Source organism: Papaver somniferum, chromosome 8, assembly GCF_003573695.1.
Source record: "Papaver somniferum cultivar HN1 chromosome 8, ASM357369v1, whole genome shotgun sequence".
Lineage (NCBI taxonomy): Eukaryota > Viridiplantae > Streptophyta > Magnoliopsida > Ranunculales > Papaveraceae > Papaver > Papaver somniferum.
The window spans coordinates 90,546,374-90,618,462 of NC_039365.1; the positions used below are offsets into that span (position 1 = coordinate 90,546,374).

General features: G+C 35.7%; 4 protein-coding genes and 1 pseudogene across 6 annotated transcripts in view; 3 read left to right on the forward strand and 2 right to left on the reverse strand.

The window, feature by feature from the left end:
* Window positions 1-1,538, reverse strand: part of LOC113302009 (chaperone protein DnaJ-like) — a 2,814-nt gene extending 1,276 nt beyond the window's left edge. The window contains exons 1-3 of the mRNA XM_026550838.1: window positions 1,137-1,538; window positions 614-691; window positions 426-501 (exon numbers count right to left, since the gene is read on the reverse strand). Coding sequence (XP_026406623.1) covers window positions 426-501; window positions 614-691; window positions 1,137-1,163 — 181 coding nt within the window. The 5' untranslated portion in view covers window positions 1,164-1,538. The remainder of the gene's footprint in view (window positions 1-425; window positions 502-613; window positions 692-1,136) is intronic.
* A 23,827-nt stretch (window positions 1,539-25,365) lies between these two features.
* LOC113302010 (protein SCAI-like) lies at window positions 25,366-30,003 on the forward strand. 2 transcript variants are annotated; one of them, XM_026550841.1, is made up of 11 exons: window positions 25,366-25,725; window positions 25,801-26,194; window positions 26,779-26,834; window positions 26,934-26,985; window positions 27,439-27,675; window positions 27,805-27,871; window positions 27,981-28,208; window positions 28,431-28,522; window positions 28,945-29,133; window positions 29,222-29,358; window positions 29,455-30,003. In XM_026550841.1, the coding sequence occupies exons 1-11, from the start codon at window positions 25,619-25,621 to the stop codon at window positions 29,660-29,662; spliced, it is 1,767 nt and encodes a 588-aa protein (XP_026406626.1). In that variant the 5' UTR covers window positions 25,366-25,618; the 3' UTR covers window positions 29,663-30,003. The 2 variants fall into 2 exon arrangements, with proteins under 2 accessions (XP_026406626.1, XP_026406625.1); XM_026550840.1 differs by having other exon boundaries at window positions 26,779-26,985.
* A 22,815-nt stretch (window positions 30,004-52,818) lies between these two features.
* LOC113302011 lies at window positions 52,819-58,224 on the forward strand (annotated as a pseudogene).
* Window positions 58,225-58,664: 440 nt separating this feature from the next.
* On the forward strand, window positions 58,665-62,689 carry LOC113302012 (ubiquitin carboxyl-terminal hydrolase 21-like). Of its 2 annotated transcripts, none has more exons than XM_026550843.1 (7): window positions 58,665-59,592; window positions 59,678-59,788; window positions 60,011-60,183; window positions 60,717-61,055; window positions 61,196-61,318; window positions 61,509-62,106; window positions 62,236-62,689. In XM_026550843.1, the coding sequence occupies exons 1-7, from the start codon at window positions 58,968-58,970 to the stop codon at window positions 62,526-62,528; spliced, it is 2,262 nt and encodes a 753-aa protein (XP_026406628.1). In that variant the 5' UTR covers window positions 58,665-58,967; the 3' UTR covers window positions 62,529-62,689. The 2 variants fall into 2 exon arrangements, with proteins under 2 accessions (XP_026406628.1, XP_026406627.1); XM_026550842.1 differs by having other exon boundaries at window positions 58,666-59,592; window positions 61,193-61,318.
* A 1,478-nt stretch (window positions 62,690-64,167) lies between these two features.
* Window positions 64,168-67,590, reverse strand: LOC113302013 (probable ADP-ribosylation factor GTPase-activating protein AGD8). The gene is made up of 7 exons (XM_026550844.1): window positions 67,320-67,590; window positions 67,057-67,175; window positions 65,742-66,180; window positions 65,379-65,639; window positions 65,037-65,159; window positions 64,673-64,774; window positions 64,168-64,571 (listed from the first exon to the last, which is right to left on the reverse strand). The coding sequence occupies exons 1-7, from the start codon at window positions 67,386-67,388 to the stop codon at window positions 64,464-64,466; spliced, it is 1,221 nt and encodes a 406-aa protein (XP_026406629.1). The 5' UTR covers window positions 67,389-67,590; the 3' UTR covers window positions 64,168-64,463.
* Between the last annotated feature and the right edge of the window lie 4,499 nt (window positions 67,591-72,089).

The window sequence follows — 72,089 nt, forward strand, 5'->3', positions numbered from 1 at the left end:
ATGTTGCAGACCTCAAGATAGAGACCTGACATCAAGACTACCAAAAACGTGTATAACAATGCATTGGTTTATACCACCATTGCTCACTTGTCTCTTACTTCATTTATATTCATCACCATTTCAAGATTTATATATTCTTCTTGCTTGTGTAACATGTCATATAGGTAGTTTATATGCTCAAGAACAACCAACCAAATTATGGACCACCATAGCTCTATGCAGAAAGGAAATCGCTTTCATACGAAGAGATTGACCCTGTACCAAAATGCAGGTTGCCTAATATCTGGCTGGTAAAAATTTGACGCATGCACATGGTTAACAGCACATATGTCACTTAAAATACAATCGGCTAGCGGTTATCAACTACAGAATGATACTGAAAAGAGCCAAACATGGTCCAAGATAACACTTTCAAGTAAAAGTACCTTTGTAAGCTTCATTGATCTCTTGGAACTTCACGGTAACTGCGTCGTTACCCTTGTGTTTGTCTGGATGCCACTTCTGTGAACCATAATACTATGAAGTTAAGTCCATTGACATTCCTACTAGCATTAAATTTTCTGATGAAAACAGGAAGAAGAAAAAGTTGAGTACAAAAGGTAGTATCACTGACCAGCGCTAGTTTCAGATAATTTATTCTGATTTTCTCATCTGTTGCGTCGTAATCAACCTCTAATACCTTATAGTAATCCTTGAAAACAATAGTGAACCCCGTTAGGCATTTTCACAGCTTAGTTAACATTCATATATAAGAAAACAAATACTAGATGCAACTAGTATACCAGAAACCTCGGTTCACATCTGTGTTCATCATCTTGCTTACCACAGGGATTGATAACTACGTGCATGAAAACACGAGTGCAGTCATTCATTTGAAGATATCAGTGTACATCTAATGCACCCCTATGTTTTGATTGTATTATTGAATACACAAATACAATTTCAATCTTCAATAGAATAAGCACAGTCTCAATTAATTGAGTAGCACTGAACTGATATCACACAAAATTTCGCTTCAGCAAAAAATCAACAGTTCAAGAGCAGAAACCCTAAATTTAACAAAAATCGATGCTTTAGTATTGAAAGAGAAAGATTACAAAATCAAACATTGAAAATGGGTATTCGTTTAAATTCACCTTTTGAGATTCAATTTTGCTTTCCATCTGCTAGAATCAACTGTTTATGAAGAAGAGATTTTTGTAAGAAAAAACTTGAAACTGAATACTTCATCGATAGACACCTCTCCCTATGGTGGAAAGTAGTAAATCCTTCTTTTCAATAGAATCTAGATAGAGAAATCCAGAGAGAGAGAAAAATCTGTAGAGCATTAATGGGGATGCAAATTTTTATTCTTTTCAATTTTATATTTTTCTGTGGTAGAATGAATTTTGAGAGGGAAGACGGAAAAAAGGAGAGAGGAAGAGGTGTCTGAATATCTGATTCACCCACCTTATGGATAATTGTTATCCGTTGGCAACTTGGCATATTGGCGACGACCGCTGTTCTTTGGCTAACTTTGAGAGTTCTGCGACTTGAGTATTTCTATGCTTTAATTAGCCATTCCGTAGTATGAGGTAAGTAGAGAATCTCATGATTTATAAAGGGGATGCTATTTGTTTGTATCTAAAAATTACTCTTACGTAAAATAATGTATTGTCAAAATATTTTATTTAGGTTCGGGATCAAAATCATACAGGACTAATCTAAATCAAGACAATGATCGTTCACGTCCAGCTTCGGTTACAAGGAGAGAAGATGGGTTGATTTTAAGGGAGGAAAAGCTGAGAAAGTTGAGGAATCAAAATGGTGATGAATTGTGTGTGTAAGGTTGTTGAACTATGAAAGAAGCAGAGCTTGACAATGGTAAGCTTGTTCAGTTTTCTGAATAGACGAGGTAGTTTATTTATAGTTGCAGGGGACACACATTGTTTTCTCTTAAGTAGTGGAAGTCATGAAAAGATGGAGATAGTAGAGATAATGGTAAAGGTACGCCCATTATGTTAGGGAAGTTTCCGGAAGCTTGTAAACCATTACTCCATCATCTCTTTAATTGTTCCTTACCGTCACCATTATTTGTTACTTCTTTGTCACGGGGTGTTGCCACGCCACATGCTGCTGTAAACCACCATACCAATACTCCATGAAAATTCTCCCACGTAACATGTTTTGATTTCTCATAGGAATTAGTGGAGTCATGGACTATCTCTTGTCTTTACTAGATTATAACCATGATATATTTTGACTGAATATTCAACCTAAGCAAGCCAAACCTTGTCGAAGTGACATAGCTTGAAGAGGCAACTCAGATTCAAGGTTCGTGTGCAAAATAAGAGGTTTTTCATAGGATGGCATCATAAACAGACATGTAGCCACTTAAGATGCTCATGGCGTACTTGTAGCATATTTGTGGCGTGTGGCATGTTTGTGGCTTAATAGCGCATATATGTGTCATAAACATGTCTGAAGCATTTTCAAGGTGCTAGGACACAAAAGTATTGGCCCCAAGACACTAGCCAAGTTGGCCTTGGAACGTGGACAAGTTGGTTTGGGACGTTGGTGGCGCGGGACACTAGCCAGTGATGGCGTGGGACGCGGTCCATTTGGTGGCACGAGAAGGCCAAGTGGCCAAATTGATAGCTAGCTAGTGTGGCGCGGGACGGCCAGGTTAGTAGCTAGCCAATGTGGCATGGGACAGCAAATGTGTCATAGGACGGACGAGATGATTGTTATCCAAGTTGGGACGCTGGCCAATGTGGCGCAGGACGGCCAAGTTGTTAGCTAGCCAAGTTGGGATGCTGGACAATGTTGCGCGGGACAGCCAAGTTGGTAGCTTTCCAAGTTGGGACGCTGGACAATGTGGCGTAAGACGGCCAAGTTGGTAGCTAACCAAGTTGGGACGCTGGCCAATATGGCGCGGGACGGCCAAGTTGGTAGCTAGCAAAGTTGGGATAACGACCAATGTAGCGCGGGACAACCAAGTTGATAGCTAGCCAATGTAGCGTAAGACGGCCAAGTCGATAGCTAGCCAATATTGAAAATACCGGGGGTACCAAAATACACCACTAACTTTTTTCTTAGGAAATCTGTATGGACTAAACCTAATACAATTCCGAGAGTTCAACTTAATGAAACTTAATCAAGGAATTATATAGCGAGCTTATATCTCTTTACTCTTGCAATTAGAACGTTTACAGAACCAAGCCCGTGAACCTAATTACCAAGAGATTACATACTTGGACAGTGCCAAAGACCAATATCCAAGAATCAATCAAGTCGTATCCAACAAACAAGGATGGATGTATCTACTTTGATTGATTAATGAACAATCTGTGATATTTCAATTATAAAGATAAACAATACAATGCGGAAAAAAAAATAACACAAACAACATAAGTTTTGTTAACGAGGAAACCGCAAATGCAGAAAAACTATATAACGTCCTCTAAGAATGTTTCAATGATTGAAATGGGAGTTTATTACATAACCAATGGTGGACATAAACATTGTTGTGGAAACACATTTATGTATAAGTCCTATTCCTTGAACCAAAGTTTGCGAACTTTGTTGATCAAGAGAACCAGAAGAATGGCGTGAGCCAAGTCCGCGAACTGCCAAATTTCTCAAACCCGAGAATTTCTGCTGGAGTTGACAAACTACTTGCGTGAAGCTAAGTCCGCGAACCGGCGAAGTTCTCAAACCCGAGAATTTCTGCTGGAGTTTGTAAACTCAGCCCGATAACTTAAGTCCGCGAACCTAGTCTGCGAACTTGAGAAGGTTATATATTTGAATATGATTTCTGAACTTAAACTTTAAAAGACTAAAGAATGCAGTTTGCAAAATGTGGTTATAAAAGTTCATGAACCGATTCAAGTGAATCAAATCATCTTTGCTTCAATTGTGTCTTGTGTAGTACATGAGATTTCCTTGCAATTGAACAACTCTCTAACTAGTTCATTTGAAGTCATTTGAACTAGTTATGGTGAAGAAGAACATGGTTGATATGAAATGCTCATATGGCTAACCTTTTGGTTAACTATTGTTGAACCAACAAGTGCATACATTTGGGTACGGTTAACAAACCTAGAAGCGTGCATTGTCAAGTGTGTGTAACAAGCTAAGTTTTCGATCTAACGGTTGAGAAATATTAGCTTGAATCTAAATCAGGTTTTCATCTAACGGTGAATATTGAATGCTTTGTTACTAAGCTAACATTAACTGCAAACCTTGATTTTAAAGACTATATAAAGGAGACATCTAGTATTGTGCAAAACTAATCCCCACACCTTACGTGTGATACTAGTTTGCGTGCTAGAGTCGATTCTACTTTAACCTTTGGTTTTCTTCTTCTAAAACCAGGTTAACGACTTAAAGACTTCATTGAGATTGTGAAGCCAGACCGATACTACTTTTATCGTAGTTGTGTGATCTGATCTTGCATCTTCTATCGTACGAGTACAATCAGATTGACTGGCTTGAGATTTATATCTCCGATAGGAAAGATATAAAAAGTAATCACAAATATGTTCGTCTCATTGTTTGTGATTCCGCAACATCTTGTTGCGCTACCATATGATTAAGATTGTTATGAGGTGATTGATAACTCTCGGTTGTTCTTCGGGAATATAAGACCGGATTATCAATTGGTTCCTGTTTACCTTGATTATTATCAAAAGACGGAACAAAACCTTTAGGGTTTATCTGTGGGAGACAGATTGATCCTTTGATAGACTTGTATGTGGGAGTCAGATTTGTTTATTGTCAAAGCCTGCGATTTTGGGTCGTAGCAACTCTTAGTTGTGGGTGAGATCATCTAAGGAAATCAAGTGCGTAGTATCCTGTTGGGATCAGATGCGTAGGAGCAAAACTGTGCCTTGGATCAGTGGGAGATTGATTGGGGTTCAACTATAGTCCAGTCAGAAGTTAGCTTGGAGTAGGCTAGTGTCTGTAGCGGCTTAATACAGTGTGTGTTCAATCTGGACTAGGTCCCGGGGGTTTTCTGCATTTGCGGTTTCCTCGTTAACAAAATTCGGTTGTCTGTGTTATTTTTATTTCTGCATTATATTGTTTATCTTTATAATTGAAATAATACAGGCTGTGCGTTGTAGATCATCAATTAGAATATCCAACCTTTGGTTGTTGATTTAAATTGTTTGATCCTTGGATATTGGTCTTTGGTACCATCCAAGTTATTCCTTGTATTTGATTAGAACTCGCAGTTCTTGCTTGAGTAAATCAAATCAAGAAGAGAGATATATACTCGTTGATATACTTTTAATTGATTGAGTCTTGTTGATTCTCTTAAAAGTATATTCTAGTTTGTCCATACAGATTGCTAAGTGAAATATTGGGTGGTGTTTTTAGACCCCTGCTTTTTCAATTGGTATCAGAGCAGGCAAACACGTTCAAGACCTTACAAGTCTGTGTTTGTAGCGATCTGACTCTATGGACGATAAGTACATCTATGATAACGCAACACCAGTTCAGAGCCACTCACGTGAGTCTCAAAGGGTTGAAACTTCTGAGAAAAACTCAAGAACTTGTCCATTGACTGAATCTACTTTCGACTGGAAAAAATCTCTTGAGGAACAGTTGGATGATCTTTCAGATGATAGTGATTCAGAAGAAGGACAGAGTATTTATGAGGAAGTCTCTCAATATATCAAGTTGTTTGATCGTGCCTTGAAAGAAAAGAAGTCAACAACCTGCTTGAGTAAATACATGGGTCCTCTTTGTCAAGAAAACAAAAAGTTGAGAAAAATCTTTAAAGGATACGATGGTGGATATAAACTCTTACAATCTATCGTTAAAGATCGTGAAGAATATGTACGCACAAAAAAATCTGAATGTGATTATGTTTTTCGAAATCTCTTCGTGTTGAAAGAAATACTTGCAGAAACTGAAGCAAGATATGACTCTCAACAAAAACATTTTTGCGACAAAGAGCGCAGTCTTCTCGCCAGAGAAAAATCCTTGGAGACTGAGCTTGCAGCTGCTCATAATAAAGTAAAATCACTGGAAGAGAGTCTGAGTAGATTCAATTATAGCTCCACAAAATTATCTTATATGCTTGGAGCATGTAAAGAACACCGTGATACACGTGGTCTGGGCTATAAAGGAATAGATGCTCCAAAAACTAGTAAGATCAACTTTGTTAAAGCTAGTGATAATTATCCATGTGAAAAAAAACGTTAGCAGCCTGCAATGGTCCCAAAAACAAGGATTCTGCTCCTTCTAAATTTGCTCACAAGATAACAGGTAAAAATAATTCCTCTAACTGCTATTACTGCGGGAATAAAGGATATTATGAGCAAAGATGTCGCTATCGGTTGAGGAATAAAAAGCTTCATAACATTCTTACTTGGATGTCTAAAGAAGTCATTAAACCGATTTCACACATTGTTGGAAAAGGCACTTTAAACACTCAAGGAATGACTGTGATAAGTCATTTCTTAGTTGTGTGATTAAAACAAAAAATGCCTACAATGGAAGAAGGAAGAATGGCGAAAGGGTGGCTGACCCTGCAAAAAGAAAAAGGCATAGGAGAAAGAAATAAAAGTTGAGTTCCTCATCTCTCCCTGAAGAAAGCTGCAAATCCAAGACTTCCGCTCCAGATTTCCTACATATCAACGATCGAGTCTCGGATCTAAAAATCAGTGTAAGCAGACTCAAACGGAGTATCAAGAAAACATGGAAAACAGTTGACTCAGGTACTTCTAACCCTTTTCTTGATAAAACTTCTTCAACTATGACGAGTAATGTCTCTCTAAATACCCTTGATAAAGGAAAAGAATAAGTGAATATTGATGAGCAATATGCTCATCTTAATACACCATGACTGCTTGAAGCTGCATCCCTCTTTTATGTAAAAGGTGGATGCTCTCTGTTCTCAAGATAACTCATCTTGGGAAAGTTATCGGGTTTGTATTAAATTCGTTGTTAAGTTTGTTTTTTTTTAAATAATAAAAAAAAAATTCCTCTTGTTCCTTCATCCCTTCTCCGAGTGTCTGTCTCTCGGCGATCCTTTGAATAATTGGGCTTCTCCTTTCCCCGGGTCTCACATGTGTGATTGACCAAGTACACATACCGGACCCACACGAACGTCATAGTTCCTAGGGTTTCTTGGAACACCTTAAATACAATGTTCCATAAGGTCAAAAGATTCTACTGGACTCTTTCTATAACATGCTTTCATGCTATTGATCATGAAAACAAACTACTAGTTCAGATGTCATCACAACTGGTAGGAAATCTTCTTCGAGACTTTGAAGTAGTACGTGAACAACTCGGTATTGCAACAAGGAATCTTGATTTTCTGAAAAACAAACTAAAGAAGGCAACTGATGAGCTCGTCCATGTTCAATTCCTAGTTGTTGACAGAGTTTAGAGTGTTTTAAGCATGTTCTTGTTTTATTTATGTTGCCTAGTATGTCTTCTTTTTGCTTTAGTTGGAAGAATAACTAGTGCCTTGAATAACAATGATTGTGACTACACATAGCTATTATTTTCCATCTTTTTTTTTTAGGTTTATTGGTATTAAATTCTAAAAATATTTGGAGGATGATGTTTTTGCAGTATTAATCTTTATGATTTGATATATTGTAATTTGTTACGGGATATTGGTGTTTACATCCGTGAACTATGTTTGTCCCATACTTTGTCAAAAGTAAAGTCGTTCGTGTTCGGTATTCACGTACCGCTAAAAGAATGAATGGACTTTTGGCAAATATAAAAGTTAAGCCTATATTGTCAATTATTTGATGGAAGATAGGTTAAAATCTTTTGTTTTCAAGGATTATGTCTATTATTGTCGTTATGCAAATAATGATTGAAGATAGAATGAGTCCTTGTGTATTCCGCAGTATTGATCATCCCTAATCCATATTTTATGTATTATTGTGAGGCTCCGTAATGTATCTTATGTTGAGCATTATACAACCAAGTTTATTTTCTTAGCTTGGTTGTTGTTCCGTGAGATATGTCCAGCATATTAAACTAAATTAATCATGTTGTTTGGTTATTTAGTTATTGCTCCGTAAGTATTCTTATGTCGAGCAAAACAAATGACAATTAAATTGATTACTTTTGTAATTAGTTTGGTTGTGTATTCCAATTAGATTAATTATGGTTTCTCTTGTAATTGATCTAGTTGAGTATTTTTGTGACTCCAAAAGGTTTTTTTGTGTTGAGTATATAAACGGTTAAGCTAAACATTTTCTTATGGTTAACTTAGTCGTAGCTCCGTAAGTTATCTTATGTTGAGTACAATCAATTGAATTGATCACTTTTTATTTTTAATTTTATTGCGCATTTCGATTAAATTAATCATGGGTTTACTTGTGATTAATTTGATTGAGTTTTTGGATATAGAAAATCATTCTCATGGTTTTTGGTGTCCAATAAAAATCCTTCTTTTCGTTTGAAATTAAGGTCGCTTGTTGTTGTTCTTTCGGGAATGACATCAAATGGGGGAGAGTTCTTTTGAACTTGTGCTTAATGGTCATATCTTGAGAGGTGTGCGGTTGTGGAATTTTAGAGGGGTTATCTTGTATCTTTAAACTCCTTGATGAATGCATTGAGCTTCGGCTTTATGGTTGCATCTAAATTAGTTGGTATGTATTTTTCTTTTAGTCATAAAATGTCTCTTTCGGAAATTTCATTATGATCCCGTTCTTGTAACTTTTCCAATTTTATTGACAAAAAGGGGGAGAATTAATATGTAGTTCACACTACAAACACATATGGTTTTCGGATCATTGTGTAAGGGGGAGTGGTTTCCATGTGAGATGGAGTATTGACTAAGGGGGAGTGATACATATCACCATAGTATTATTGTTGAAGTTGTGATACAATTGGACTTTGACACTGTGTAATAATACTATGACACTGTATAACAATGATCGAGATCGATGCTTTCTCATTGTTATAGCTACGGATCTTCAACAGCGGTGATGCTAAACTTATAACTTTTGGGATCATTGGAGTACTTGGAAGTGACAAAGATTTCGAGGAATGTTGAAGATTAGACATGTGAAATAGGATCTACTAAAGTTTCTTTATCTTTTTTGTATTCCATATGTTTTGATAGTTTTGTCACTAAAATTGACAAATGGGGAGATTGTTAGAGCATTGCTCGGTCGAACTCGCATGCGTTGCTATCTCAAGCATGTTTGTCAATGTTAGTGATCAAAACTATAAGTCTTGATTTCTAGTATATTATAGCTAAGTCTCGGACTAGGATAAAAAGTGTAGTTGAGCTCAAGGACTTCATGGAGATTCATCATACAAGAAGAAGAACTACTCAATGAACCGATGAAACTTCTCGACAAAAAGGTATGTGAAGACTTGAACTTATCTATCACTCAAAAGTCTATCTACTCTATCTCCTACTCTTTGAGACAATAAGTCGTATGCTATATATATAGACTTGGATTATACACATTTGGTATTTCAAGTCGAGTATACCTCGCCTATCTATATCTCGAAATATGTGTTGGTAAGTTTTTCGCTTCGATCAAGTTTATCTTTACCTAGTGACGAAAGTCATGATATGTTTCAATCACTTTGAAAATTACTTTGACGAGAAATGGTGTAACAACTATATAACGTCCTCTAAGAATGTTTCAATGATTGAAATGAGAGTTTAGATTACATAACCAACGATGGACATAAACATTGTTGTGGAAACACATTTATGTGTAAGTCTCATTTCTTGAACCAAAGTTTGCGACCTTTGTTGATCAAGAGAACCGAAAGAATAGCGTGAGCCAAGTCCGCGAACTGCCGAAGTTCTCAAACCCGAGAATTTCTGCTGGAGTTGACAAACTACTTGCGTGAACCCTGTCCGCGAACCGGCGAAGTTCTCAAACCCGAGAATTTCTGCTGGAGTTTGTAAACTCAGCTCGGTAACTTAAGTCCGCGAACCTAGTCTGCGAACTTGAGAAGGTTATATATCTGAAGATGATTTCTGAACTTAAACTTTAAAATACTAAAGAATGCAGTTTGCAAAATGTGGTTATAAAAGTTCATGAACCGATTCAAGTGAATCAAATCATCTTTGCTTCAATTGTGTCTTGTGTAGTACATGAGATTTCCTTGCAATTGAACATCTCTCTAACTAGTTCATTTGAATTCATTTGAACTAGTTATGGTGAAGAAGAACATGGTTGATATGAAATGCTCATATGGCTAACCTTTTGGTTAACTATTGTTGAACCAACAAGTGCATACATTTGGGTGCGGTTAACAAACCTAGAAGCGTGCATTGTCAAGTGTGTGTAACAAGCTAAGTTTTCGATCTAACGGTTGAGAAATATTAGCTTGAATCTAAATCAGGTTTTCATCTAACGGTGAATATTGAATGCTTTGTTACTAAGCTAACATTGACTGCAAACCCTGATTTTAAAGACTATATAAAGGAGACATTTAGTATTGTGCAAAACTAATCCCCACACCTTAAGTGTGATACTCGTTTGCGTGATAGAGTCGATTCTACTTTGACCTTTGGTTTTCTTCTTCTAAAACTAGGTTAACGACTTAAAGACTTCATTGGGATTGTGAAGCCAGACCGATACTACTTTTATCGTAGTTGTGTGATATGATCTTGCATCTTCTATCGTACGAGTACAATCAGATTGATTGGCTTGATATTGATATCTCCTATAGGCAAGATATAAAAAGTAATCACAAACATCTTTGTCTCATTGTTTGTGATTCCGCAACATCTTGTTTCGCTACCATACGATTAAGATTGTTGTGAGGTGATTGATAACTCTAGGCTGTTCTTCGGGAATATAAGACCGGATTATCAATTGGTTCCTCTTCACCTTGATTATTATCAAAAGACGGAACAAAATCTTTAGGGTTTATCTGTAGGAGACAGATTGATCCTTTGATAGACTTGTCTGTGGGAGACAGATTTTTTTATTATCAAAGCATGCGATTTTGGGTCGTAGCAACTCTTAGTTGTGGGTAAGATCAGCTAAGGGAATCAAGTGCGCAGTATCATGTCGGGATCAGAGGCGTAGGAGCATAACTGTACCTTGGATCAGTGGGAGATTGGTTGGGGTTCAACTACAGTCCAGTCCGAAGTTAGCTTGGAGTAAGATAGTGTCTGTAGCGGCTTAATACAGTGTGTGTTCAATCTGGACTAGGTCCCGAGGTTTTTCTGCATTTGCGATTTCCTCGCTAACAAAATTCTGGTGTCTGTGTTATTTATATTTCCGCATTATATTGTTTATCTTTATAATTGAAATAATACAGGTTGTGCGTTGTAGATCATCAATTAGAATATCCAACCTTTGGTTGTTGATTTAAATTGATTCATCCTTGGATATTGGTCTTTGGTACCATCCAAGTTATTCCTTGTGTTTCATTAGAACTCGCAGTTCTTGCTTGAGTTAATCAAATCAAGAAGAGAGATATAAACTCGTTGATATAATTTCAGTTGATTGAGTCTTGTTGATTCTCTTAGAAGCATATTCGAGTTTGTCCATACAGGATTGCTAAGCGAAATATTGGGTGGTGTTGTTAGACCCCCCGCTTTTTTACTTGCTCTCCTCCTATTTGCATTATCATGATGATATCTTGTGTTCTTGTCCATTTGAAGATAATAGTCGTCTCTTTCTTTCTGACCCCAAAAATCACTTTGCACTTGATGCCAGTGTTCAATCTGGTTTTTCACACACTGAATATGCTGATTGGTATTAGGGTTGACATTTGCTTATTGAATAGCTTCCAACTATTGATGTAAGAGATATATATTACTTTGGATATTTCCAAATTTTTCTCTGTTCCATCTAGACACATAATGCCTAGTTGTAGTGAGGTGTTTTGTTAGCTGAAAAGCATGTGAGCCATTGACAGGTACTCTCCAAGCAGCAACAACTTCTTCTTTTAACGTCGTATCACTTTCATAACATTGAAAGTATTTCCAATTTCTCCTTCTATCCCCATTAGTCAGAGAAGTATCCAACATAATAGGGTAGTGATCTGAACCTAGTTGAGGAAGGTGAAGAAGTTTGGCATCAGCAAAATGAATGTGCCAATCTCCATTTACCAGAGCTATATCAAATCTCGATCATCTGATACCAGTCTCATGCACATTGCTTGACCATGTGAAAGATCTTCCAGTGTATCCTAAATCTTTTAAACTAGCATCATGGATAAACTTGATATATGGAGAGTCCCTTGAGTATGAAGCAACAGAGGAAGTAGTGTTACCAGTAATAGAAGAATTAGGATTTCCACATCTGCGATTTTCATCTTTGAAGACCAAATTCAAGTATCCCAAGACCACCCATGGCTGCTTAACATTTGAACTTAGATTTTTAATGTAAGTCCATTGTTTTTCCTTGTTATTAGGGTAAGAAGAACCATAAATACAAGTGAGCAGCCATTCTGGCTTCGAAGGATCGTCCTGCACCAAACAGTTATTAATCCAAGATTCTGTATTTACTACTCTAAAGTGAAAACCATCTTTCCAAATGAGGATTAATCCTCTAGCTAGTCCTGTGGAGGATACTAAAGTGATATTAGTATATTTGAAGGGTCTAATAAGTTTTCTCATTTTATCCTCTCCTATTTTCGCTTCAGAAATGAAAATGATATTTGGGTTGTACCTATATATCAAATCCTTTAGATGATATCTCGTTGTTTTACTAGAGAATCCTTGACAGTTCCATGCTAAAGCCCTCATTATGGCAAAATGGTAATCACAATCATATAACAAAGAATAATGCAGTAAATACTTGAAACAGAAATTATTAGCTATAAAATAAATATCTATGGAATTGAAATTAATTTGTGCAGAGAATATTACCAGAGTTGCATGACCCTCCTGAAATTGTATGGCGCCATCTAAAGTGTCGTCAGCATGACTTTCTCTGTCGTCCATCATTTCCCCATTCATAAGTTCAACATTAGTATCCATATTGTTGCGTATCCCACCATGCGCGGCTAAAATTGGTCCTTGGATGGAAGGGTTAGAACCAACGGTTTGGGTGTTTTGGTTTCTAGCTCTCTTAGAAGTTTTAAAATCATCCATATCGGCATCTTGCTCTTTATTCATCTCAACATGGACAAAGTCATCTCCAATATCTTCCCGCGCCTCATTTTCTCCAACTGTATCATTGTTTTTAGCCTTGAGGTGTTCTTCATATTCTTCTTCTGTCATAGATCTTTCTCTTAGAAGCTCAGTCACTTCTTCGCATTTGTTGTCATCATGATCGATGGTATAACACTTAGGGGAAAGACTATGGGGTTGTTTAAGCCAATGATAACGAATCCATGTTGGTTCTCCTGAGTTTGTGTTCCACCATTCTCCTATTTTGAGAGGTTTTTTGAGATCAATCTCAAATCTTGCAGTTATCATATTTCCCGATCGTGGCCTACAGTTTCTAGGCTTTGTGCTTATCTTTTTACCCATATCTTCTATAGCTTCATTCACAACAGCTTCATGGTGATGTTCCTGCAGCAATCCCTTAAACTGAACACTCAATTCTTGCTTATCGAAAATATAATCTTTATAAGCAATTGCAGTGGTGTAAACCTGCATAGCTAGTAAGTTTATCTGGACAATCCAAGGACTCTTTTTCAGAACATCCTTCATATCTTTTTATGAGCTAAACTTGAAAACAAAGAAATATTTTCCCACAGTTTTGACTTCCCTTTTCCTGTAGTTCTTTCAAAGCAGGTTTAGTTCATCCTTCACCTCTGAGATTTCGATCTCACCATTCTCAGTCACTAGCTTGGCAATCAAGCTCTTTGTCCATTCATTAACAACTTCATTGATATTCTTTGAAGATCCAATAGCACATCTGGATATGATCAATATGGACTTCATTTTTTCAGTGATATCACCTAGGTTGTTTGAGCTTTGGGTATTCATTTTAGCAAAAACTATGAAGTGTTGTCTAGGGTTTGAACTTTTTTCTGGTTTGCAAGGTTGCTTAGGTTTATCTTTTTTATCATAACAATAACATTGAATGTGTGTTAAAGCACATATATTTTGTTTCCTGAAAACAGGAATAGGATAATTCCAAGAACGGAAAGAAACAAATTCTGTTGAAGAGATATCTATGCATTCCGCAAATTTGTGAGATTTCCTAGAATGTCGGATGGTTATGGGCGGAAAGTTAGATTTTTGAATTTTTTGGATCGGGTTTTGACTCAGAGAAAGACAATAGCTGTTCATGGTTTCAAATATATGATTGGTGATAGGATTATGGCTCTCATATTGAGAAATACTGAATGTTGAACTTTTGTAGCTTGACAAAATTATCGATGGGAGTAGATTGCTGACGGGCAAAACAGCCAAAGTTGACAAAACTGTCATGAGAAGTATGCAAACTTTTTGAACATAGATCCAAAACAGGATGTGGTCCATATCAAGATCAAGAAGGCCTGCAAAGAAATTAGAATTCCATTAGAGAAGGTGAGAAACCGGCGTAAATGAAAATAAATAAAACGAGAGTAAAGGTATCAAAACAGATGTCAAAGACAATATTGCAGAGAAAGGACGAATATCATAAAAAAAACTAAATTTTACACAAAGGAAACATACTAAAAATCATGGATAGAATAAAGGAAACTGATCAGGAATTGTAAATCGTATAGAAAATATAGATAGAAATCATAACATAGCAGTAGAGGATGAAATTTTTTTAAGACTGAGTTAACTCAGTTATCAAACAGAGCTAATATTACAGATGAAATTCAATGTGATATTGATTTAATAAAAAAAATGAAGACAATTGTATCATTTTAACATTGGATATAGGTATTACTAACTAATTCATTAAAAAGGAATAAAACTAGTTTCTCTTTATTCTCTCACCTCTTTCTCAAAAATCTAGAAAAACCCATCGTCTTCTTCCTCGTTTGATAAGATCTAGTCCTTTTGGGGCTAGATCTTATCAAAAATTGTTTGTTTTTAGGATCTATTTCGTTGTTTTTAATAAAAAAATTCGCTATTAGGGCGACTATTTTTTTCGCTATTAGAGCGATTTTATCTGCACTTTGATAGTGTTTCTATAGATTTGTTCGTAATTTGGGTTTTGGATACAAGTACATCAGCGATTTGCGGAGGCAGGATCAAGTTCTTCTTCAACGGAACAATAGATCTAAGGTTTCCGGGCTTCTCACTACACATCAGTTTTTGGGCAAATCACTCCTAGAAGTATCTCTTTTCTAGAAGAAAATCAATCAAAATGGTCAAATTATGATTTCGAATACCATTCATTCTTCAATCTTTACATACAAGATTTGGGTGTTACCATTATGGATCGCTCTTTATCTTCGCGATTTATTTGCGTTTTGCACAATTCTTTGTATTTTTTTCATGTTTATGATGTACTCGATTCTTCTTAAAACCATCATGTAAACGTTTCTTAATTGAATGAAATACTAATGTTTTGATTATCAAAATAAATAAAATTGGATATATATATATATATATATATATATATATATATATATATATATATATATATATATATATATATATATATATTTCTTTATTTTTTGCCGAATCTCCAAATTTTTATTAAACCAAAAAGCAAAAAGATTTTACAACAAAAGAATAAAAGCAAAAATACAACAAGAAAGACAAAAATAAAGACAGCTAACACATTATGTAATATTTTCTATTTGGCATCTCTATTGTAATCAAATGAGCTGGTTTTCCAATATGGTGTTCAACTTGACCCATGTGCATTTGAGCTCCCTTCTTGGCTAAACTTTCAGATGAAAAGTTAGTTTCCTTGTAACAATATTCATAACACAGTTGATTTAAGTTGCTTTTAGCCTTGATCCACCTAGTCTTGAAGCACCACGGTACTGTACCTTTATGAAAGTCTGTTACCACTGAATTTGAATCTGCTCTGATGATAATCTTATCACATTTAAGTTTATTTGCCCATTCAATATCCCATATTGCTGAGAAAGATTTAGCTATATAACTGGAAGAAATTCTCAGACCCCCTGAAATGGTACCAATGACTTCACCATTATGATCTCTGGCAATAATACCAAACCCTGCCAAACCTGGATCCCCTAATGCAGTTCAGTTACAACAAAACAAAATAACTCCTCTTGGAGGTAACAGCCAAACACATTCTCTAATTGTAGTGAATTTACTTCCCATGTTGCCTAACTTAAAGAATTCAAGAATCTGAGAATCATAGTCATGAGTCCATCTTGTAGCTTTCATTCTATAACCTCCATAATGAACTAAGCTTAATATTTTACTCTTAACTGCATTCTCATTTGGCTTAGCATTATCAAAAAAGATTTTATTCTTAAGGAACCGTAGTTCTCTCATAGTAGCAAAAGATGATGTCAACCATATTTGCTTAACTATGGGACTATGATTTTTTGCACAATGAATCACATCTTCAAAAGAGGAAGGAATAGAGAAGTGAAAGATGTTACCTAGACATTGCCAGATCTTTATACTAAAACTGCAGGACCACAAAAGATGAAGCATACTGTCTTGATCTTGTTTACAAACACAACACATTGACACCATTGAATAACCCTGTTGAATTTTGAGTTGATCATCCACAAAGACTCCTTGCTGTATCTTCCATATGTTGCTTGAAATACCAGGGTGAATGAAAGGTTTCCATATATAAGAAGGCCAACGGAGAGTTGATTTCCTATGTCTTATCTTGTTAACTGATGCTGGAGTAGAAAAAATTCCTTTCATATCACCACTCCAAACCATTTCATCTTGAGTACCAGTTATATGTGGTAATGGATAGTGAAGAAAATTTTGTAGTTCACTGGGAATAATCCACTCATTACCCTGCATTAAATCTTTAACCTTCATCTGTATATTGGAATTTACATACTCAGTAAAACCAATTTTATCAATTAAAGGAATTTCACCATTTCATAAATCAAACCAAACTGAAGTATATTCACCATTGCCTATAATCCATATGGCATCACTCTTAAGGGAATGCCAAGCCCATTTTAAACCAGGCCACACATAAGAAAGCTTACATTGATCAGTCCATTGTCCATTTTTGTGTTTAAACTTGGCTATAAGAAATAAAGACCAGTCTTCATTAGAACTAGTGAGCTTCCACATCATTTTCATTAATAATGCTTTGTTAGTTTCTGAAAGTCTTCTAATTCCCAAGCCTCCTTCAGCAAAAGGAGTACATACCCTTCTCCAAGAAATAGTTTTAGATTTTTTAACTTCTGCATCTCCTGACCATAGAAAGTTCCTCATAACTTTTTCCCATTCCTTAATAATGGAAGATGGTCATTTATATACAACCATATTGTATATAGGAATACTGCTAAGAACATGCTTGATCAAGATCAATCTGTCATGAAAAGACAGAAGTTTCCCTTTCCAGACTGCAAGATATTCTTGCATCTTTTCAACCATTGGCCATAAAGTAGCAGTTTTGACTCTCCTCCGATGAATAGTGACTCCTAAATATTTATATGGGAATGAAGTGAAATCCATTTGTAAAATGTTTGCAATCTGAGCTTTTCTTACATTAGAGCATCCATCAATAAAACACTTACTTTTAGCTTTATTAATACTTTGACCAGAGAAACTTTGGTAATCATCAAGAAGATGCAAGAGATTTAAAATGTTTTTTTTGAACCATTTCTAAACAGGAATATGTTATCAGCAAAAAGTAAGTGTGTAGGAGCAATACCATTTCTTGTCACCATTGGCTGCAACTTGTTTGTTTCCACCAACTTAGTAAGATTTTTGCTTAGCACTTCCTCCATTAAAACAAACAAAATTGGAGATAAAGGATCTCCTTGTTTGAGTCCTATTTGCATTAATAAGAAGCCATTTGGTCCACCATTGACCATAACAGATATTTTGGCAGATGATAACAACACTTTCAATCACTGACACCAATTCTCAGAGAAACCATATTTTAGAAGCACTTTAAATAGAAAATCCCAGTTCATAGAGTCATATGCTTGAGAAATATCAAGTTTCAAGATAAAATTTCCTCCTCTTTTTTTTTCTTCATCTCATTAACTAATTCAGAAGCTAAGATAATTTGTTCATGAATACTTCTGCCTTTGATGTAAGCAACTTGTTGTGGAAAAATAATTTATGTATAGACTGGCCATCCTTAAAGAAATGATTTTAGTGAATACCTTGAAACTGAAGTTGCTAAGGCCAATTGGTCTGAATTGATTTGGTTTTTTGCTCCCTGAATTTTGGGCAAAAGGGTTAAGAAGCTAGAATTTAAACCTTTAGGAATGTACTTCCTGCTCCAGCAATATTGAATAGCTTTAATGAAATCATGTTGAATAATATCCCAACAAGCTTTGTAAAACATTCCTGAAAAGCTATCAGGCCCTGGTGCACTATCTCCATCCATTCCAAAAACTACAGCCTTGATCTCCTCTGCTTCAGGGATAATTTCAAGCATAAACTGATCAGATTCAATAATGATTGTTGGAATGACATCAAGAATAGAGTCATTAACAACCACATTTTGAGCTTTAAATCTATGTTCAAAAAAATTTACTAAGATGTCAGTAATTCTTGCTTGATCAGATACCAAAGTCCCATCTTATTCCTCCAATTCACATATGGCATTTTTTGTATGCCTAATCTTAATATTTGAATGAAAGAAATTAGAGTTTGAAGAACCTTCCGTTGCCCACTTAATTCTGGATTTTTGCTGCAGCATAGTACTGTATTGCACTTCTCTTGAGTTAAGTTCATTTTGAGCAATTATCAGATCATGCAGTGCTTGTTCATCATGAGGATTAGAGTCTGAATGTATCATCTTTTCCTTAACATTTTTCTCTGCTTCTTGAAGTTTAACTTTAACATCCCCAAACACCTGCCAGTTTCATATTCTGAGAATCTGTTTGAAATTTTTAAGTTTTTTCATAAAGATGAAAGCAGCATCACCATGTATCTCTTGTTCCCAACTACCTTGTACCACCTTCATGAAAGTAGGATGCTCTAGCCACATTTTTTGAAACCTTAAAGGGACATTTTTTGGCCTTGGAACACTTGCACAACCACCTAACAAAGGAGCATGATCAGAAGCAATTCTGAGACCCACCTTGTATCCCCAATCACTATGGATTTGCAGCCATTCCATACTGAAGACAACTCTATCAAGATTACATAAAATTCTTTTGATACCTTGTTGACAATTAGACCAAGAGAAATCCAGACCAATCTTAGGAGCTTGCATTAATTCACAAGCATTCAGACAATCATTAAAATCAATCATAGATCTTCTTGAAGGAGATTCACCACCTATTTTTTCTTCAATAGACAAAATTGCATAAAAATCACCTAACACAGCCCAAGGTTTTTTGAATTCACTAATTGCTACCATTTCATCCCATAAATACCTTCTTTGGACCACATTAACATGGGCATGAACACCAGATACCAGCATATCACCCATAACCACTATAATCATCTAACTTGTAATAGAAACAACCTGAGGAGTAGCAATTGATCTACTCCAGAATAACCAGATATTACTATTATGATTACTTGTTTCATTGTGAATTACCATATATTGCATACCAGGTAAATTCAGTTTACTACAAAAGGAGGAAGAACACTTACTTTTTGGTTTAGCAATCCACACTAATGATTGATTAAATTTATTAACTAAAGAATGTAATTTTTGTTGAGCCCTAAGTCTTCTAAGCCCCTCAAGATTCCAAAATAGAATTTTCATGGTTTGGAATGGAGGTTTTTTGGACCTCCCTTACCATTATTTTTCCTAAAAGTATACTTATGAGGAACTGGATTAACTATCTTTCCACCAGAGTTATTTCCAGGAATTACATTTTTAATAACCTCATTAACATTCTTTGAACCAGGAATAGCCTGTTCATTTGAACTATTGCCCAAATTAGGATTATCATAGTTTGACTTGGAAATATTTTTTCCTGCAGAAGTTTTAACTACTGATGACCAAAAAGTAAAAAGGAACATATTCAAGAGTTACCTGCCCTGTACCAGCATCAATAAATTTAATAACACTGCCTTCAAGTTCAGACCTCAATAATTTGAATTAATTGTTGAGTAGGTATTTCAACAGCCAATTGTTCTTGATTTATATTCTCCTTTTCCTTATGATCTTCAGAATTCAAAACATTAAATCTTCCTCCTACCAAACCAGAATTGACAGAATTGGAGTTACACTTTGTAACTGGAGTTATAATATTGGTAACTAGAGAGTCTTGCTCTAAATGTTGCTGAGGAGACGAATTAGAAGTGCTAGCTTGTAATTTTGAAGGAGAACTTTCAACCTCTGATCTGTCACAGATGTCAAAGGGGGTTTGATGCTCTTCTATATTTCTGTTGTTCCTTTGTGTACCACTGCCTTCAGCATTACTTTTAGATTGTTGAGTTCTACAATCAGCAGTTGCATGACCAATAATTTTGCAATGATGAAAGTATTTAGGAAGAATCGGAATAGAAATATCCTGAAAAAGACCACCATACTTTGTATTAATCCAGATTTTGTTAGGAATTGGCTGAGCGAAATCCATCTCAACCAATACATTTGCATAATACCCAGATTCACACTTTGCAGTAGCATCATCAATTTTGATAGGTGTCCCAATCTCTTTACAAATTCTAAATAATATATTCTCCTTCCAGAATTCTAGACCCAAACTAGGAAAACGAACCCAAACTTGAGCCTTAGAAGTACGCTGATTAGATGGTCTAAAATTTGAACTCCAATTTCTTACTTGTAGAACCTGATTTAGAACTTCCCATTGACCAGCTTTGATAGTGCTACAATCAAACTCATTATCCAGCTTAATGGTGAAGAAACCTCTTCCCAATGGAATAAGTTTACAATCACCCTTTAACTTCCATTGTTGTCTTAGAATAACAGCAACATCAACAAATTTAATGTATTGTAAATTCAATCTTCCTATGAGCAAAAATTTCCATGGATTAATAGCTTCTTCAAACAAATCATCAGGCAGGTCTGTTGAAGGAACTTTGGGTGAAGACATTCATGAATTAGGTTGTACTTTTCCTAAATGAAAATCATTAGTACAGGCGGTTTATAGGCTAGAATCTATGAAACCCATGACTTAATGATTGTTAATCATGAAAAATGATTAAAACTATACTGAAAATCGAAGAAAACACATGAAATTAATGAAGTTGACCTCGAAAAAACGAAGAATGAAGAAGAAATTTTGCACTGAGTTAATTGTCTGATTTGCAGAGCATGACTCAGCCCGATTTGTAATCAAAAATATATTATTGGTAACTAGAGAATTATTAATATTATTTGTAATCAAAAAATATATATAATTCACTATATATATATATATTGAATTATTAATTTATTTTTCATATCGGTCGGGTCTACATATGTAATCAAAAATATATTATTTTATAATTTTAGCGAACTATTAATTTGGCACGTTGTCCCTAACTCGGGACTGGTTAAAAATATTATTTAAGGGAGTTTATTAAATAATTCAGTATTAATTAATGGATTTTCTATTGTGTATATAATAAACTTTAATGATTCTGATATATTATATTAATTGATTTTGTTTGTTAGTGTATATCTAGTGAAGCCAGATGTAACAGATAGGACCACCATTCATTTTTGTTCATTTTAACCTCTGTTTTCATAGTGGAAAAACCGGTTTGATCATTCATGTGCACTGAAGTAAAAAAAAACTTTTGCCCATTACCATAGAAGATGGCCTTAGAGACCTGATAAACAATATCTTCCAGGATGACAAGTAAGTCACTTACAAGCATCAGATGGTTAAGATTACACCTCATAAATATATATTTTTCTTTTGATGGGTTACAAGGAAAAACGAAGAACTAAGAAGCCATCTCAGTTGCCAAAACATCCACGATGCAAGAGGGAGGAGAAGATATTCAACAACTTGAAACCTTGTTGGTGAGTGCATATTAAGCCAAAAAATAAGCAACGTCACTATACTCTTGTTTGATGAAACATAAATATGTACTTGCAAAATTAGTAATGAGTCTATTTCGATCATCTAGGATTGGACTGTGCTGCCAGTGTGGATCTTGGAATGGTCCTTTATAACAACAACTAATAGCTGGGCATCACCTTCAATAACATATCTATTCAAATGATTGTCCAAAGCAAACTGTGTGCCATGAAAAAAGACCATGATTTACACCGTCAAAGGATTATCTTCTCTGAAATGTATAGTGGCGCAACTTGCGAAACTTTTGGAACCGTTTCTATCCACAACTTCAGTAACACATTGTCTCCATCTTGACACCCAACATCAACATTAAGCTTGGCAATCCCATTTTCAGGGTGGTTTCCAAGTGGGGCAAACAAATCCCTGTTTAGAGCTTGAACAAACTTCCCAAACATGCTGCCAACTTCATGGATGATGGTTGGGATGTAAAGCTTAATTCCTTGAAACACGAGTTTGTTTCTATTTTTCCAGCAGCACCAAAGAAGGCATCACACTTGTTCAAGCTAAATCCCCTGTCTTTTAAATATAATAGCTTGAGCAACATATTGTTAACGTTTTGAATGTTAAGCTCATGAGTTTTGCTTCCCAGAGAAAACGCAAACAAAAAGGCTTGGATTATGGGGAAATTAAAGAATAAGTGATTAGTAGTCTCATCAGCTTCACCACACATTATGCAAGTTTTGTCGAAGTTGATGATAAATTTACCAATCTTAATAAGTACTTCTAGCCCATTATGAAAGAGTCTCCAGATAAAGAACTGCACTTTTGGAGGAATAACTTTGACATTCCAAAACCTTTTCCACTCAAAAAAGTTGTTAGGGTCAGTCGAGCTTGTACCTCAATTATCACTTAGGAGCTTGTGACAACTTTAGTAGTGAATATGCCTTTCTTGTTGAGAATCCACAAAATCTTGCCTTCGCCTAGCTCTTTAGGAATGTATTTGATGCACTGATTTTCCATGTAAAATAACTGAGAATGCATAAGATCCATATTCTAACTATTTCTTTGAGTATCAATTAGACTCCCCCTTTAGTAGTATTCTGAATGGATCCGCCGGTTTGGACAGGTTTAGGTTCATGAGGTGTTTAATGGACAACATATCACTCCATGTTTATGAACATAAATTGGGTCGTTTGCATCTCCAAACACTGTTACCTTTAAGATATTTAGCTTCTAGGATAATAGTCCACATGCCATCTTTTAAGATAAGAACCTCCACACCAGTTTGCTTATTTGTGCCTTATTAATATCATCTAAGTTTCCCAGTCCTAAACCACCATTTTCTTTGTGAAGATTGAGTTTATTCCAGAAAATGAAGTGTTACTTCTGTTGATCCGTATTGTGACCCCACCAAAAAAACTTATAATTCTGTCATGTTAGCCAACACTTTCTCAGGATTTAAGCAAGTAGCCATATGTAATAGTGAGAGACGAGGGCCAACATACCTTGAATAAACATTATTCATCCTGCGTAATTTAGAAAACTTGCCTTTTCCATCCAGTCATCTTGGTCTCTATTTTGTCCTCCAAAAAATTGAAAGAAGCAGAAACCTTGTCGAATTTAAGAAGATAAACACCAAGGTATTTTTCATTCCCATGCATGATCTTGAGGCCGAGCATATCAACATAATTTATTTGATCCTCTAAGTTGACACCTTTGCTGAAATGAATGGAAAACTTTTGGAAATTTGTTTTCTACCCAGACCAACTTGAGTAGATAAATAATATATCTTGCAGAGTGTTGATGGTCTTTTTATTAAGGACCCCAAAGAACATACGATCATCCACAAACATAAGGTGGCTAACAACAGGTGCAAATTTGTTAATTTTATAGTCGTTATACAAATTGGCCTCTTCCATTTTTTCATAAGCCAAGACAAACCCTGGAAAGTAAAATAAATAAATAAGGGGGAGGGGTAAACCTTGCCTAATCCCTCTTTTAGCATGGAAGAAGTCTTCCGGATACCCATTCACTAGGACAGGAAACGATGCAAAACTGGCACAACTCATGTTAAGAATTAGCAAAGGTCCATTTATACTCACTCACATGAGTATATGTCTGAGAAAGTTTCAATCATTATGTCATAAGCTTTACTTATGTCAAGTTTGAGTGCAAAAGGGCCTATGAAAGAGTGAGAGTACTTCATGGCGTGGACATGCTCCTTCACAATACCTTCCGGGATGATGGCAGATTGGTTTTTAGCTACCATTTTATCCACGAGAGGCCCAATTCTCTTAGCAATCAGTTTAGTAACAATTTTATACAACACATTGCATAGAGCAATGGGTCTAAAGTCTACTGGAGCGCTAGGGTGTTTACATTTTGAGATGAGAACTAAGTTGATGTGGTTCACGCCTTTTTGAAGAGTACCAGAAGTAAAACAATTTTTTATGAGAGAGGTTACCTCATTTCCAACTATATCCAGCATCTTCTGGAAAAAAAGATAGTCGGATAGCTGTCGGGTCCAGGGGCTCTCAGATCGCCAATGTGATTGAGAGTATTGTAGATATCCTCTTCAGTGGGCACTCTCTATAACTTCTCCATTTCTTCAGCAGAGATGTTGTTGTTAACAGGAAAAAAATCTGGTGCAGATGGGATGTTTGGGTCTTGTTGAAACATCATTTTGAAGTGAAAAGTGGGATCTTGAGCAACCACCTCCTCATTAGTTGTCCACCCATCATTATCCCGTTTTAAAGCAGATATGTAATTCTTTCTCCTTTTCTATTGGATAGACAAAGTGGAAAATCTTATTATTCCTATCCACTGCTGGAATCCATTTAGAGTGATTAACAATACATTTTCCTTTGGCTGGTCTACCAAAAAGTTTGACATTAGGAAATTGTTTGTTGTGTTCAATGTAGTCAATTCCTGATTTCGGTCTATCTCGGTCGGGACCTAGACATTGGGACAATTTTATCTCAGAAAGATTCTCGGTTGAAATCTCAGAGTAACTACCGAAATTTCGTTTTTGAATTTTATACCTATAATATGTATATCAAACATTTTTCACACATAAATATAATAAAATACCATCAATTTTTATTAAAAAAAATAACAAATCGTCATTTGAAATAGTAAAAAACCAAAATCCATATCAATTTCAAATGCTTCAGCCGAGATTTCTGATCAATTCCAGAAGAGTCATCCGAAATTCAACCAAAAATTCCGAACAACTCCTGCCAAATTCCGTCTCGGCAAACTTAAATATTCGTTAAACGCCGAAATTGGAATTTCCTGCGGAATCTCGGTCATTTCGGTCGAAATTAACCACATTGGTTGTGTTCCAAGAGGTCAAACATTCGGGAATTAGTCAAATTATGGACCGGTTAGAAACTGAAAGCGGGGGCGAGAACGGTGTGTGGTGTGTGGATACCCTTCATCACGTTTAAGAGAAAAGGGTTAACTCGGTCATGCGGATCCGCTATTTCAAGAAAAAGAAACTCGATTATTTGTAATTTGACACCGAATCCAATATTTCTCATACTTTCCTTGTCCAATCCAACTCCATAAATCACAAAACACTCCATTTCAGTAGATCGTCCGTGGTAGTTCGAACTGAGTTATTCCAGTTCCAGTCAATCTAACCCTAAGACAATTTTCTCGGCAATTAAAAATTCATTTTTCATCGGGAAAAAAATCAATTTTAATGGCGCAAAACAACATTCCAATTAGTGAAGTGTACTGGGCACTAGTTGATAAAGCTGATAGAAAATTCTCTATGATTAGAGATTTACCTTTCTATGGTGGAACCAGGTAAAGTAAAACCCTTTTTTTTTTTTTTTTTTTTTTTGAATTGTGTATTAAAAGTTTGAATCTTGTTGTTTCTAGGTATGATTCATATTTTCACAAAGTATTCAAAGTATATACACAACTATGGAAATTTCAACAGGAGAATAGGCAAAAACTAGTTGAAGCAGGATTGAAAAGATGGGAAATAGGAGAAATAGCTTCTCGGATAGCTCAGTTATATTATGGACAATATCTTCGATCAAGTGAAGCTAATTATTTATCTGAGTCATATATTTTTTATGAAGCTATTGTGAGTAGAGAATATTTTAAAGATGGACCATTGTCATCGCAGGATACTAATTTAGTTAATAAACAATTCAGATGTTTAGCTAGGTTTTTGATTGTTTCTTTGGTTTTGAATCGGAGGGAGATGGTTAGTCATCTTGTTAATCAGCTTAAATTATTGGTTGAGGAGTGCAAAAGAACTTTTCAGGTAATCATTTTATCTTTAAATTCTTAAATCCTTTCAAATTTACTGCTTTTGAATATTCATTTCGCAAGTAGAGTATAGATGGTTGTTCATATCTGTGCTGTTGTTGAGTGTCTATATGTACTGACAATCAGCTTAGTTATAAGCTCCTCATTTTGTTTCTAAATGATCGTAAAACTCCTTGCCTCTGATGAAACCATGCATAGTGAAATACTTCTGAAATGTTAAAGCATGCGGTGATGGTACTATGTGAGGCCACTGGGAATCGGACCCAATGGTCCAAAGCTCAAAGTATGCTGCAGTCTGCGTGCAAAGGGAAAATTTGATTAGTTAGAGAGATAGTGGTTAGGGATAACGAGAGATCTCTCCATACACAGGCTGACTGTTGTTTTACGTTTACAGTATGGATAAAATGCAGGAAGGAATATGTTACTGTATATAATCATATTTTGATGATTCCATAACCATTTCTCAAAGTCATACTGCTTGCTCCTATAGTATATATGAATTCTGGTTAAACATTTCTATACCAGGGTGTGTATTTATGATCAGGACTGATGATGATATTGGTGTGATTGTGTTTCCAGGAATCTGACTTCAAAGAGTGGAGGCAGGTGCTTCACGAAATTGCTAGGTTTTTAAAGTATGATATGCCATTTTTGAATATCAGGCCTTTAAGATACAGTATGATCCTTGATCCAAATCCTGATTCTTTACCACATGTAACTTCATGGGAAGGTAGACGAAATCTCAGACTACGAGAAGCAATAGTTAGCAGCTACCATCATAACGAGGTAAGAACTTATCTGACATATATTTTGCTGAATTTCTTCAGCATTATGAATGATTTATTTTGTGTGATTATATTGATTGTTTGCACTTGTTTCTTCATTATTAGTTTTATCTGGTTAAGTATATCACATAAGTACAGAATTTGGATTCCGTAGTTAGTTATAAGGCAAAAGATGATACTGCCTTCAGCCAGTGAATCACCTTAGGTGAAAACAGTAGCTCGTGAAGTGGGTTGCGCTGTAGGGTAACTACTTTATCCCCATAAGGTGACGTCACACAGTCTTCACTGATATCATCAGTATGATCATATTATTTTATTCCATTTCATTTTAATTTTTTTGCTCTAACTTGAACTTTTCTTTCAATAATACTTAGATTACTCACGTTATTTACTTAAATGGATTCATATTGCTGACCTTTTTCCTTTTTTATGCAATTCGTCTGACTTACTTCAGGTCAAGTTCACCGAACTCACGTTGGATACTTTCAGGATGCTTCAGTGTCTTGAGTGGGAACCTAGTGGGTCCTTCTACCAGCCAGGGGCATCTACTGGAGGGAATGGCATCAGCAGCGGTCAAAATGGACAAGGTTCTAACCGTCCTAACTACTCACAAGACATTACAGATCCACTGTTGCCACCAAATCCACGGAAAGCGATCCTGTATCATCCTGCAGTTACACATTTTATTGCTGTGAGTCTGGCAGTCTGCCATGTTCTGTAATTTGTATTTATTTTTAAGATTATTGCTGTTATCTTTTTGGATTACTGATGTTAGCTCTACAAAGCGCCCGTCACTTTTGACGTATTTTCCTTTGGACAGGTCCTGGCTACAATAATCGAGGACCTTCCTCCTGATGGCATCCTTTTGATCTATCTATCAGCATCAGGTTAAATGATTTACTTTAATGTGGTTTCTCCCATCTCCTATTTTTTATTCAGTCTTATCTACGTTCTGCTTACGATGTTGGCATCTCTGTGTCACTGGAAACTCTACAGGAAAACGTGGACATGGTGTTTCTTCACCACTAAGCGCCGGAGCTATTGAGAATGCTTCTGAAAGCACTGTGAAGAATTTCCAATCTCATGACATGGCCTCTGATATACAGTGCAGTTCTACATCAATCTCTCAGCACAACATTCCAACCCACTCTTATAGTCAACGCAATGACAATAACAAACACAATCATCCAGGTTGCCTATGGATGGGTTCTCGTGGAACTGGAGGTATTGTCTCCTCTCAGGGATAAGATATCCCTTATTGCACCTTTTTAACTTGTAGATGTTAATATTGGGGAATCATCAACAAGGGAAATAAAAATAGAATTCTGCAGATTAGGTACTGTTTGTCAGCTTATATGATTTGTGTGTCTTACTACTTCTCACATTTTTTTCTTCAAGAGCTCTATATAAATGTTTTATTTTTGAAACCTAAGCCATCTTTTTCAGGTTCAAACTGCATATGCCCATCTGACTTAATTCCTTTCACAAGAAGGCCTCTTTTTTTAATTATTGACAGCGATAGCAGTCACTCTTTCAAGGCAGGTTTGTCAACTCTAATATGAGCGGTCGATGTTATCTTTCTTGTGATCTTGTGCTTAAAAGTATTATCATAGTATAGTAAGTATAGACTTTTGTGCATCACAAGTATCTGTGACCAATTAAATTAAAATGAAGGCGTAGGCTGTGAGTTATAACTTATAAATTAGCTCCACAAACAATAATTTTGACATGAATATAAAGTTAAGGATGCTCGAGTTAAGAATTTCTTATCATTAAAGAAATAACTGAGCATTACTTTGCCTTTTCTAGCAAGTAGATGGTAAGGCCTAAACATCCTTTCCTGGCAATCCTGATAAACTGATTTTCCTAGTTAAGAAGACTTAACTTTGCATTTATTCTAGTATTAATGTCTCAGTCTTGCTTAGTTGCTAATATTGACACGTGAATCCAATAAATGTAGACTTTGCGAGGGGCAGAAATGGGAGAGCCATCTGCACTGCTTCTTTCCCCAATTTCTCCATCTCCAGCTACCACTGTGCCATTTGATTCCTCTGGGCACTCAAGTGGAAATCAGTTCACTATGTTCTTAACTGCCCCTCTTCAAGCATTTTGCCGGTTGGTTGGTCTTTCTGGGTCTAATATTGACATGGTAACTTTAACTTCATTTCTCTCTCTAGTGTTAAAAAGTTTGTTGACATTGTGGCTGAGATGTCTATATGCATTGACATATATATCAGGCTGCGTATAACGAGGCAGATAAGTTGCTCACGTTATCATTGAATGCATGGGGATCAACCTTGGCAACATCGGACACACTTGATCCAGTTTGGGCTCAAATCTTATGTGATCCCTTCCTCAGGAGAATTCTTGTGAGGTAACGAGTTATTTTTAGTTGCCTAATATCTCAAGGTTTTTAGAGATCAAAACAGAAATTCGAGTTGCAGTGTTAACTTACACTTAACCTTAACAGGTTCACATTTTGCCGAGCTGTACTTGCACTTTATGCACCAACTTTCAACAAGGAATTCGTTCCAGACTGTTTACCTCACCTTCCTGATTCCGTCCTACCAATGACCAAGGCTTCTCAAACTGCAATTCTACAAATTGCTCACACTTTCGGCGTAGCCAACCAATTCAGATTCACTGAAGGAATTTCAGCCCCTGAAGACGGGATTTGAAATATAAAAGCATTTGTTTCCCCCTTTTCTGTGTTTATTGTAAATTCTGATAGGGAGTTATCCCTGTTTTTACCCCATTTTCCTTAGGGTGCAGCACATGCTGGTAACAATCTTTGGTGTTCATCCATTCAGGAAAAATAATTGTGCAGAAATCCTGAAGTATATGAAAGTTATGGGTACTCTTGGAGTTGAGCTTAATTTCTGTGTATAGGTGTTTGTAGGGATGAAAGATTGGTCCCAAAATCATTATGTTTAAGTGAAAACTATAGTCCTACACATCAATTTACATACCCGGAGGTCCAATTACCATACTTTTGTAACGGGTCAGTTCTTGTCCAGAATTTATTTTTCTAATGGAAAAATTGGTCCCTGATTTAAAATTCAAGTTATCGTCACATTTTCTCCCGGTCCTCTGCCAACTGTAGTATTAGGGTTTTTTATGTTTATCCCAATTCTTTCTTTCATCATCTTCGATTTTGGTGTTGTCTCATCATAGTTTAAGTTTTTCACCTATTTCTCATCCCATTTTCCCTAAATCTTATCTCGACTACACAAATTAGATTTTGTATAATTTTTAAAAATAAATAAATTAGGTAAACAAAACTCATCCTAAATCCCACCCCATCCCACCCCAGATTTTGAATCTCTAAATCTATCCAACCTATGTACCATTACCAACCTCTATAGCTTATGCCAACAACACACGTACACCTTATATGTTACATCTCTATTACTGGCACATTTGTGTTGTTCTATTACATTTTTTTTTTAATGCAAAGAAAGAAATTTTATTAATTTGGGGAAACTCCAATGTCTAACAACAACTGACGCTCAACGTGTCTAGGCGGTTGATCAGACCAGGTTTGAGTTACACCATTTTTCCTGCTATATTTGGCTAATTTATCAGCAGATTTATGACATTGTCTAGGAATGAAATTACACATCCAATGAGGAATTGTGTTTGACTTATCAATTGCATCCAACAAGATGTCTTCATTCTCCCAAGCAATCCCTGAAGATATTTTGTTGATATAGCTCTCTATATTTTTGAGATCAGTTTCAAAAATAACGTGCGTAATCTTTAAAGCATTACTCCAGCTGACTGCATCAGAAAAAGCAAGACATTCCACACTCTCTGAATCTCTTACTCCTGCATAGCATTTAGATTTTCCTCCACACCATTTTCATGTAGAGTCACGAAGGATAAGAGCAATTCCAGTTAGTCCTGTTTTAGGATCAAATGAAGTATCACAGTTAATAATATAAAAAGGCCTAATTAGTGGTTTCCAGACAGGGGTTATATTGGTGGCTTGTGACATTCTATTTTGGTTTACTTTATGCATGTTATTGAGATTATCAATATAACTGGAAAAACTTAGTGCTCTCTTAGCAGTTGCGATGGGATCTGCCTTCGTATTCTGAAAATTTGTTTCACATCTCTGGTTCCAGATCGTCCAAGCGACTATCATAATACGATTCAAGTTAAATCCATGAGAAGAGGCCTGAGCAGCTTGTTTCAACCAATTTTCAAACGCCAATGTCGCATCAGTATGGATTGTTGCTAGAACTGCTGCACCTCCAGGTATTTGCATCCATACAGCTCTTGAGAAAGGACAGGAGAACAAGACGTGCAGAAGAGATTCATCAAATTGCTTGCAAAGTGGGCATAAGCAATTTATGTAACTGCAATTTTTAGAGAGTCACATTTTTGTTGGCAGAATGTCAGAGAGAACTTTCCACCAAAAATGTTTGACTCGAGGCCAAGTATCTATGATCAAAAACTGCTTCCACCATGTGTTTGAGTTACCTATTTTCTGAGAAATCTGTAGATTTCCAATACTGTATTCATGAAGTTTATTGTAAGCTACTTCAGTGTGAAATTCCCATTTCTTGTAAGGATCCAGACAAGCTTATCTTCCACAACATTAGGGATTCTCATGTTGGTTATTAGGTCAGCTGTATCTGAATCGAACAAATGATGTAATAAAGGTACATTCCATTACATGTTGCCTTGGATGAATAAATCTTGTACCCAAATATATTGTTCCCTGTCTGTATTTCCCTGTCTTGGTATTGGAGGATGATCTAAACCAGTAATCCATATATTAATCCAGATCCTTATTTTTCCCCTTTTCCTAATCTCCACCTGCTGTGAGTCTTTATGAATTGAATTTGTTTCTGAAGACCCCTTCATGCCTATGAATAATTTGTCTTGAGAGTTGCATGAAGTATATGAGTACCAGGAAAATATTTGGCTTCCATAGCTCTTACCCATTGCTCCTCTGAGTTAATGCACATTCTCCAAACAACCCTTACAAGAAGTGCTTGATTTGAAATTTTCAAATCCCTGAAACCTTGACCACCAAATTTTTTATGTAAACCAAGTTTTTTCCATGAAGGAATGCAGATACCATTATGCTCTTGAAAACCCCACCAAAATTTTCGCTGCAGAGGGTCAATCTGTTTAATAATTTCAGTCAATATTTGTAAACAACCCATAGAGTAGTCTGGAATTGTATTATTGACAGTCTTTATCATAAGTGATTTGTTGCACTATGACATAGACTCATTATTCCAATTGAAAAGACGGTTTTTAAATCTATCCAATGAAGCAACTAACCTTGCTCTTTCCAATGAGAAGAGGAATTCCTAGGTATCTTTCATTAGAATTCATCCCAGGTACCTTTAATCTTCGAGTAAGTAACCTGCAAAACCTTTGTGGTACATTTTCACTATAGTACACACTTGATTTACTAAAATTCACCATCTGACCAGAAGAAACTCCAAAATCATCAATTATTTTAAGTAGATTGTTCACATTATGCAGATCAACAATAATGAATAACAAACAATCATCGGGGAAGAATAAATGAGATATTGAAGGAGTATTTGGAGCAATTTTCATACCTTCAATCTGCTTGGATTGTTCATCCTTGAGCAGTTTTCTGGAAAAATCCTCCATAACAATTATAAATAGGTAAGGTGACAAAGGGTCACCTTGGCTTACACCTCTTGAAGGAAAATATGATTTGCATGGAGAACCATTCAGAAGTATAGAAATCTGAGTTGTGCTAACACATTGCATGATTAGATGGCAAAAATCTGAGCAGAACCCTAATTTCAGCATAACATCTTTTAAAAAAGACCATTCAAGCCTATCAAAGGCTTTAGACATATCAAGTTTCAATGCTAAGTAATTGTTGACTTCCTTTTTATTCTTCATTGTATGAAAAATTTGAGCAAGATGGATATTATCTGTTATTTGTCTTCCTCATATGCAGCTTAAAGTGGAGATAACACTTTTCTCATTATTGTTTTCAATCTCATTGATAAGATCTTTTAGATGATTTTATAAGAAGAATTGCAAAGCGCAATAGGCCTTATATCAGAAAGGAACTGCTTGTTTTTTGTTTTTGGAATAAGTGAAATATTTGTAGCTTTCAGACTTTTAAGAAGATAACCTATATTGAAAATTGTTTCACCATTTCAATAACATCATTACCTACAATATCTCAGTGATGTTGAAAGAAACCAGGTGGGAATCCATTTGGTCCAGGTTCTTTCCAAAGCTTCATGTCTTTTAAAGCTTTAAAATATCTCGTCATTCTCTGGAATTCTCATTAACTCCAAGTTTTCTGAAGAAGTAATTAATGAAGGAATACAGTTCAAGATGTCTTTATTTTTTGCAGGTTCTGAAGAAGTATGAAGTAAACAGTAGTGATCAGTTAACAGCTTTTCCAGTTCCTCCCTAGTAGTGCACCAGTTTCCATTTCCATTTTTTAAAGCCAAAATATTATTTCTAACCCTTCTTTTGTTTGCATTAGCATGGTGATACTTTGTATTTCTGTCCATTTGAAGATAATACTCATCTCTATCTTTTTGACCTCAAAACTCATGTTGAATTTGATGTCAGTGCTCTATTTGGTTTCCACATGTAGTACTTCATTATTAATGTCTGAATGTTGCCTATTTTTTTGTAAGGATTATAACTATTGATGAATAAGATATATATTACTCTGTATATCCCCATATTTCTCCCTGTTCCATTTTCAGATGTATTTCTTTGTAGTAATAAGTTTTCTTGATAGTCTAAAACCATGTGAGCCATTTACCTGTTGTTCCCAAGCAGTAATTATCTCATTTTTCAAGGTATCATGTTTCTCGTAACACTGGAAGTATTTCCAATTCTTTTTCCTATCACCATGCAATGAAAAAGTATCTAGCATTATTAGACAGTGATCTGAGCCCAATTGGGGGATGCAAAAATTTTGAATCTGGGAATGAAATGAACCAATCACTGTTGACTATAGCTCTATCAAGTCTTGATCTTCTAATACCCGTGCCATGAATATTGCTTGACCAAGTGAACGACCTACCAGTATAACCCAAGTCCTCCAAACCAGCTTCATATATAAGATTAATATAAGAAGAATCCCTTGAAGAATAAACCACATTATGAGAAGTATTAGAATAACTAGAAGTAGAAGATAGACTTCCATTCACATGTAATCTCCCTTCATTATTAAAAACCAGATTTAAATCACCCAAAACTACCCATGGTTGTGTGATACTTTGGCTTAATTTTTTTATATAAGTCCATTGCTTCTCTTTATGTTGTGGATATGAAGACCCATGCATGCAGGTAAGTAACCATTCTGGTTTTGAGGGATCATTCTGTACTAGACAGTTAATTATCCAAGAATCTTTATTCACAACATTAAAATGGAAGCCATCTTTCCATGGAAGAATTAGATCACCTGCTATCCCTCTTGAAGGTATCAGCTTATGATTGGGAAATTCATATTGTTTAATTAATTTTTTCATTTTATCCTCACCTGTCTTAGCTTCAGAGATAAAAATAACATCAGGGTCATATATATTAAGGAGATCTTTGAGATGGTCTCTAGTTGTTTTATTGGCAAAGCCTTGATAATTCCATGCTAAGGTTCTCATGAGTTTAATGTGTAATCTATAACTAAATAAGAAATATGAAATGTGTTTATGCGAGAAGAAAAAATTATGATTGTAAAGTAGCAATTTAGAGACTATAGTAAAACAATGAAAGTTTAAAGAAGAGTATAATAATACCTCAGTTGCATTATCCTCCAGATGAAGCATGTGATTCTTCTTTGTGCCATTGCATTGCATATCATTTTCTCCAATTTCCACCCCTTTCATATTTCCTTCATGTGAATTTGTTGGAAAATCATTAGTAGCCCCACCATGACCAGCTAATATGGATCCTTGAATAGATGGGTTCGAGCCATTGTCATGAATTTCTTGGTTTCTTGCTTTTCTAGTGATTCTTTCTTCTTCTGCATCAGGAATTGACTCTTCATCATGCACAACACAGTTAGCTTCATTTCCTAGGTTAGCAACAACACTACCCGAATACTTCTTAGCTTTGTGTTCTTCATACTCCTCAGCAGTCATGGCTCTTTCCCGAAGTAATTCAGCAACTTCTTCACAAATGTTATAATCATGATCAATTATATAACATTGATTACATAGGCTATGAGGCTGCTTTAACCAGTGGTATGTAATCCAGACAGGTTCTTCATGATTCGAGTTCCACCATTCTCCTCTTTTTAATGGTTCTGAGAGATCTATTTCAATACGAGCCGTGATCATATTGCCTGAACGTGGCCTGCAATTCTTTGGATTTGTGGATATCTTCTTACCCAAGTCTTCAATGGCTTCATTAACTACTGCTTCATGATGATGTTCTAGCAACATCCCTTTGAACTAGACACTCCAATCTTGTTTTCTGAACACATAATCTGCATATGCTAATGTTGTTGAATATTCTTGCAAAGCAAGCAAACAATTTTGAACATTCCAAGGTGATTATTTTATAACATCCTTCATGTCCTTTTCAGAGTTAAACTTAAACACAAATAAATATCTTCCCACAATCTTTGTTTCTCTCTTCTTGTAGTTTTTCCAAAGTACATTCAACTCCTCTTTTATATCAGAAACTTCAGTTTCATCATCCTTTGTAATTAGTTTGTCCAATTAAACTGCTAGACCAAACAGTTGCGGCATCATTGATATTAGACATATAACCTATAACACATCTTTTGCCTCTGATGGAAGTGTTTTTCATCTTATTAGTAATGGTTTGAAGACTGCTTTTATTGACAGTGTTGTTATTTGCGGCTTCCATTGGATCTCTGAAATTTTTTCTACTAGGGTTTGGTATTATTGTTCTGATGACAGACCTTTTCTTTATTTGTAGGTAGGTTTGTTGCTAGAAAAAAGGTAATGCTAATATTCTGTTTCCTAAAGAAGAAGAGAATATTTTTAGAGTAAATGCGAGGATAAACTCTGTTGGCAGTCGACTGCATGAGATCCTAAGAAAATTTATGTTTCCTTAAATCATGGGGAAAATTAGGGGGAAGTTTTATTTTTTGAATTTTTTGGAAATAGATCGGTTGCTAAGTCAGGCTGGTGAACTGGTTTTTCATGGCTTCAAAAAATTGATTTGGGGGATAATGATGATTCTCATAATGAGAAAAACTCAAATGTGAAATATTATAATTTTGCAATATAGCAGCATGGGGTAGAATTGTGTTAGGCAATATATCCATTGTGACAATATCCTCTTGCGAATCAAGCAAATGCTAAGCACAAATATCCATTATAGGAAGGAATCCATAGAAAATGTAGAGGAACCTGCGAAGAGATCAGAAAGCCATATCAGGATAGCAAAGAAGGTAGTAATGTTTTAACAACATCAAAGATCAAAGAGCTAGAAGATACGCTAAGTTTAAATGCTAAATGAGAAAAAGAGAACTGAGTTAAACTATGAAGAGTTTCAAAATACAAAAATTCAATCTAAATCATAAAAACAATCTAACAAGAAGTGAGATTCGTTAAAACTAATCATAACTAAGACAAAAAAAACTCAAACTACAGTAAAATCACTATAAAACCATTAAGATCAGATGAAAAGATTTAAGAAAAAATGAAAATTATTATCTGATTCGACTCATTAAGTTCGCCCGATTTGCAGAGCACCCAACACCTTTAATCTCTCTTTAAAAGAACGATACTACAATATTAATCAATCTTTTCTTTCATTATCTTACTTTCCTGTTGATTCGATGGAAACATACATTCACTGAGAAATGGGATTGAAACATATATTCAGTTAGGTTTTGTTGTAATCATTATCCCTAATTTTAATAATTTTTGTTAATGGATTATTTTTCTGTCCACATACCATCATATTATTTACGGGAATAAAACTACTTCAATCTTCAAACCTGGTGGATTCGTGATTTGATAATTATATTCCAGCCTGATCTCTAATAATGGAAAATAAGAGAGTGAGTTTTGTTAACCCAATTTAAAAGTTACCAAAATTTTGGTTTGTGTAGTTGGGATGGGAATTAGGGAAAATGGGGATAGGAAATAGGTAAAAACCGATCTACTTGATCAGTCTTTCCATTTAACTTTTATCATAGGGAGGGGCATTCCTATAATTATCATCACATTGTATTCTTCTATTTGTACCGTAGTCGACTCCCTTTATTCAACGGTTTGGGATAGTTCTAGAATCGTAGAAATCGTTAGATCTTGATTGTTTGGTATGATTTTGAGAACTTAAAAATAACTTTTATGTTATCAAGCTCGATATGGACCCTTTTTTTCTATGATTAATTTTAAGATTTTTTTTTTCCGATGTCCAACAATAATATTTTAACCTAAGTTTTTTAGAATCGGTTTTATTTGGAAAATATTTTGCTCTCGCACTGCTAGATCATATTTGATTTAGTAGCATGTACGCCGGACATTTGGATATTTTTGACGTCAACAAACTCTTGCTAACCAGAGTTATTCTTCCTTATTTCGGTTGTAGACTTTTTCTTTTACCGTTTCTTTAGCTACCATTACAGAGAGAATGCATAAAAAAACGAATAAAATCTCAGATTTATAGCCTCGTACAAGATGAAAAGAGGAAAAGAAAGAATACAGAGAAGAAAAGATAAGGAATGCCATAAACATGGGACTCCTCTTAAAATTTTCAGATATCCGAGAATCACATTGTCCGCGTTGGAGAAAATACGTAACTCATTAAAAAATTTAGGGGTTATCGAAATATCAACGAAATATTAATTTTCTAATCCAATAATACCAATCTTTGCAAGGTTCGTGATGAGAAGTAAGATAAAAATTTTTGCCGGTATCTTGCTATTGTACTCAGGTGGACAATATTTGGGTACCAACTAATTTTTTGAAATACTGGTTGGTTATTGATTAATTTAGTCAAACAATGCTTAAGTACCCATTGATTTTGTGACACGGTAACTGGGTACCGATCAGTTTGGTGAAACAATGTACGAATTTTGTAAGAATTTCAAAGGAGAGGCAAGAAGTTCATCATCATCAAATTCGTACCTCAAACACCATCACCACCGCAAACATTCTAATCATCACATTGGTGGTAGTGGTTCTTCAAACTTGTTTGATTTTACAGATTTATTATGGTATTAGTTTTTCATGAAATATGTTACAAAGTTAGGATATATAATTATTAACTGCCTCTGATGATCATGGATTCATGGTTTAGAATAAAATAAAAGTTTATGTATTGATTCTGATGGTTTTGATCAGGGGGGAGGAAGATGAGAAGACAAAAAGAGAGACAACTTCTTTCATTACTCGTGAAAGTTGAAGAAATTGGTATAATGCTCATTACATAATCCATATCCAACTAAAAACAGAAAAATATCTTGTATCTCGCTAAAAATATTGCAACTAAAAAAATGACAACCAAAAGTTGACTACTGAAGAAGAAAAGATAACTGTGGTTAACCTAAGAGTTTACTGACGTGAAAATATCTAGCAGTGCTAGAGCAAAATATATTCCGCTTTATTTGATAACGACCGTTATAAAAGTGGATGGAATTTTTTTATTAATTTGTTTTTTTTAAATTAAAGATTTTGATTTATTTTTTATTTTTTGAATGCAAAGGTTAAAATGGTATTAAAAAAATCCTTATGATCCATAAACACCAACCAAAGAGCTATGGAAGACTCCCGACGGAAAATAACAAGTTCCATGACACGCCATGACTATAAAAGACGCCTAACTGAAAGTAACGAGGTCAGATGGTCCATGATACAACATGGACGCAATAGTAATATATATGTACTTATCTTACCCTTGTAGTTATTTGTATTATACCAGGGATTAACCCGTGCCTTAATTTTTATTTAATTATGCATTTTTCAACATATAAATATTAAATATAATATGTATTAATATCAATTTTACCCTTCTTATCATTGCAAAAGTAAAGGAAAACCCGGTAGATATTTTTATTGTTCACTTCACAAATCCTTTTTAGCATTTTCCATCTTGACATCCTCCCACACTATGCCTCTCCTTTCTCGAGTTGTATCCTCAAGCTAGCGATGAAATTATATTGAAATTAATTTTTACGTATTTTTTCCCCCGCAAAAAAAAATATTTGATATGTTTTTTAGTTTACAAAGATATCTTATCTATCCTTTGAAATGGTATTACCTTTCTGCATCTTCCTTATTTTTGGTGAACGATGTTAGGATCTTCATGGACCATAGGAACCTATTATGGGCCCGACCACATAGCACCCATGATGTCCCTACTTGACCACCTTGGGATAAGAGGTGTGCGGTTTTAATCTAAAAGGCCTCGGTGCTACGTAAGGAGATGCCCAAGCTTATTAAGCTACACATGTACTCCTCTTTCTTCCATGTGGTATTATCCCTAGCTATACTTATGTGGTTTATCGCGCTACATACTCCAACAGTCTCCACCTTGGCGAGATTAAACCACTTCACCAGTCCAAGCAAACCCACCGTATGATTACCATCTGTATATGCTACCCATCGATCATGATTATTGTCACTATGCACCCTAGAACCCTACTCCACCTTGATTTAATGAGAAAGCAAGCACTAACTCCTCCTTGAGCATTTCCTTGTCCACCTAGAACCCTACTCTACTTGAGAGTTAATGTGTGAGACACTAACTCCACCTTGAGCTCCAGTTCAACCTTCAACATTTCCTTGTCGATCTAGAACCCCGATCCACCTGAGTTAATGGGTGAGACACTAACTCCACCTTGAGCGCCAATTCAACTTTGAGCCTTGCCTGCTCCTCCTTTAGTCTGATTCCACTTGCGCCCTAAAACGGGTGACATCCACAACCACATCTATATTTGGACAGTTTCCCCAACCACGGGCTATGATACCAATTGTTAGGATCTTCATGGACCATCAGACATTACTCAGCGCGACCACATAACCCCAAACCCTACTTGACCACCTTGGGATATGAGGTGTAAGGTATTTAACTAAAAGGCCTCGGTGCTATGTATGGAGATGCCCAAGCTTATTAAGCTCCACATATATTCCTCTTTATTCCATGAGGGACTATCCCTAACTATACATATGTGGTTTATCGCGCCACATCAACAACCGAGCGGAACCAAAACATTGAACTATGTAAGTTGTAACAAAATTACAACACCTGAACTCATTTGTCTCGAGAATAATTGTTTAGATATTAACAGTGTTCAGATCCTTGTTGCTTTTTTCCCCTTTAAGAATAGTCTGAAAAGAGTAAAACTCAGAATTGACTCAACAATACATATTGTATTGCATGTTCTTACTATTTCAATGACATAATGGAAAGCTAATTCATTCACTTAAGCTATTATATTTTAAAATGTTAAGTCATTTCTGATGGCAACCATTTTAGTCACATACGATGTAGTTCTAGTTTTTCAAAATTCCCATGTATATTATGTACGCAATTCAATTCGGTAGGAAGAGTTCACCAAATGGAATATAGGTAATGGTTTGTCCTTTCCTAAAATTGTGGCCTTTTCAACATAGTTAGATCCAAAGTTGGTAAAAATCACTGAATTTATGCGTTCTAGGAAGAGAATAATCTAGGGATGGGCTACCTCCCAAAAAACTGCTGATTGATTACCGCATTAGTGTCAGTTGAAAATTCCACATAGTCGGATAACCGCAGTGACTAAGCGGGGACAGTATTGGCGGAGGATCAGGTCCTTACAAATGGTATTAGAGTCGACCACGGGTTACCTGTTGAGGGTAAAAGAGTATGCTCGACGGATTGTGTCGGGAAAGGGTCTCATGAGTGAGAGAATATACCAGAGTATAGGATTGAACATATTCCGAAGATGAGGACGGATCCAAATTAAGTTGATGGTATTATAGTACTCCGACTCGGCAGGTAGGATTCGTCAAATGGAATATAGGAATGGTTTGTCATTTCCTAATATCGAGACCTTTTCGGAATAATTGGCTTCATAGTTGGCGAAAAATCTCTATCGTTAAGCATGCATGGTATTGAGTAATCTTGGGATGAGTGACCTCTTGAGAAGCTGCTGTTGGATGACCGTAGTGGTGACCATTGAAAACCCAATACTGTCAGATGACTGCAGTGGCTACGTGAGGATATTATCGGTAAAGGGTTAGGCCATCACATTCTACGATATCACGCTTCCAAATGTGAGGTTATTCATTGCATAAAAATAATAAAACCATGATTAGTTAGCAAGTCAAATCGTTAAGTACTTAACCTAATAATAATAAGCTCTACTAACAATAAACTCTATTACCCATCATCATTGAATAAAAATAATGTTAAATCTTTTGTCAAGAAATACATGAGATGATGCGAAATTACTCACTGGGCACCAATACTTGCCACCTTCACTATGGTCCACTTATATAATTCTTAGCCATCTAACTAGGTCTGGTATTGCTTTTTTTTCTTTAAAAAAAAAAAGAACTTTGAAAACATATTTATAGCAATATTTTTTTTATCTTAGTGTTTGGTAAAGATTTCATACCTAAAATCCATCAATTTCAAAAAGTGGGGGAGAAGGAGCTTTTAAAAGCTTCAAAAGCAAATACTCTAGTTCATCCTAATTTCATATTTTATTTTTCAATTCTATTCCATCTTTTTTTATAACTGATAAAAAATATTTCTTGAATCTATATATGATCACCAATTTTTTATTTGTTATATTTTATTCTTTAAAGATAACTATTTTTTATTTTCAAACTACGTTTTATGTTATACCGTATCACTGAAATATACTTTTATTTATCAACAATAAATATTAAGAAATTATTGATTTTTAAAAAGCGGTTAAGAGAAATAATACTTTTTTAGTAAAAATACTAATTAGTAAATTTAATATTACATATATGTACTCTAATATTAGAAAGTTTACTTATTCTATGCACAATAAAATAAAATAGAAAAAACAATTTTCAGAGATATGTCTGCTTGTGCCATTTTCTCACTAACGATAGCTGGACCTGATAGTTTACCAAACACAGTTTGATCGCTTTTTAGCTTTAGTTTATAATTTGCAACCATTCAATTGTTTTTTTTACAGAGCTCGGCACAATAACGTACACCGGCAACCATTCAATTGCTTTTTTTTACATAGCTCGGCACAGTAACGCACATCGGAAAAGCACTTTTGTAAAGCTCGGAACAATACCAAACTAATCCTAAGTATTAGCTAATAAAAATATATTTATTATCATCATTAGTAGAATAATTTATATATTATCATATTTAATTTAATATTTAATAAAAATATTATCATGGCAAATTAATAGACTATTTATTATGAAGAATTATGGAACCTTAGTGACATGATAATTTTGTCTGTAGATGCATTACTAACCCAATCATAAACATCACTTATGACAAATGATTACATCTCTAGATTTATCTCTTGTGAGGACAAATTTGAACCGCCACTTACATAGGCAAAGTTAGCCAAACTGCTTTATATTCTTGATTAGCAGGGTCAGTTAGTATTCAGTTATTTGGATATCTGAACCTATTGTTATTTATGTATAAATGTTTATATCTAACTGTTGATGGTGAGTTTTTGATAAGGACACAAATTGTAAAATTACTCTGCCTCGGTTGCAGAAGTGTAATATGAGAATCCCTGACCTGGCATCAGAATCAAGAATTTGTATCTACAACTCGTATTCCGCAAGAGAATCAATAATGCATATCCGACCTCCGGTTTAACCATCGCATTATATATATATATATATATATATATATATATATATATGTTCATGGAGTATTTCAATACCAATACTTTACTCTTTTTATCATATTGATTGTAGAACTCCTAGACGGATTGACTACTAGTATTGAACAATATCGTCCTCAAGTTTCCACTGATGCTGGTGACGACTACTCTTCAGATGGTCTCTGCTTGTACAAAATAAACGTGCTACTGAAAGTATTATATCCAATACATAGTCATATTGAGTATTTTCTCAAGTCGCAAACTCGCACAACCTAGTTCCTTGAACATGCTATATTGACACTATCGTATTCGAATTCGTACTAGAATAGCATTTTGCTCCAAATCGGGGTCTAGCACATTTCCATAAACTCAAAAGCTAGATTATATCAGGTCATAATTAATAGCATGAGGATTATGGCACATAAGCTAGGCATAGTCAAGCCCGTGGTATACTGCATATCCCATAACACCTCGCGCCTACAAGCCGTATATCACGGCCAAGATGCATACTCTAAGTTGACCTGACCATTGGCTGGATCCGTGCATGGATTCCTAAGCTAAAAATAACGTGGTCATACCTTGGCAAATTCCGTAGCACATCTTGCCAAGCAAATCTCACCTTGGACAGCTGCGGCCAAGCTTGTCTGGCCGAGTCCATAACTCACCTATTATGTCCAAATCATCTTGGCCAGCTGAAGCCAACTCCCCTGGAAGACTTCCTAAGGCTTCTTGGATATCGGTCAATTGAGTTATCGCTCCATGGAACTTTGGCTAGCCTCGGCCAAGTCCATGACATAGCTATTGTGGCTCATGGGACTTAGCCCGGCCAAGTCTAATCGAATGCCTTGACAAGAAAAACTAGTTAACTAACCTAGCGTTTGTCTTGTCTAAAGAGAAAGGTCTAAGTTATTGTCTGAATAATTATAGCCCGAGGAGAAAAATAAAGTTAATTCTGATCTTTATTTTGGTCTTATCGAAATAAGCGATTGTATGTTTGCAATCGGTTTAACAAGGAAATTAAGTTTCTTAGTCGATTTGTTAAACTATTAGGAAAAATTGTTTCGGGTAATTGTTTTCTTGTTAACATATTAAAACTAAATTACTTGTAGTTTCGGTTTTAATATTGTTTATCTAAGTGTTATGTGAAACCTTCGTGCTTAACTCTTATATAGGTTGTTTACAAGTATTTTAGATTTGTAAGATCCTTTCGGCTTGTCCTTTATTTGCTCGAACCTTTGTCATTTTGTGACAAAAATGGGGAGAAATATATGGAGTAAACAAGTGATTTGCAATCATAATGAAAGGACAATTGTGCTTAGACGTTATATCTATCGAAAGAGTAAATCATTGACTAAGGGGGAGAAACATATCATATTGTTGTGTAGTATTCTGACTACAAAAGGGGAATAACAAAGATGTTAGGATTGAATATCTACCTAGCTTGCCTCTAGGGGGAGTATAAACTTTGTTATTCAAATATCAACAACGATATTTATTAATTGAATATATGCAGGTTATTGTGCTGTTTAAACTTAGAATCAAGCGTATGTAAAATGAATTCTTGTAATTTGTTTATCCATATGTAATAAGAGTATTGTCACTAAAATTGACAAAGAGGGAGATTGTTAGATCATAGCTCGTTTGAACTCACCAAGCGTTGGTATGTCCAGTTTGGTTGTCATATTTTAGTGACTCAAAACTCATCTAAAGTCGCTTGATTGTATACTAGAGTCAACTTCGTTTAGGTTAGACTAGAAAGTCCAAGAATGGTTAGACATACAAGTATTACTCCGAAGACCTGAAGAAAGTGAAGATGAAGCGAACTACAACGACAACATCATCCTTCCTCTTGAGGTTAGTAATATTGACTTGAACTGCTTTCATTCCCAACGTATCTTTCAAGTCGTGCTATATTGAAAACATAACTGCGAAGCTGTATATATTGTAAATATTGTATGTTAGTCTAGTTATGTGACATGGTCATATTTATATGATCATAGTATTAGGGAATTAGACTACGAAGTATAACGCTCATCTTTTTAACTTCTTAGGTATGACATCGACATAATCTTGTATATATTGTTATGATTATGTGAATGTGTTATGGTGAAGATTTCATCCCAGGAAACAATGTTTACATTTTTTTAAAGGAAGTACATTCATGAACTTGTTTTATGAATCGAAAGGGAAATCGCTAGGCTTATTGGTACGGCTATTCATTGCAAATATTTGGATTACCAATATATGTGAGATTGTAGAACCGATCGTAATTTTGTTATGTATCTTGGTATAACTAATCACGATACCTGAGTTATGATTTGGTATGACTAGTTTTTATTAATTAGTGTAACTGATCCCAAGTAATCACCATGAGATGGTATGATCGATATCTGTAATTGGTGTGACCGATCACAGAATGTTGTGTAATCGATCCTTGTAATTGGTGTAACCGGTCCTGGTAATTGGTGTAACTGATCCTGCTAACTGGTGTGATCGATCACAAGCAATACCATGAGTATATGGTAACCGGTCATGGTAATTGATGTAGTCGATGCTGGTAACTTGTGTGACCGATCATAAGTGTTTCCATATTAAGGTATAACTAATCCTAATGATTGGCAGAACCGATTGAACCCATGCATGTGATTTGGTATTCAATCAATCACATAATTATCTTGGAATACAGGTGAACCAATTCTAAACTTGTTTGGAAGTGTGGTATAACCGATTCCAATAATGTAAATCCATGTAAATATGAATAAGAATTTACAGTGAAAAAGATGTCAACATTCCTTGAACACGTTCAATAACTCTTATCATTTATTGGTCAAAGATATTCCTTAGTACTCAAGGAAATCATGTGCCGAAATAAATTGAGAAACTTTTAATTAAGGTTTTTGGTTTTATATACTTTAATTACCAGCAATTAAATGCATATCTCTAGAGAATAAAAATTAGTAGTGTGCATTTACTAATTGGAGATTTTCTATTGAGAGATTTCGGAAATTTTGGACAAGCATTTATTGGAATTAGGAAAACCGGATTTTGTTATCCATTGCATATCTTGAGAATATTTTCGGTTTTGGAAATTCCTTTGTGTCCAAACATCCTTGGTCTATAAATATCTAAGTTTGCATTCTAGCAAACTATCATAAAAGCCAGGCAAACTTTATCTTTTTGTTGTTTCTGGTGGAGCCGTCTATCTGGAGAGGAAAGTACCCTGCTTAGGCAAAATCTTTTACGACCGCTCGTTTAAAGACTTATGTGGGATCAAGAAGCTCTACGAGTATCGTTGGTGGGAAACTAGATAATTGTAGTGTTATTAGTTTTCAATTGATTTGATTGACTAACGGTTGTTGAAACTTTGATTGCACCTAGTTTGTTTATTCTTGAGAATGTTCTCTTCCGATATAAGATTCACTCAAACTAGATCGAAGTATCGACGGGATCTCTAGAACTGTTTATAGATCTAAAGACATCTTGTGATAATCCAATGTTAACAGACTCCGTTATGTGTGTGATTAATCACAAGAGATTCAAATGGTGTTGTGCAGGTGTTTATTGAAGATTAAAGAAGATTTGAAGACAAATAAGATTTCTTATTTGGTTGTCATATATTTGGGTATGCACAAACCTTGATCGGCTGGGATCCAACTAGAATTGGATTTATTCGATTGATTAGTTGCGCGAGATCGGCATCACTTTATAGTTTCTTGTTGGAATCTATATCGATTGATTGCGAATCTAAACTTGACTACTTTGGTAGTTATTGGATAGATTGATCTAACTAGGCAAATGAGTTTATTAGATTAAACGGAAGAGCCTTTGCATATGACTTGAGATATGTTTATCTTGAAAGAATCGAAAGAGTTGTTACTAAACAGATTTGTTGGTCCTTTACTCTTTAGAATACAATCCAAATGAATTGTTCCAGTGCGTGCACCCATCGAAGTCGGAAGCGCAGGGATACCTAGGAAATTAAGTGAACTAGGGGTAGTTGCTTGGTCTCAATTATACGAAGTTGGTTTAGATTTTGTATAACGGCTTAATTCTGAGATTATTCAATTATGGACTTGGTCCTGGGGTTTTTCTGCATTTTCAGTTTTCCTCGTTAACAAAAAATTGCAGTGTGATTTACTTTTCTTTTCCGCAATTATATTTGTTTATATAATTTAAAGTAAACTACATAAATGTTAACTCCGATTTACTTGATAGTGATCCTATAGAGTTTGGTTAAGTTCGCACCTATTATCAAATCATCATACTTTGGTAGTCGTATTGTCTCGATCTTGTATCCATAGACAATCACACAAAGTGTGAATACCAATTTGTTGTATTTTCTCGACTTTGTCCATAGACGATCACTGTCGGTGAGAGGACTTATAGGTGGATAAATAAAAGATTGTGGTGTATTTGGGTACCCTTGTCTTTTCAACGGGTTTAACTGCCAAAGGTCCGGAACTGTGGTTTGTGAACAGTGTTTGCGAACGGCTAAGACTAGGCTAAGTCCGGAACGTTGGTTCGCGAACTCTATTTGTGAACACAGTGGTTAGGTTCTAAAATCGATAAGTATGACAATTCATACTCATGAACCGAGGTTCGTTTGCGAACTAAAGTCCCTGGAACTTTAATGAAATAAGGTATGCGAACTTGTTTTGCAAACCGTGGCATTATGTTCATAAATTGGTTCTTGTATAAGTACTTTGTACAATTTTAAACCAAACCGAATATGTTTGAAATGGTTCATATATATTTCTATGAGATGATGAAAATTTGAATAACTCTCTTGAAATACATTTAGAATCATTTGATTATCTGTCATGATTGATTGATCAACATATTTGATCTAGAAGTGTTAGATGAATATGGCTAAACTATGAGTGTTCATGTGGCCAATTTCGGTTAACTATTATTGAGCCAACGATTATACACGTTTAGGTACGGTTCATCCATATCTAAATATAACTATATTTCATTTGTGTGTATCAAGCTAATACCATCTAACAGTGGAGATTGATTGCTTAATCTCTAAGCAGACTTAGCTTGAATCTTAAATCAGGTGTTCATCTAACGGTGAATATCAATTGCTTTGTTACTAAGCTATCTTAGCTTTGTTTGTAAGCAACCCTGAATGTCTTTTTTCATGACACATTGTGTGCGCTACTATCATCTGGTTCAGGGTGATTCTCACCATTTATTATTGGTTCCATAATATTTTGGTCCATAAGTGGTTCCATAACTGCATCATTCTCGTTATGGTAGTTCAAAAAGATACTCGACATCCGTAACATTTCTATAGCGTAATCTAGAAATTATATCAGTTAATTCTTGAATATCATGGATCAATTTTTGGCTCGGAAACATAGAAGTTATAAATGTAAAAAAACTAAAAATACTCTTTAAATATTTTTTTTTACTTACCGATAATGTATATATTCATTTATTGAAATAAATAACCTCGCTAAGCAAATATTTTTTTCGGGTCCCAAGGACATTTATTTATTGAGGTTAAACTGTATATCAATTTTGATCTGTTTCTCAAACCGTGATTCAAACTGACTCGTTTCAAACTAATGAGGACGAATTGACGAAATGAGGATTTGTTTCACTTAATTGATCCGTTTCACTTAGGTAGAGGCAATAGTGTTGATATTTTTAAAGTTAAGTGGACACCTGATATGGCTGACCATCCTCTGACCTTAAACCTTGACTACTCTGGAAACCATACCTTAGTTGAACACTTAATCTCGGAAAATGGCTGGAATATGCATGTTCTTAAGCAAATGTTTGACTCTTACACCATAGAGAAAATCTTAACTTCACCCCTGATAGAAATACTGATGATCCTTAGATGGATTGACGACCCTCAAGGAAAGTTCACTAGTAAATCTCTATATGACATTCTTGACAACAAATAGGAACAAGTAACAGATAGTTTGGCGGTGAAAGTTTGGGACCTAAATGTCCTGCCGAAGATCAAATTCTTTATCTGGAAAGTGAAGAATAATATTGTGCCTTTTAGTGGTGTTTTGTCTGTTGATATTAATCATATTGACCCACTTTGTTCTATGTGCATGAATGGTATTGAGACAGGAGAACATTCCCTTATGCAATGTTCCTTTATTAAAGCTGTTTGGTCTTTTTGTTCTTTAAATATGGAAAATGCTACTCGTGGCTTTGTCTCTTTTAATAAATGGTGTTCTAGCTGGTTTCTAATCTATCATCCCTCAACCCCTTTTGTCCCTTGGAAAGATCTGTGCGCCACCATATGCCGGTTCATATGGAAGGCAAGATGTGAAGTAGTCTTTAAAAAAGACTAACCCCTGTTCTACTAGGACATGAAAACTCATTATTGGCCATTTGAACTGAACCATGACCTTGCAAGATAGAAGCATAGCTCGATTATCAGCTAGCAGGTCTGTCACTCAGCCACCTGGATGCATACTAAACATCGCCTTTTCTTATATGACTTACTCTGATCATGTAACAAGCCTAACATGGATTGGTGTTTTGGTTACAAGACCAAATGGAGAAACCATTGGCAGGAAAACTAGGAGAGCCGAGTCCATGGAAAAGAAGAATGAGATTTCCTAGCTGTTAGTGATGCTCTACAGTGGGCTAGCCAACTGAAATGCAAAGCTTTTTATCTTCAAGGAAACAACACACATATCAAAAAAACTTTACAAGAAAGTGCAAGACGAACCAGTTGGAAAACCACCTCCAGAATGGACCAGCTACTCCTTCTTTTATCCTCTTTTGAAGTTGTTATATGTAGGGACATAAAGTCCAAAAACTTTCTATATCTTCAGAACTTAGCTAAAGCTGGAGTAACAATCTAAGTCCTCAAATATGGGAGGCAACAACTATTATCACAGACTGTCAGTAAATCTCTTCTTATCTATAAAAAAAGAAAAAAGAAAAGAAAAATAAGAAATACCAATAGGTCCTAATAATAATATTATAAAGATAGTTTGGCCCAGTTGACTGAGTCAACTGTCTGTTTGGTCCATTTTCAAAATATATTTTACAGTTTGGTCCTGCAAATTATGGTTTGGTCCTAGGGTGACGGCATGGATGATACAATTGTCATCTTGTAGTGGCAGAAATACCCTTTTACATCATCCATGACGTCACCCTATGACATATATACTCAATTATCAAGAGAAAAGATATTGCTTTCAGATTTACTTTCTCTCACCTCCATATTTTCAGATCTAGTTTTTCTCTCTCTATTTTTTTTCATCATCTTCCTGCTAGGGTTTTGATTTTGCAGAGATGATAAAGATGATTGTGTGAGCTTATCATCTTCTTCTTATCTTCTTGATTGTGTGAACTCATGTTGCTGCTGCTGCTCGTGTTGAAGATGAAGAAGGAGATGATGTTGTTGTTGCTGCAAGTGTTGAAGATGAAGAAGATGATGATGAAGACTTTCAAGATCTGCTGCTGTTGATTGATGATGTTGTAGTCGATGAAGATGATGAAGACGGTGTAGTTTTTGTGTTTGTTTTTTCGTCTCTATTGTTTGTTGATGCTGTTAAAGATGACGAAGACGATGAACGTGATGAATACGATGTTGCTGCTGCTGTTTGAAGACGACGATGTTTGCTGCTGCTGCTGTTGCTGTTAAAGACGACGAAGATGCTGCTGCTGCAGTTCATTTTTATGAATGAACTCTGATTTTATGGATATTTTTTGTGTGTTCATGTAAAGAATGAACTCTATTTTTAGATCTTGAATTGTTAGGTGTTCATCTTAAAGAATGAACCCAATTCTAGGTTGGAATTAGTTAATTTTTGATAGGTGTTCATTTTGTCGAATGAACTCTGTTTTCTTATAAGTTGTGTCAGGTGTTCATTTGAAGAATGAACTTTGTTTCCATATAGATTTTTTCAGGTGTTCATTTGAAAGAACGAACTTTGTTTTTTGTCATCATAATGAAGTTTTGTGTTGTGTTCATTTTACAGAATGAACTCTGTTTTCATATGTGACTTAGTTTTGTTTTATTAGGTTTTCATTTAAAGGAATGAACTGCTATAAAAAACAAAAAAAACAGAATTTTTCAGATTTTTATTAGGTGTTCATCTGAAGGAATGAACTCCGGAGTTCATCAGACAGAATAAACTGCTATAAAAAATAATTAAGAATTAACACGGAAAGATACTTTGGTCCATTTAATATTTTTAAATAATTATGGACCAAATGAAAAAGATGATTTCTCATAAACAGACATAGGACCACCTAAAAAAGGAGCGAACGATATTTTTCCCAAAAGAAAATCGGTTTCACAAGATTGTAATCATTGTATCAATTCAGTTTGGGAATTTTAACAAACTGCCACACTTGCAAATCCCGATTCAAGAAACTGCCACCGTTTTTTTCAGAGTTTATTTAATGCCACAACCGTTAGCACTAACGCCTTGGACCCACATGATTGGTCAATTTTTTTTGACTTTGTCAAGATTACTTACACGTGTCTTAGGACGGCTCAAGATGTCGTGCACGAGATTATTACACGTAGCACAGGCTAAATGACTACTTTATCCTTCGTGGGATTGAAAACAGTTTGTATCGTTTCATTTTTCTTCTAGTTTTTTCTCTTTCTCTCTGTCCGCTCTGTTCTCTAGTGGAAGAAATTAGGGTTTGAGTCAGTTCTCAGCGGGATTTTGCTTAGGTTTAGTGTCTGAGTAAAGGGTTTTAGTAAAGATCGAGATTCAGAACAAGAAGGGGAAGGACAAGCAGCAGATATGGTATGATTGCAAACCCTAATTTCGTTTTTCTGGGTTGAATTAGGGGTTTTCTCTTAGGTTTCTGTTTCTGTTTCTTGTACTTTTTTTCTCTTGCTCTATGTCCGCTCTGTTCTCTAGTGGAAGAAATTAGGGTTTGGGTCAGTTTTCAGCGGGATTTACTTAGGTTTAGTGTCTGAGTAAAGGGTTGGGGAGCTGAAGATGAAGAAGAATAACGGGAAGGACAAGCAGCAGATATGGTACGATTTCAAACCCTAATTTCGTGTGTTTGATGAATTGATGAATTTTATTTTAGGAGTTTTCAGTGTGAAGTGTGGAATTTTTAAAACCCTAATTTTGTGTGTTTGATGAATTTAATTTTAGGGGTTTTCTGTGTGAAGTGTGGAATTTGATGAATTTTATTTTGTTTGTTCATTTGCAGTGATTATACATATTATTCATATAGAGATATCAGTGTGTTTGATGAATTGTATTTTGTTTTTTACAGTGATCATACATATTATCCATATAGAGATATCAGTGTGTTTGTTCTGAACAGTAAACTTAATTTGCTATTCCCTCACATGGATAGAGATAGAATTGACCTTAAGGAATTTGAGCAGATGTTGCGTGTTAAGTTGCATCTTGATGAAACAGAAATTCCAAATTTATATTGGACCATAGACCCATGTCTGCCTGAGTATTTGATGACAAATGAAGACTTGTTTAAGTTTTGGGAGCATGTTGTACCTGATGATAAAGGCTTCATATGTTTACAAATGAGTGTAATGAATTCAGAATTTAGGAATGGTAATGACTTCATTAAGGCTGCAATGGAACAACCAGTAGTAACAATTGATGAGACTCCTAAGAAGGCACCTAAGAGGATTGCTAAGAAGCCAGTTTCAAAGGAAAAGTCAGTAAAGATATCACCTACAAGGAGATCACCAAGGTTGCATGCTCAATCAAAGAATGAAAATTCAAATGGAGGGGCATCTAGGAAGTTGTTGTTCATGGATCTGTTAAATGAAGTGGAATCTCAGGGTTTTTCTTGCCTAAGTCAAGCCACTGTTGTTGGTTCTAGCAGTACACTGATGCAGGGGATAACACTGATGCAGGGGATAAGACTGAAACAGGGGATAAGAATGTGGTGCTAGAGAACACTACTGTAGATGAATGTCACCCCATTGAAGACCCAAATGCTCCACCAATCTTTGACAGTGATGAAGAGAATGATATTGATTACGAAGATATTGTCAAGACCTACAAAGTTGGAGATGAAAGCAGTGATTCAATCAGTACTGAAGGAAACTGTTGCAGTAACAGTAGTAACAATCCCATGTTATCAATGGAGGAAGCACTTAAAATTGTGATTAAAATCTCTGATCGTCTTCATCCCATTACTGTTCCAATTCATGAATCCCTTAATAGAATCTTAGCTGAAGATATTCGTGCTCCTGATCCTTTACCCCCTTGTCGTGCTTCCATTAAGGTAGTCTTTTCTGCAATTTACAGCTTATTAGCATTCATTCTACTCTTAAATCATAATTATAAGATGATTTGACTTTAAAGAACTTACCAAAAATTTGGTGCAAATTAGACATTTGCATAGAATTTTATAAACCATTTTTATGGATTTCGTTCTCGCTCGTGATATATAAGGGGCCTCTTTAGTCACTACTAACCCCATCGTATTCATCGATGTCCTTTGCAGGATGGTTATGCTGTAGTTGCTTCAGATGGGATTGGTGAGTATCCCGTAATAACTGAATCAAGAGCTGGAAATGATGGAGTTGGTGTTACTGTTACCCCTAAAACTGTTGCGTATGTGACAACCGGAGGTGACTTGCTTTCCCCAATTCTGTTCTGATATTTGTATGTATTCCATCTAAAAATTTTCATGTAAGGAAACTCTGATTTGGTTTGCCATTCAGGACCCGTACCAGACGGGGCTGATGCTGTTGTACAAGTTGAAGATACAGAAAAAGTGAAAGATGCTTCAAGTGAATCAAAACTTGTAAGGATACTGGTGCAAGCTCGGCAAGGCCAAGATATTCGACCAGTGGTAAGCCACATTTGAATGGAAAATGTCAAGTTGATTGTTCCATAATTATGCATCTTCATCTTGTGGGGTAATTGTTGCAAATTTAACGTGGGTGGAGAGGAGAAGGTAAAGGATAGATGCACAGATTCCGATTAGTGTGTACTGTATAGCTAGAGACAATTGTGTAACATACGGGCCTTCATGCTCATCCTCAGACTCTGATAGGGTATAATCTATGAAATCTCTTCCTGTGTTGGTAAACTGATGATAGAGACATACAGCCCATTCAACCAGTTACATATACTGAAGAAATTTACTCTCTAAAGATCTATGACTACTTTGTTGGTTGGAACCGGCTAGTGGTATAAAGATAAATGTTTTGTGGTCATTTCTCAGTTTTCACATAATGATCGTATTTCACAAATCATCCCTTCAGGCTGAGTTTTCCTTGTCAGATTAAGGACTGGTAAGGCTAACAAATATCATGTTTCATAGTCTCCAAACTCATACAGATGGTTTGTTTAAGCTTAGTTCTATTTGTTTTATGTCCATATCAGAGACTACCCCAGCCTAACATTCTTATCTTTGAAATTCTGGTCAGGGATGTGATATTGAGAAGGGCGCTATAGTACTAAAATCTGGAGAACTAATTGGGACGTCCGAAATTGGCTTACTCGCAACTGTTGGAGTCATGATGGTGAAGGTATGGGCTTTTCCTAATTCCTCCTACTGCTTCAGACATTAGTAGAATTCAATATATCCTATACTGAACTATTTTCATGTAGGTATATCCTAGCCCAACAATCGCAGTTCTTTCCACTGGGGATGAGCTTGTAGAACCGACAACTGGGAGTTTATGTCGTGGACAGGTAGTGACGCTTATAAGCCACATTCAATTTGGAGCAAGTTTGGCTCTAGTAATTGGCTTGAAATATGAAATGGATTCCTCTGAAGACTAGGCCTTGTGATGGAACGCCATTACGTTGTCCATTTTATCCCTACTCTATGTTCAGAATATTTTGAAGAATGCTAGTAAATGTTTGCGTCAGAATTGAAATGTATAATCTGATCATGTTGCTTTTGGCATCCAAAATGAGGTGTATGTAATGCTGCTTCAGTCTACATATACAGAAGGTTTATGTGTTCTTATTGGATATTCTTTAGGATTTTCTCTAAGGTGTCCCTTTGATTCTGTTCATTTAAATCCAAGAAAGGTGTATTTATCTGCTGTTTTTTCTGCAGATCAGAGATTCCAACCGCGCAATTCTAATGGCAGCTGCAGCACAACAGCACTGCAAAGTGCTTGACCTAGGTATTGCTCGTGATGATGAGGAACATCTAGAAAAAATTGTGGAAAAAGCCATTTCTGCCGGGGTTGATATTCTTTTTACTTCCGGAGGTGTTTCTATGGGAGACAGGGATTATGTCAAACCATTGCTGGAAAAGAGAGGGACAGTTCATTTTAACAGGGTAGACTGACGGTCTTCTGTATGCTTTTTTTTTTTTAATTCCATCTTATCCTTTTCAATTTGGTTTCTCCCTCTAATACCCACTCTCTGTTAATCACACAAGTGTGCCCAATAATAGTTCCTGGACACACTATCTTTATTAGTTATTACCAATATATCCTGCAAGTTCTAAGTTCTGTATTCAAGAAATAAGATGTTTGAACTCATCCTCTGTTTTACCAAAGCACTGTTTGTATTCCTCAGGTTCTCATGAAACCCGGAAAGCCCATTACCTTTGCCGTGATTATTGCCAAATCGGTAGAGGAAAAGGCAGGCAAAAGAATTCTTGTATTTGGTTTACCTGGAAATCCCGTGAGCTGTTTAGTCTGTTTTTATCTCTTTGCTGTTCCCTCCATTCGCCATAGTTCTGGATGGGAAAATCCTGATCTTTTGAGGTTTGCATGAACTTCGAAAACCATGCTTATTTTCCTTTAACGACTCTGTTTCATGCTTGAATGGAATTTGTGAATTTTGTATCCCTTGAGAGTTAGGTGTGGGAATTTGTAAGTGCTTCCTGTTCTCTGTTTCGTTATGATGATGGTCTCACACTTGGTTTTTACTTCTTTGTTTTTTGTACAGGGTACATGCTCGCCTTTCTCATCCCATTAAGACAGATCCAGCTCGACCTGAATTTCATCGTGCAGTTATTAGGTGGACCAAAAATGATGGTTCTGGGAATCCGGGGTAAGAGTAGAATCTTGTTTTTGAAAGCGTGTCTGGTTTTTACGCGTATGGCAGTTAAGTGAAAAAGATGATGGGAATTGGGATCTTCTGTATAATAAGCAATAACTTGATGATGGGTGGTCTTGCACTTTTGCTGACCTACATTACATATATTCCAGCACACTTGGTCTCTCTTGAGGCCTTGTAAATTGATTAAACTTGTATGTGGATTCAGTTTTGTTGCGGAGAGCACTGGGCATCAGATGAGCAGTCGGCTGCTAAGTATGAAATCGGCTAATGCATTGCTGATGTTGCCTGCAAGAAGTGGTGTACTTTCTGCTGGAAACTCTGTAGAGGCCATCGTTATATCTGATATAAGCAGTCTTCCTGTTAGTAGCACTTCAACAACAGTTGGTCTGCTTCCTGTTTTTGGTAGTAATAAAGAAAATGTACAAACTACGGCTGAATCTGAAGGTGCTGAGGTTAGACTAGCTATTATCACAGTGAGTGATACAGTTGCATCAGGGAAGGGGCCCGACCGAAGGTATGTCACTTCATCTTGTTTCCATTCTTTATATATTTGGACAACATTAGTAGTTCTACACTTCTATGCCAATACCATTTTTTATTCCTTTCTCTTTTCTTTCTTTCTCTATCTTCTATTTCTTTTTCTTTCTTGAAAAATTTAACATAAGTTACATATCATTAGTAGTTGAGAAAGAAGGGTGATGGTGGCTTAAGACAAGGCATCTGGATACATCTCTTTGAAATGTTTGTTTCAAAGTGGTCCCTTTGTTGATGCTAAAGTAAGTCAGAACTGATAGTAGCATCCTATGAATCAACAACATTTAGATCGTCACGTTTTTTCTTGGACCAGACTATTTCAGGTTTCATGTCATTGATCTCAGCTCGGTATACTAACGGGCGGCCTAGTTATGCTATATTCCAAATTTAAGTTGTCTTGTCCAACTCCACGTAAATTCTGTCTTGTCCAAAAATTTCTTTGTACTGCAGTGGTCCGAGAGCCGTTTCAGTGATAAACTCCTTGTCAGAAAGGTTAGGAGGAGCAAAGGTAGTTTCAACAGCTGTGGTTCCAGATGAAGTTACCGAAATTCAGAATGTCCTTCGGAAATGGAGTGACATTGACGATGTTAGTCTTATCCTAACCCTTGGTGAGAATCTTGTTTCCGTTCAATGAATGACTTTCGAAATGGGAAACATAATCTATTTTCATGGTTTCCTTTTGTCTTATTTGGTTCATCGTTTTCGTGTCACTTCTTGTTTTAGGTGGCACCGGTTGCACCCCAAGAGATGTCACTCCTGAGGCTACAAAAAGTCTGATAGAGAAAGACACGCCTGGTCTTTTGCACGTCATGATGCAAGAAAGTCTCAAGGTAACACCATAAAGTACACATAAAAAATTATTTGCATTTGAAACAACTTAGCTAAACCAATTCCCTTTTAATTTTCTTGAAAAGGGGAAATTAGAATTTTACTGGTCTTATAGAGATAAAGAAAACTATCAGGATTAAATTTCAGTGTCTAAGCTCGTGTGGTCATTAACAATAACTTCAAAACCTTGAACCAAATCTGCCAACATAGTAGTGAGAGTCACCAGCCTAAAAGGTTTCACTGGAGTTTTCTGTTCTTGTTACCTTGCCTGCATAAAGTATGCAAAATGTATATTAGAAGTAATTTTCTTTTGGCTGCATAGACATGCCGTATTTGGAGCATGGATAATTGATGTCCACCACAACCACTATATGTAGCTCTCAACTTTCTTAAAAAATTTGCAATATTAGTAGTGTAACAATGTCTTGCAATGAAAATTTCATTCGTTGGTTATGTGAAACAGGTGAGACCATTTGCTATGCTTTCCCGTTCTGCGGCTGGAATAAGAGGATCAACTCTGGTATATCCCTTAATTATCAATATAGCCATACAGGTTATGTAAACTTTGTCTCACACTATTCTTCAAAGCTAGGATGTGCTCTGATAATTTCTGCCAAATTATTTCTGTGATAAAACACTCGTAATAAAAACAAAAGTATTCCTGTTAGTCATTCACTTGTTGTTTTATGTTTGAGCCGGATGTTCTTCATTAGTTTGATGTCTTCTAATTTCCTGGTTCTCAGATTATCAACATGCCAGGAATCCAAATGCCGTAGCTGAGTGCATGGATGCTTTGATGCCTGCCCTAAAACACGCAATGAAGCAGATAAAGGGCGACAAGAGAGAGAAAAATCCTCGACATGTACCCCATGCAGAGGCAGAAACCGCTGATACTTGGGAACAGAGCTACAGTTTGGCTTCAGGAAATTCAGAACCTCAATGCTCGTGTTCACATTAAGATAGATAAGAAAAAAAGGAACAAAGTCTCTCTGTAAAGATAGATAAGAAAAGAAAAAAAAAATCAAAAGAAGACCCTAGAAAATAATATTCTCATTTCCGTATCATGTCAGTAGAATCTCAAACATGCATTGTCTAATTGACTAATGTTTTCCTTTTGGAATATCACTGGAAGGAATTTGTCTTTGTGAGAAACGTCTTATATGTTGAATTCATCTGTAGAATTGAGATGATCCATTCTACTTCACTTAGGTAAAAACTTCAGGAGTACTAAGAACAAGGGGTGAGAACTCACTCAAAGAGTGTAGGAAAAATCTCTCGAGTGAAAATGGAGGGAAAACTCTACTACTTCAGCCCAGAAAGAGTTCCTAGCAGCTCAGTTTCTTCATTCGTAGTTTTTTTTTTTCAAAAAAAAAATATTGTATCCTAAATGAAATGAAACTCTTAAACAAAATTCGGGATACGATTGCCACTGTTACGTTAGCCACGTCTCATCAAGATAAGAAGGGTTGTGGTCCTTTTTAAAAGTTACTATGGGCCAGGCTGGTATCCAGTACTACTAGTACTACTACCTAGTACCTACCTACCAACCATAACATCACATAACAATTCGACAGTAAAAACACTACTGCTATAAATAAAAAAAGAAATTAGAAACAGAGATGAAATCGTTAACCGACAAAATCTAGGGTTTGGAAACTAAATTCATGAAAATTTTTCCCTCAAAATAAATTCCCTCCTTCTGAAAAATCTCAAAACCAAATTTTCCCTCCATTTTCAAAAACCCTAAAATATTCATTTCCCCTCCAATTATTTTGCCATAGAAATTTCCGAAACTTATTTTCTTTAAATTTATAGAAATCTCGATTCTTCTCAATCTTCAATTTATACAAATCTCGATTCTTCTCTTCTTCTCAATCTTCAATGGAAAGTGATCAAGTTCTCCCTGATCAAGTTCTTCCAGATCTAGTTTCATCTCCACCAGAAGAAAAAACCCTAGATATTTTTGAAGATCTTCCAGTTCCGGAACAGAAATCTACATCTTCTTTGTCTTCTTCTCCACCTTTATATGGAGTTTCCTTTTGCGACATGGCTGTGGAAGAAAACAAACAAAGAGAAGAACAACTTGTTGAAGCTGAAGTTCAGGAAGAAATGGAAGAAGAAGAAGACGAAAACGAAGAACTAGCCGGAGAAGAAGAAATCCTACGAGGATCTGCATCTTCTGATGATGAACCCATACCCTTAGACTGTGATACAAGTTGCTATTCTACTCAACCAATAACTTCTTTTTATAAGAGGAAGCATTCAAATACTTACCAGGGAGATTCTAATTATGAAGAACACTTAACTTCTTCGTCTAAGGTTTCAAAATATGACCCTTTTCAATTTTATTATTCTAGGGTTTCTAATGAAGTCTTCAGTCCAATCGGTGCTGGATTATGGAATTTGGGGAATACTTGTTTTCTCAATTCAGTTCTTCAGTGTTTTACTCATACAGTACCACTTCTACAGAATCTTGTTACACTTGATCACCCGTCCAAGTGTCGTCGTAAGTTCGCTACACTTTCCTCGCTTAAATTTAGGGCTTCCTATTGTGTTTTCTTTGGCTTAATTTTCGTATGTTCAATGTGTAGGTAATCCTGAAGACTTCTGTGTGATTTGTGCCCTACATGTGCAAATTTGTAATTCTTTGCAATCTGGTGGAAGAGCTATTTCGCCAAATAACTTTGTCAATAATTTAGGAAGTATCCTTTTTCTATCACTGGCAAAATTGTTAGTTCCGTTTGCAATTAACTTTTACCTGAAAATTCCGCTGATTTTTGGCTATTTGTAGCCAATGACAGTGTATTATCTCCCCCTTGGATAAATCCAAATATCAGAAAGAATTTTTTTGTAGGCCTATAAGCATGCTGATACACTTTGCGGGAACTATGTACCTCCTTTGTAAATCCTTGACCTAGAACCAGATATATCTTCTTTATTCCATAGATATCAGCAGGAAGATGCCCATGAGTTCCTTCAGTGCTTGCTGGATAAAATTGATACGGGCTGTTGCGAGATGGATATGCAAGTTAGCAACGCCTTGCCACAAAAGAACAGTTTTGTAAAGAGTATCTTTGGTGGGCGCCTTAAAAGCCAGGTACATTTTGATAAAGTTGTTCCAGTATTTATATGCATGTCATATGGTACTCGTTTAATTTTTCTGTTATCCTCTGACATGTGTTGCGAAATTGGGCGTGACTAAGGTCTAAGATAGAGCCTGGCAGCGTTTATCAATTAACTTGAGTACTATTCAGCATGCTCCACTCATGCGATCAATGACATGTCCTGTCCATGCATACCTCAAATCATTCTCTGATTGTGTCACTGTCTTACAGTATTTTGGAAACTGGGAATGTTTCCATTTTTAAGATAAGGAAATTAGAATTCTAATAAGCTTATGTAGTTTCTTCACCTATATGTACTTGTATTTAGGGCAGTCTCAGTTTATGGAGATATTACAACTCCAACTTTCTTTTGTTGATATTACATGTTGTTGCATGTATTGGATTATGTCGCTTCTTGACATTCCATTTATGTGCTTGCTCGGTTTACAGGATATGTCTTACTTGTGAATACTTTCCAAATCGTCATATACTAATTTCTTGCTTGTTTTTGTGTCTAAAATTTCAGCTTAAATGTTGTAATTGTGATCATTGTTCAATCACTTTGGAACCAATAATTGATTTGAGCTTAGAAATTAAAGACGTGGGTACCCTTGTAGATGCGTTAAAATCATTCACCCAAATGGAAAAGATGGAAGATTCAGATTCTAAGTTCATATGTGATAACTGCAAAAAAGAAGTCGTTTTAGAGAAACAATTTACATTAGACCAAGCTCCGTCCGTGGCAACATTTCACCTCAAGAGATTTAAAAATGATGGACATCATGTAGAGAAGATAGATAAGGATATCAAGTACCCTCTAGAGCTTGACTTGCAGCGGTTCACTGGCGGAAGTGAGAATTTGGATGTGAGTTCTTTTATTAGCTTATCTTATCTTGTTTTTTTTGTTTTTGTTTTTGTCTTTCATCATAATTTTAATAATTGTTTTTACTTATTGTTTGCATGAGCCGTCGTCATTTGATGTTCTTTCTTTTATGCTTCCAGCAGGGTAAATTAAATTATGAACTGTACGCGGTTATTGTTCACTCTGGGGTTTCCTACTCGTCTGGCCATTATTTCTGCTACATCCGTTCATCTCCAGGAACCTGGTTTTTGATGGATGATTCTAGGGTAAGAATAACAAAAGTGATACACTTTTTTTTTTTTAATCTTTTTGTAGGATGTCACTGCTGCTGTATACTTCATATGTGACATTAGGCGAATTATTATGAGTCAATGCCTTTGATTTTCTTCCCTTTGTAATCAAATACAATTTAATCTTATTGAAAAACTGAGTCCATTATCTGGTTTATTTTTGTAGGTTGTAATTGTCCGTGAGCAGGATGTTCTTTCTCAGGAGGCCTACATTTTGTTCTATGCTAAACAGGGCACTCCATGTTTTTCAAGCTTCTACTCGGAGATGTGTAACAAAAGTAGCATCAGTACTTCCCCAAATTCTGTGTTAGATGACTTGGAGGCTATCCACAATCCATCTCCTGGGGAAAGTAGTTTCTCAGTTGACATCGGAGGAAGGGAATATAAGGAGATAGCTGTTCCGACTTGTGGTGACACCGATATCAACGTAACCAGAGCAAATACCGAAGGAATCTCTATTCCATCTTCTGGAGCAAGCAATACCTCGGGTGATGATAGCGAATTAATCACTGCTCCAGCTTCTGGTAAAATTAATGTTATTCTCGGGGATGCTGAAACAGGAGCAAGTCCTGCAAGAATCTCTGTTCCATCTTCTGGAGCAAGTGATCTCATTGGTGATGTGGATACGAAGGGAGATGAAGGAACAATCTCTGCTAGAATTTCTCCACGTAACGGCAGCTTCGAACCTGATAACGTTCCTCTGAAAACCCCACCACCCAGATCTCTTGACCTCCTAGATGTGTTTTCAGATGAACCACTTTCAGGTAAAAATTGCACCACACTTGCATTGTCAATTTTCCATACTGTAATGATGATTTCTGTTTTATCTTTACTGAGGCCTTCCATAAAGAAGAAATAAGAAAATCATAATATGGGTTTTCTTTGAGTTGCAGATGCAGATATTAGTTACTCAATTTCCCATGATCATCAGAAGGTTTCTAAGGTTCAGGCACCTTGTAGAAAATCATTATCCAAGAAGGATGCAGAGGAAACGAAGAAAAGGTCCGAGGCCATGAGGTTGATGAAGGGCATGCCTGGATCACGTGGGGCAAGATTTAGGCAGTTGTTATCTGCTAATTCTGATATTGCCGATAGATCATGTTCGAAGCGGAAGAAAAATAGATTAGGGCTTCCATGTGAAGTGGGCAGTACTGAAATAGCTACTCGAAGGAGGCTTATACATTAATTGCTGGTGAACTGCTTGCATAGAGTTGTCTGCTGACAGCGCTTATAATATGGAAGTTCCATTGACGTCTATGATATTTTGATATTTCAATGTTTTCTACTATGTATATGATTTGAATTGCTTCTGTAAATTCTTGCATTAATCATTTTTTTTGCTCAGTAGATGTCGGATATCAGTATGTGTGATTAAGGTGTTTATTTGTTTTTCTAAATGCTGAGCTTCTTTTTCCGTTTTTCAATGAAATTTCATTTGAAAATCTCGGATTCTGTCATGATATTTCTATTATTCGTTTGTAAATAGGAGTCGCAAGATGTTAACTGCAATAATATCCGAGGGTAATTAGTTCATAACGTACATTTTCTTAACAGTTGACAGTTTTGCTAATTCCCTGGTTTCTCTTAATTAGTTCTGAATAAGGCTAATCCCTAAGTCCTATGATATTGCTAATCTAGCAGCTACATTAGTAGTCCACCTCATCTGGGACTACTGTCCAGAGCAAATTTTGTGATTTTTGTGATCCGTGTGATTTTTGTGACGCTGAACCATTCAATGTTGGGACCACTTTTTGAGCGCTGGACCATTCAGCGTTAAGGTATGAGCGCTGGATCTTTCAGAGCTTTAAATTTCAGCCATCAGATCAAATTTTGTGATTTTTGTGATCCGTGTGATTTTTGTGAGCGCTGAACCATTCAGCGTCGAGACAACTTTTTGAGCGATGAATCATTTAGTGTTTCAATCTCGCTGCTAGTTGAACTGCGAGCGCTTGCTAGGAGAGAGAAATAGATAGAAATAGTGTTAACTTTTTTCCAACATTTTTTTCTTGATTTGCAACACTTTTTGGCCAATCTAGCCCATAGGGTTAGCCTAAGGACGAGGACGAATAATTAGATTACAGAAGATCACCCATAGCTCAATCTGGCGGTATTTGACAACATGTCTAGTTATCTACTATCTAGCATTGGCACCCATAGCTAGGACATACCTCAACTGATTAATCATGGATCTTCGGTTGGGGGAATTGGGAGCTAAGGAATTCTATTCGGAGGGAATTGGTCCAATTCCCCCAACCGAACAATCCCAAAAATCTCGTAATTGGAATCCAATTCCTCCAAATTTGCCGTATTCTTTCCATAGATGGAGCGATGGAAAGCAAACCGATTCTGGGAATCCAATTCCTGGAAATGGATTACCCTGTAATCCAAGTTGATAACTTGAACCGAACACGCTGTTAGTAGAATTGGGAAAGGATACCTGGAGCTAAGTTACAGTATATGGCTAACTCATGTACACATTATGGTGATGCGAAATGTTGGAAAGGTAAACAGTTTTTTAAGCCCGGATAAGTTCTTTTTTGGTGTCAAAGAGAAACATAAATATACACACTGCACGTAGACAGACTACAGAGACTCTGAGATATACAACTTGGAGGAGTATGCTAGAGTATCCTTCATTGAGTGGAGAGTAAACTGTTTATTAGTACTATAATCTAACCGTAATAACAGAGATTCTGTGACTCATTCAAAGAAGATAACGTTCCTATTAGAGGGTTAGAGAAGGATATACAGCATACAAAGGTTCCTATAAATGTAAGTGGGGATTATGCATATTCCCTTCCAACCGAAGGTAAAGCAGCAGGCTGTTAAAGAAAAGTATTCAATCTATATTTATAATTTTATATGGATAGGTTAGAACTTAACATTGTCCTCCAACCACAAAAAAATTAACTGACAATGCGCTCTGGTTAACCTATAACTTATTTTTTAACCTTATGAAAGAATTTTGTCAACACGATGCTCCTTATCTTCTGACATCCAGTGAAAGTAGACATCAAAGTAAAAAGAAACGAAAAAAAGATCATCAGATCTTGAATCCTTGTTGCTCTACCATGCACAGCATCTGTAGAAATTAAAATAACAACAGACACAATTGACTTCACTAGAGGATACGATCCTGAAGATCTGTTATTAAATTCGAAGCAAAAGAACTGAGTTTCTTCCCTGTTTCTCCTGCCATATTCTTGAGTGATGATATATCCTGTGATGCCTGTCAAAAACAACCCAACACAATATTTACATTCTAGGCCAAAACCAAAAGAACAATCACATTTGAGTCGCATTCACCCAGCAATGAGATAGAATAAGTACCTGAAAAGAGAGCCGGTTGATGAGCTCGGTCGCAGTCAGGTCTAGTCGTGGGTCATCCATATCATGACCAAAGAGATCAGCACTAGATATCGCTGTAGAGCTCTATAAAACCAAATAAGTGAAGTATTAGTTTCAAGTTTAACCCGTCAAAAATCCTAAAAGATATCTGATTTGATAAACTTCTAGCAACTAATATATTTTTGCTCGGTAGCTAAATAGGAACCGAAACCAAACTTTTCTGCTTTTAAGAAGCTCTAATCATCAGTTAAGGCTCTAAAAGGGTGGGTGAGATTTTCACAGTTTCCAAGGCCCTTTTCATATTTTTACTTTGTTTACTAATTTATAGGACAGGACATATACACACCGAAAATTTCTGCAAGGAGACTTGAGCTTCCGATTCGGCTTTCTGCTGATCACCAAAATATTGAGCAGATGAAATGGATTTCGCATTTGTGAACTTCTTCCTTGCTTCATCTGTTTCTTGAACCTGCCAAACAAAGGTTCAACGGGATTCACAGAACAGAAGTCCATGTTTGCATGACAGATACACGGTAAAAGCAAAACTACTACAATATTGTAGTAGCATCACATCTCAAATTTCGGCAGTGTTATTGCAGGTATACATATTGTACTTCAATGATTAGAGGTATGAATGGAAGTAGTTTTTATAACTTTAAAATTCGATGCATCGGACAGTACCATGTACCTGCACTTTTGAAGAACTAGACGTTGCTTTCTTCTGAAATGCACTATCCATAACAAAGTCATCGAAGAAGCTAGATGATTTTGGTGGGGAAACATGCCCACTCATTTGTCTACCTCCGGAACTGATCCCCGGAGATGAGATGTTTTCAACATATTCAAAGCGGGAAGAGAAAGATGAGCCAGATGTTGTTGTAGTACCAGCTGGGGAAGCAAGAACAGGAGCTGGTTCCTCTGGCTTCTGGTCATAAAGACTCTCACTTGGCTGCATAAACAAACACAGAATTTAGATACAAAAAGTGCAGGTGCGAACCAAATAACTCCGTAAAGGTTTTCTTAATGCTCCATGCATGAAAAATTTCCCTACCTTTGTGGTAAGTTTTCGAACACCAAGCCCGGATGACTTATTCACTGTCCGTTTAGCTCCTAAGGGCTTTTTAATAGAACTTGCAACTACAGAATGAGTAGGAGCTTTAGGTGAGGCAGGGATCTCAGGAGTTTCCTTCCTTTCACATGAGCTTTCCTTTGAAATTTCTGTAGCCTTTGCATCAGGAAGCAAATTTGAAAATTTTGGAGACTGGGAAGCAACAGGTGACGAGGGTAGACCAGCCTCTTCAGCAGAGCTTTTCGCAACTTCCTTTGAAAGATTTTGCCTATATAAATCAGCAGCTCTTGATGTGTACTTCGCCTCAATTTTGCCCCCATCAGTCCATCCATGTTGCTTGAAGAAAGCTTGTGCGCGATTGTTTCCACCAAATATCATCATTTTCAACTGCTCCGGGGTCCATGAATCTAGATTTGTGGATCTGGGCGAAAAAAAAGAAGCATCTTACTTCCAAGCATTACAAAACAGAAAGAAGTTCCTAGTAGAACATTGATATTATCAAATGGTAGAAGAGGAGACTATAAATATTATCTGAAAGTTTGATCGAAAATAAAAGCTGGCTAAGTTCAAATGTGGAAGGTGGTTTATGGTTAAAAACCAAAAAGACGGGAGTTCAGCAGCTATTCTCCTCAGTCCTTATGTCTGTTTCAATGGAAACTCGCCTCTTATATGACTTTATCCTTTATGCCAGTATTAATGCAATATTTTCAATAACTAGCATAAAGATCTGCCCATTGAAGTCGGCACACCAATGTTCAATTTGGTGGTAAATCTTATACACCTATTGTTAATATTTTGTGTCAATAAATTATATTGTTGACTCAAGCGAGGTTATGCAGAGGTGCAAATTCAACTACAGTAACTTATTAGCAAGACACCAGCAATAATACCATCGTTTACCTGATTAAAAATGGAATAACAACAATGGGTAGGCCTGAAAATCTAATTTCTTTTTAACTTTGTGATAAGAACTCATCATTAGAAAGATGTCTCAATTCCTGTGTACGGTCTAGCTTTAATGCTTTAGTCCAAGCATACGACAAGCATGCATGGGTCTGCAGAAAATTGTTTAATACAAGTCTACAAGCTAAACCATCAATGCCACTATTTTGAATTAAAGCAAGCCACTACATAAACAGAAGAGGAAACAACATTTGGGTCTGAACGTCTCTAGCTCAAAGGAAATCAATTAAATCTAATTGATTAATATCTAATAATCCTTACCCAAACATGCAACATACAAATTCTTTAAAATAAAATCACACCCCATATGTAGGATTCAATTAAGATGATTTACCTAACAAAGCTGATATGAACACCAAGACTACGATGAACAGCAGAACAGTCAATGCAAAGAAAGATCCCATACGTAACAGATGCCCATGTTGGATTCTTTGCATTACAATCAAAACACATCTGTAAATAAACACAACTCATCATCTGAATCACACTATTTCGCAAATTTAATATAAATTCCTCCTTAGATCTGATCTATAACTATAATAAAATTAGATCATTTCAAGCAGAAATAAAAAACATATATTAAAAAAATATTCAAACCTTGTTATCTGATTTGCTTTTCAATTTTCTGAAAATAACAGTTTTATCATGAAAACCCTCGGACGCCATGATTGAAGTTCTGGAAATCTTAGGGTCTCGCTTTAAAAAGAGAGAAAGGGTTTTTGAAAACCACAACTTCAACTTCTTCTTGCAACACGGGTGGGTAAAAATAAATACTTAGTTTAATGAAACCGCGATTATCTATCGACTTCTGCAACCTTCTTCTTCTTCTTCAAATGTTAATGATTTACGCAAATAACCTTGATTGTTGGTCGTTTGGCGTGTGTTTGTCAGGTATCCTGGTGCTGACATACGCTGCCGGCAAGTATTAGTTACGTGCCGTCTATTTTATGCGACCATCTATTACACATAGGAACTAACGTGTAGTGGTAAACTTGTTGGGCTTTAGAGTTTCTAGTTTTGCCCTATCAAGCTTGGCATGGTCAAGCACTTTGGTAGATGATTTCGCTTCGCTATAGCTTAATTGCAGCGAATTCCAACCATTATGGTGTTCTGTGTCGTTTAAATGTACCGATATCTCTTAGTTACATTTTAAATTTGATTACATATGATGTGCCTTGTAGTTAAGACAAATCACATGGAAATTCGGTTTGCCGGTGCCTTTTTATTTTATGGAAACCGAGTTTCCGTGTGCTTTTTTTATTCTATTACACATAGGAACTAACGTGTAGTGGTAAACTTGTTGGGCTTTAGAGTTTCTATTTTTGCCCTATCAAGCTTGGTATTAGGCCAAGCACTTTGGTAGACGATTTCGCTTCACTATAGCCTAAATGCAGCGATTTCCAACCATTATGGTCTTCCGTGTCGCTTAAATGCAGCGATATTTCTTAGTTACATTTTAAAGTTAATTACATATGATGTGCCTTATAGTTAAGGCAAATCACATGGAATTTGAGTTTGCGCGTGCTTTTTTATTTTATGGAAACCGAGTTCCCGTTTTTCCATTGAAACAAATACTGAGTTCCCGTTGCGTAGATTTTTTTTGTTTGACCTTTTTTTTGTTACGCTCCTTTCACACCCGATCGTAACCATCCATCATTCTCACCGGCTTTATTTTATCCATCCTCGGATCCCAACAGATTTTTTTTCAAAAATATGAGAAAAATTCTCTTTATAAGGGAACTGTAGTTCTCAATTCATTCTTGTCCCAATCAATTGAGTTTTATTGATTTATTGTCTCTCTTCTACTATACTTTTTGATTTTTTCTTAACCTTCTACCACTCAAGTTCTTATATTTTAGTTTGATTCAAAATGAATAATAATTATGTTCAAAGAGAAGGAATTGATCTTACTGATGCATACATTTATGTGGTTGTGATGAAATTGTTGGTGCGCAACAAAAAACCACTCTTTTTGGAAACGTATTCATGAAATTTTCGTCGACCGGAACGACAATCCTAATGGAAGGGATCCCGGTGCCTTAAAAACAAAGATGAAAAATCATGTAGAATTCATGTCAATTCCTAAAGCCATATCGGCAAACTGAAAGCGGTGCTTCACACAAAGATTTGGTAAGTTCTACCATTTTATTAAGATTTTTTCTTTGGTGATAATAGTAATTAATTTATTATTTTTAACATAATATTTCAGACATGAAAGGCTCGGAAAGAATTTCTAAATCAAACAGGGCTACCATTCAAGTATGATGCTTGTTATGAAATGTTGAGAGACAAAGTCCTTGGATTTTATTATCAACTTACTGTCGCACAAAATAGTTCGGTGTTTGACAACCACCATAACTTTGTACAGTCAAAGATGGGATAGAAGTACTGCCTAATGGAGAGACTTGTTGGAATTAAAAATATCAGGCGAGGCTTATAGGGACTAAAAAGGCCAAAAAGGCTAGGTTGAAGAAGGATCGCGAGCAAGGTATTTTCAGGTAAAGCGATGAAGGAAGTTCTTTGATTAAGATGTAAGAGGAGAAGATCTATCAACACAGTGCAAATATTTTGGAGTATATTAAGGAAACACGATTAAGGAAGGAAGCAATGAAAGCGGAACAAGAAGCCCAACTCCACACAATTTGGGCGTCTAACCAACAATAGAGTTATCAAATGCAATTAGAACAAGATAATGGCATATCATAAAATCTGAATCTTTCTAAGTAGATGCAACAACTATCGGTTCATCTTTATTTTTACGACAGGGCAGATTTTGTAAGGACAAACACATTATTTCGGGTACAAGTGTTTTCACAATACCCAACCCCAGACATATTCTCAAAAGACTGTTGTTTAAAAAGCATAGCCGAAACTTTGTTGGAACTCCCTGAGAAACGTTGCAAGTCGCCTTTAAGATGTCAATCTCTCTATCTTTAGAACAATTGTGCTGAAGAGTTTATCATGTTTATTTTTTTTCCTATTGAGTCTTATTAGACAATGATTTTCTTAAATTGTCAAGTTCCCTTTTCAATTTTTTATTTTCTTTGTTGACAACATCAAGATTGGCTAGACAGTCTTTCAACAATTGGTCGAACTCCTCTAAGTAACTGTTGCTAGCTTCGGCAAAGAATGCATCATAACTTGATGATCCTTCATAGGTTTTATCCTCAGGTATATCATAAAGAGTAATATGATATGCCATGTTTCTTTTATAGGTTCTTTTGCTAGAAGAATTTATATCCATATGTCCAAAACCACGAAATTTGAAGGAATGAATTTCCTCATCATCTTCGGATACAACTTCTTTCTTGTTTGAAGAAAAAGGTTATCTAGATGATGATTTGTTAAGGACCTGTTTGTATATCCGCTTTATTAGAAGGTCCTTAACACATTATGCAAGAAGTGTCATTATTGAATCAAACACATTTTCAACAAGTCATTCATCTTCTTCGCAACATTCCTCAGCCTAAATTTTACTAACTTTTTCCTAAGATTGGTTAGTATTGTTTGATGCTTCAAATATGACATTCTTGTTTTTTATCTGGACTTCATGATCAAATATATTTAACTTTCCAACAAGGGAGCTTCGAGAAAGTGTTGAAAGATCATTGGCTTTTGTGATGACATGTTTATTATACTCATATCTAGACAGTAAAGATCTGGGAATCTTGCGCACAATATCCTTTTTAAAAATTGTTTTTCCCAATGAGAAAGATGCATTCACAATCTCAGAAAGTTTGAAGTGAAATTCCTCAAACGTATCGTTGTCATCCATACGAAGGTTTTCACAATCATAAGTGAGAGTTCGAAGTATAGCTTTCTTTTATGATGTTTTACCTCGAATACAGTCTTAAGATTATCCCAACTATCCTTTGAAGTTTGACATGTGGATATATGATGCTGAAGATATCGGTTTACTGCGTGTATTATAGCATTCAAACCATCTGAATTCTGCTTAGCAAGAGATTTTTCTTCACTAGAGTACGTGGATAAGCTTTTCAACTCAGTTTTCGAGTTTTCCACTTTTGGAGGATTGTACCCATCAATAACTAAAATCCAAGTATTAAAGTCACGTGATTGAAGAAAGGAGTTCGTTGCATATTTCCACCATAGATGGTTGGTACCATTAAATCTTGATTGTACGTTAACCGAGTTTGCCTGCTCTGGTACCAATTGAAATGACGAGGGTACCAAGTACACCACAATCTTTTCGATATTAACCTACTCAAGACACAACAAGTATAATTTAATTCAGACAAGTACTGTCAAGGAGATTACTTTTCAACAAGGTGACACTGGGTATATAGAATAGGTATCTGAAACTGAACCTAACTATTAGGATCAAAACCCAAGTGTTGGATGAATGTATATGTGTATTTATTTTAATTATAAAGACAAGCTAAATAATGCGGAAGTAAAGTAAATAACACGACACAAGATTTTGTTAATAAGGAAACCGCAAATGCAGAAAACCCCGGGACGTAGTCCAGTTTCGAGTACTCTTAAAATTAAGTCGATATATAAAGACTACTACCAACTTCGTATAGTTGAGACCAAGTAAACTAACTCCAAGTTACCTAGTTCCTTCAATATCCCTACGCATACTACCAATCTAGTCAATGCACGTGAATCTTTAAAAAGAGTAAACTATCTTAAGTTGCTCCACCTGCAGTGAATACTTCTACCACTCAACTTCTTTGGATCGTATTCCGGAACAATAAAGGATTAATCTGTATTCGGTAACCGCTCTATCAATCTCAAGAACTGAATCAGATATGTTTGTTGAGTTATACAATGGCTCTTCCATTTAAATAATATAAAATCTTTTATATCTGTTTATATCAATTAACATCTACATTATCAAGATAATCAAATCTTAGTTTACAACATGGCAGATTCGGATCATGAGGAGAACCACCAAATGATATATCGTTTATCTATACGATAAGCTATAAGATTCTATCAAGATAAACAAGATATCTCGGATCCCATCTAATCAAGTGTGCACGAAGTATATCTCAAAGACCAGAAACCAATCAAAAATCTTTTTGTCTTAAAATCTTCGGTCTTTAATATACCTGCACAAATAACTTGATCCCCTTATGATCAATCACGCACAAAACGGAGTCCGTTCACAAGATCACAATCCTATCTTCAGATCTATGAATTCATATGGAATTTTTCGATCATTGATCTAGTTCGAGTGACCTTATATCAGAACAGAAAAATCACTGAATAAACAAACTAGTGATTATTATGGTTCATGATAGACGCATTTATGTGTCTTATATAATCTCAATTTTATATATTATTAGTGCTCGATTTTATATTTATTATGGTTTTTTATGTCGCTGTAGGTATTTTTGG

Bases quoted from the DNA above. Each gene is read 5' to 3' on its own strand.
- LOC113302010 (XM_026550840.1), top strand. From the start codon at position 25,619: ATGGCGCAAAACAACATTCCAATTAGTGAAGTGTACTGGGCACTAGTT. The intron at 25,726-25,800 runs GTAAAGTAAAAC...TGTTGTTTCTAG, and splicing joins CCTTTCTATGGTGGAACCAG to GTATGATTCATATTTTCACA. The intron at 29,134-29,221 runs GTAACTTTAACT...CATATATATCAG, and splicing joins CTGGGTCTAATATTGACATG to GCTGCGTATAACGAGGCAGA.
- LOC113302012 (XM_026550842.1), top strand. From the start codon at position 58,968: ATGGAAAGTGATCAAGTTCTCCCTGATCAAGTTCTTCCAGATCTAGTT. The intron at 59,789-60,010 runs GTATCCTTTTTC...ACCTAGAACCAG, and splicing joins CTTTGTCAATAATTTAGGAA to ATATATCTTCTTTATTCCAT. The intron at 62,107-62,235 runs GTAAAAATTGCA...TTTGAGTTGCAG, and splicing joins TTCAGATGAACCACTTTCAG to ATGCAGATATTAGTTACTCA.
- LOC113302013 (XM_026550844.1), bottom strand. From the start codon at position 67,388: ATGGCGTCCGAGGGTTTTCATGATAAAACTGTTATTTTCAGAAAATTG. The intron at 66,181-67,056 runs GTAAATCATCTT...TTTTTCGCCCAG, and splicing joins GTTCATATCAGCTTTGTTAG to ATCCACAAATCTAGATTCAT. The intron at 64,572-64,672 runs GTACTTATTCTA...TGTTTTTGACAG, and splicing joins TCAACCGGCTCTCTTTTCAG to GCATCACAGGATATATCATC.